Raw genomic sequence first — 70,484 nt, forward strand, 5'->3', positions numbered from 1 at the left:
CTGTGTGTTCTGTTCTCACGAGGGTAGTCTCTGGCTGGGGTGACTGCTAGTATCCTTTCCTAGAGCATCTTTAACATCAGGCAACCTGATGTTAAAGATCAAGCAGGATGGCTTTTATGTCCCATTCTCGTCACCTTCTCCGGCCTCCAATTTAAGCTAATTTTCCAGAATAATTTGCATTGTTCTCCTGTATACCTTTTTTTCAGCCTTCTTCTCCATCCCTGCATAAAATTCTACAGAGATGGGGCGGGGGAATGGGGCCCCTCTGCAGAGGAATCTCTCTCATGTGCAGGGCAAACACACACACACACACACACACACACACACACACACACACACACACAGTGGCAGGAAAACTTCATCTCTCCTCTGACTTTACCATGTTCCCAAATATCAAATCAAGCTCACTCCCAAAGGAAAGAAAGGAAACCTTAAAAAAAGTACTCCCCTTCTAGAAAATGAGTTCATCCCTTGGGGAGGGATCCACCTGTGGTTTACTAAAGGGCTGAATTCTGAAGCATCTACTTGTATGTCAGGCTGCAGCTGAGGGCCTGGGGATCTGAGGTTTTGGGTCAGTCTCCCTGTGGATTTCACCTATTTGTAAAGGTATTTTCCTTAAGCCGAAGGTAGCTTTGCTTGTAGGTTAGAGTTCTAAATGTGTGTGTGGGAGAGGAAGTGGGGATGGTGGTGAGGATCACTGGGGGTAGGAATTCAAAAAGCAGTCTAGGTCCTGCCTTTCTGGGAATCTGTGGGTGTAGGGAACTCCGTGTTAGATTGGGGTAAACCAGAGGAGGGAACCAGGGAACAGTTCAACTTTGTTTACAAATCAATATACAAGCAATTGCAAATGAATTCAGGCAGGGACAACCATCAGCTTCAAATGGAGAACACTGCCGGGAAAGGCGGCTGCCGAAGAAGGGTAGACTTTAGAGAAAAACTTGGAAAGCTTCTGGAGGGAGCCGTTTGGAGAGGTAGGCTGGGAACGGCAGCTGAGGGTAAGCCCAGCCCAGCCGCCGTCCCCGGGCTCTCCTCCTCGCCGGCCGCCCGCCGCCCGCCGAGGCCGCCGGGTGAAGTGCTCTCCGGAGCCGCCGGCCCCCGGGTCCCCACCATCCTCAGGCCGCTTCCTCCACACGCGCTCCTCCCGGCTCCCCCTCTATAATCTCCTGACATCTTTTCAAATCCAATTATCGAATTAATTGACGTGCTAACCGAGAGGCAAACAGAAAGGGGCGGCAAACACCGGGCGGCTCAGATTTATCCTCCGGCCTTCACAAGCCCCGGCCGGGCGAGATTTACTGGGCCTCCAACACGGCGACAGTTCAAACCTTTGATTAATCATGTTTTTCTCCCAGCCCCATAATTTAGTTGGTCTTTTTCCCTCCCAGCTTTTTTTTTTTTTTTTTTTTTTTTTATCAGTGGAAACAGAGACGGAGTCCTCATCAGCTTCAATTACAAATATTAAGCCCCCGGACAGCATTTTGACAGAGAGGCGGCCAGCCCCCGCCCCCCCCGTCCCGCCCCTTTAAATCATCGCCGAATTAACATCACAATCGGCGGCTGGCGTGCGTTCAGATTTAAATGGTGGCATATTGTTCGCGGACCGTCTAGGGGAGAACTGCGGGTTCCTAGCTGCGGGGGGCGGCCCCCGCCTCTCCCCACTCCGCCCCGCTCCGGCCTCCCGGGAGCTGAGACCCCGGCGCCGCGGGAAGATCCGGGCCCCGTCTCCAGCGGCGGGGACGCCGGCGGGGAGTGCGCCGGGTGGGGGCGGCGGGCGGGTGAGAGTGGGAGGGTGTGGAGGGAGATCAGAGGGGCTGCCGGGGAGCTGGGCCCCGGATGGGCGGAGGGGGTGAGTTTGGCTTGCGGGGTGGTAGGGGAACAGGGTTTATGCAAATGATATGCAGATGAAGGCGCAGAAGCCGCGAGTTTGGGAATGCCCCGCGACTGCCCTTAGGGGGAAAGATTGTGGCCTCCTCGACCCTCCCCGGGCCTGCGCGGCACCCTTGGGCCGTGGTGGAGTCGCCAGGAGGCAGGGCCATCTCTTGCTCTTGGAGTTTTGCTGTCTGAAGGAAGAACGCGAGGCAAGATTTCTCCATTTCTTGAGCGTATCAGAAAGAATCGGCCCTAAACCACAGCCCGCAGGCTTGAAGATAGGCCTCAGAAAGGACTTCCTTAGTGGGGAGATGGAGCGTGAGGTAAAAATCCCCCTCCCCCAGGGATTTTTCGGTTTAGAAGACCCTCGAAGTAGCCAGGTTTCTCAGGTGCTTGGGGGGAAAGTTGTAACTATTTGGCTCTATCCCACTCAAGTGGAGGAGAAAAGGGAGAGTCTTTCGCTGACTCCATTAATCCTTTAAGAATGAAGGAGCTCAGGAAGGAAAATGTCAATCCAGGAGCCTAGGTTTCCAGATATTTTCATATCCACCTGTCTCTTCAATCTTGACCGCATTAATCTCCAGGACCCCACTTCTGCCTAGCAACATCACAACCAATCAAGATGCAATTAGACCGGGCTGCTGGGCTCATCCTTAACTGGGATTGGCTGCTCGCTGTATGTGCATCGCAAGTTTTCATTGGCTGACGGCCACCTGTATGGAAATGAGAATTACACGAGACTCAGCGGGTTCTCCGCCCTGTGGACCTGTGGCTTAGTGCGCTGAAACCTGCAAGCTCAGAGCAGGAATCCTGGGGCTGGTTTCTTGTCCTTTCTGCCTCCTTTTCCCCTGCAGAGATCTCTCGAGCTTTTCCCTTCTTCCTGGCGTCCCTGCCTGAGGCCTAGTGTCAAAGAAACGCGACCAAATAACGCAGAAATAATGTGGATTTGTGTGCTTTTTGCATTCTCTCGGTTCAGTGTCAAGATTTTGCCCCTTCGGTTCGTTGCCGCCACGGTTCCTACCCCGTTCTCTTGTCCACATCCATCCCAGGGGCCTGTAGAGTCCCTCAGTCTCTGCGCCTTGTGGCCACAAACCCTGCCTTTGGGCTCACCTTCTCTCCAATTCTCGTTGCCCCTCTCCTCCCGCTCGGGAGGCAGGCGTCTCGCACAACAATCTAAAGCCCGATTTAGGAGGGAGTTAGAGGGGGAGAAGACCCCTCCCCCAAAACACCCCCCATTCTCGTTCCCCATCCATTTTCTCCGAGGGAGCCGAGTTTGACAGCGAATTCATTCCGAGCGGGGAGGGTGATTTATTCTTCAAATATACCGACAAGTGCGGGCATGATGGAGCCCATTAAAATGTTGGGAGATTGTTTTTATGATTGAAGTCTGTATTACTCCAACCATAAAGAAAGAGAGCAAGGAGTCATTAGCATTTTCATGATGGTGTATTTCTGCTTGTCTCCACGCCATCACTCATCTTTACTGCCCGTCCCTTTGCTCTCCCTCTGCTACAACGAAGAGAGACTGCAGCCTGAGTTGGGTTGGGGGTGGGGGAAGGCGGGGGCCAGAGATCCCCCAGTCGGTCTGCCCTTCACGCCAAATCCTCACCCTCCCTGGGACGCAGATCAGGGGGTGAGATGTCGGACACAGACATGCTTCAGCTTTCTTCCTGCCAGCCCCTCCTGCCCCTAAATGGTGGGAGCAGGGGGTCCTGCACAAACGGAGCTTGGAGACCTGGGAAGTCTGGCGTTAGGGAAGGGGGACTACTCCTTCCTTTCTTTGGCTCTCCCCTTCCTGGCCTACACTCCACTTAGAGCACTGCAGGGTTATCCACATAAGGGTAAAGTCAGGAATTCCTGGCTGAGTGCCCTGGGCTGGAGACAGCAGAGTAGGAGAGGATAAGGAGGAGACTCTTATTCCCTTGGTTTGGAGGCTGTGTTGGTAGGAAGTTGGGAAACTGGACTTTTGGCTTCTGTCTCTGCTATTTCCTAAAGGGCCTAACCTTGGTCTGGGATGGGCTTTAGTCTTTCATCTCCACTGCAGCTCCCCAACTCCTGCTCCCTCCTGACATCCTAAGTCCTTGATTTGTTCTACCCAATCATATACAAGACTCTTCAGTACCAAAAGGAACACATTTGTGAAAATAACAGAGATCAAAATAACCACTGCCAAGGAAGATTCTTGGAGAAAATTTGCTATGGGTAAAACAGTTTCTTTAGGTGTCCAAGGACTGTTGGAATCACCTGTCCTCACCCCTGGCTTCTGATGAGACTCTTCTCCCCCACAAAATACTTTTATTGATTTTTAGAGAGAGAGGATGAAGGAGGGACACACAGAGAGAAACATCTATGTGAAAGCCCAACACAGACTGCCTCCTGTACGCCCCCTACTGGGAATCAGGGCATGTGCCCTGACTGGAATGGAACCCATAACCTTTTGGTCCATGGGCCCACACCCAACCAACTGAGACACACCAGTCAGGGCCTGATGAGACTCTTAACATAAATAAACATTCATTTTAGGTTGGGCATAACTTGCCTGCATAGCCTATTGCCATAAATTGTATGGTGGCACTTGAATGGGAGTTGATTGGGATAAAGGGGTAATGGGAAAATGGAAGTGTCACTAGCAAGACATGAACAGTGCTAATAACGATTAGTGGACCACTTTCCTCTTGGCCCAGTGCTTTCTCATTGATGTCTCACAACCTGAAAACTAGGCTTCATGACCACCATTTCACAGATGAGGAAACCAAGGATCAGGTGAGGATGTGTGGTGTGCCCAGGGTCATTTAGCTAGTAAACAGAAGAATCAGGATCTGAACCCCGGACTGTCTTCATTATCAGTGCTGCCTGTGAAGGAGTTCAAGGTCTCTAAAGTGGAAGTCAGAAAGACTGATTGCCCTGCATACTTCATCTGGATTTGTGAGAAAGTGGAGACTATCTGGTAAGTGCTTACTAGGAATAGTCATCCCTTGGCCACTGGTCTGGGAGTTGGGTAGTAGTTAGCATTGCTGGGATTAACTGCTCTAATCATTCAGAGAACATTTATTGAGCACCTATTACGTGTCATCTTTTGTTTGACCATACCCTCCCTTTTCCCAGGCTCCCCCCTTATTAAGATGGGTACCTAATAGGGCTCTGCAGTTGGGCAGAGATGGAGCAAAGGGGGGTGTGGAGGTGAGAGCCCCCCTACAGCCTGCACATGCCCAGAGGCTGCTGCAGCAGCAGCCCCAGATTTACAGCTGCCCTGGCGCTGATGCCATAAAAGCAAACGATCCTTCTCTGTACTAATTTCTGTGTAATTAGATCTCTCCTGGCATGGAAAGTGGGGAGTGGGGGTGGTTAGGAGGGGAGGGTGCCAAGGACTCTTTACAGAGGTGGGGGAGGGGCTGTGGGACACACATAGCTTCATGTGGGGCAGGTTGGGCACAGGGACCTACATGCCCTCTGACAGATGGGAAATATAGTGATGCACACCTGGAAGGTAGATGTGATAGCACCCTTTGTACCTAGGATGGGGACAGACTAACCTGGGATCCTGTACAAGGATCCTGAAGCTGGAAGAATAACTCCTGGCTAATAATCTATGTACACATGGAAGGCACTGAAATCCTCAGAGGAGCTGCACACAGATTTCCCCTCACAGGCAGCTGGACAGCAAAATCTCTCAGAGGGGACGGAACAGCAGAGAATTCCTGCAGACCCATTACATTTACATCCACATTTACAAAACAATATATACATGCTCATTTACCTGCAGGAAAGCAGATACACATTTCTCTTAATCAAATGCAGAAATCACAACATCTGCACTAAATATAACCTCCACAAATGCTTGTTCCCTCCTCCGCCCCCACCCATCGCCAGCCTGCCTCTTAGAGGCAGGAAACTAAAGGATGAAGAAAGCCCTTTCTTTAAGGTTTTCTTTAAGTTACTTGGAAATGAATCCCATTATACCAAGAGAGGAGGGTGGGGGAGAAAGGATTGCAGAAGAAATCAGGAGGAATGTGGGGATGATTAGAGAGGGAAAGATTCTGGAACTTTGTCTTTTTTTTTTAGGGAAGAACAGTCTTAGGGAGGAAAAAATACAGTTGTTATTATCTGCCCTCTCCCCACTCCATGGTGACAAACAATGACTGTAGGCAGTAATGCCATTTGGAACAACACTTCTACCAAGCTAAGTATTCATTATGCACTGGAGTGTATCTGTGGAGGGACCTCAGAGGGCCTCTTATCCGATCTCCCTCTGCAGCCCAAATTTCTTTCACAGTAAGCCTGCCAGGGAGTCAGCCAGATTCTGCTTGAATGCTTCTGTTGAAACGAGCTCTTTACTTCATAAACAGTTTGCCCCTGTTACTGGACATGTATAGAGGTTAGAATATTCTTTGGTTAAATTCAAATTTGTCCACTTTGAAATTTCAGAATATACTATTTCTAACTACTGTCATATCTCCTTGACATATCTCCTAAAACATATTCTAATGTTTTAAGACCAGCTCAATCAAAGCATTAATCGTCCCCCACAACAGCAATAACAATTAGATACTCATTGGAAAATCAGGAGATTCTGATCTCCACAGATAATTGTCATGTACTTATCTTAAGCCCTTGTTCTAATGGCTAATTCATGATTAACCCGAGTAATGAAAATGTATCACAATAAAGAAAGATTTGTCATGCCTTGTTATCACTTCATTGGGCCATCCTTCTAGATACCTGCCATAACACCAGGATATTTCTATTCCAATAAAACATGATCATGATGTGCTTGGCTAGTAAAAAGGAAAAAACCTGTGTATTAAGAATATGTTTAAAATGATTTGCATGAGTGATGTAAATATAAACTACCACTATCATCATTGTCAACATCATCCTCCGTTGTTTATTTGCCTTTTGAAATCCCTGCTCAACTTTGGGGGCAGGCGTAAATAAAGGAAGAGGGAGACAGAAAATTAACATCTATTAAATGCTTAGTATCATCAGGCACTGTGCTAAACACTCACCCTGTGAGATATATATTATTATGCTTTTATAGGTGAGGGAATTGGGCTCAGAGAAGTAACTTGCCTGAGGTCATACAGCTAGTGACCAGGCGATCAGAATTTTAACCCAGGGAAGTCTAATTCCAAAGTCTCTACTCTCCCACCTAAACCTGAACTAGTTAATTTTACTCTGATGCCATCAGTGCCTCACCAAGTGGATCTATACTACTGACGAGACACTGGTGAGGAGATATGCTGGGCTCAAAGACCTCACCCTTCCCAGATACCCACGCTCCCCACATAGGACCCAGGAGTTCAGGGCCTGAACTTTGTGACTTTGTGCTCTTTACTGCCCTCATCTAGGGTTGCCCATACATAATCGCAGGCAGCGCTGCACCCATTGTCACACATTTACCCACTGTCACATTCACACAGCCACACATACCATACTGTCACCTTCAACTTACACAGAACTCGCAGAGACTGGCTGTACTCTCTTCTCCCAGGCAGTGGTGTGCATAGCCAGCAGGGGTCGCCAGCACACCAGGAATTACCACCTTGCTGGGTCTATCTCCTGCCCAGCAGGACCGAAATGTCCTTCTCTTCTGTTCTTCTAAAATCTCTCGCTAAAATCCCTCCTCTTTCCTGCTTTTCCTTCTAGCCCCCACCCCACCGCCCAGACCCTGCATGTTTGTGACCATGCGCTGGGTAGTTGCCCATTATGCAGCACGCACCCTAAACTGCCAAATCCCAACCTGGATTCTGGATGTCAATCTTGCTTTAGGAATGAACAGCCAAGGAGCTAGTAAGAAGCCTGGAGTGCCCAAACTTCTGGTTCACTCTTGGCCGATTAGGACTCTCCCTCCTCTCAGTGCCTCTCCAACACATTACTTCTCAGCATCCTTCACTTCCCCGCCCTGACCATCATTTTATTGTACCAGTGTTCACGTAAGCACTTGTCGCAGACATTATCAGACCCCTAGGATCCTTTACCTCCCTCATCTTGGGAGGCCTGAGAATGGAGGAGGAGGCAAATCTCTTATAGATCTGTGGCCAGAGGTTTTAAAAAAGCAATCATAGTTTGGGGAGTATATGGGAGGGACCCAGATACCCTGCCTCGCTGCAGAAAGAGAGGCCAGGTGTCCGCTCCCTGCTGGGATGGGGTCCAGACACTGGCTGTGGAGGCAGCTGTGGCTGCCTTCTGGGAGTGGCATCTCTCTGCTCTTTTCTGCCTCTCCCCTCCCCTTTTGTAGCAACAGCTCCCCAGCATTTCCACGTTCCCATCTCTCCCTCCTCCTCTTTCCTCCCCTCATCTTCTGGAGCCCAGTGATTGGCGGCTGCCTGCTGCATGGCGGCTGGGTTTATGGCTTTGCGGCAGCTGGGGAGAAAGCTAGGCCAGAGACAGAAAAATGGAAACTGACCAAGAAACAGAGGACGATGGAAGAGTAAAAGAAAGACAAAGAGGCAGAAAGACCTCAAGAATAACAGATAAAAATCTAAATGATGAGAGGGACAGACTGAAGTAGAGATGAACACAAAGAAAATTACAGAGGTTCAGATAAAAGATGAAGAAAATGTGACAGGGATGGGGAGAAAAGGGAGAGAAAAGCATAGACAGAAAACATTTGAATACCTCTTGAGAGTAGGGATGTGCAGGGCCTTCCAGGGGGCAGGAATTGCTGGTATTACCTAGAGGTAGAGGATGGGTGGACATCTAGGGACCCCGAAAATTCTATAATACAGAAGAGGCTAGAGGATCTTGCAGCTAATCCAATTTTCCCCACACTTGTGCTTCCATTCATCCATTCTAGTATTTTCCATGTTCACATCCTCCTGGAATTTTAAGGTTATTACAGAAATGTCCTCGTTAAGGATGAACCATGACCTAGTGTGGATCTTGTTCCATTTCCTATGAAATGAATGGGAAAACCAAGGTGTGAGGTTTGGGAGGGATTTTTATATTAGAACAAGCCTTTGTTGAAATAGGTTAACTTGTAAGGCTGTTGGCTGCCTGTCATGGCACCTCAGTTGTCACATACCACGTTTACCTTACAGTTATTTTTCTATGTATTCTTTTTGCTAATATATCAGCTCTTTAACAGCAAGATCTGTGTCTGCCCTTCTTTGTGGCTCCCACAGTGCCTTGTTCTTGTTTATTGAGTGAACCAATGATTGGCCCCTGGAGATGTTTAAGCAGATGTTGGATGACTACCAATAAGGGATGTAGTCCAGGGAATTTCTGTACTGAATGAGAAGCTGGAAATATATCTCTAAACACCCTTTTGGTTTGGAGGTTCTGTCAGTCCATATACATAAATTTGTGTTTGCTTTGTTTCTTTCCCTAGTTCTCCAAATACGTAAAGGGGGAATCCACAAGTTACAAAGTACCTACTGTGTGCTATGTTCTGTTCAAGGCATTTCATACATCTGATCTCATATAATTATCACAGTAACTTTTCCAGGTAGGACTTACCCACATTTCTTCAGATGAGGGCTTAGAGATATGAGGTGTTTTGCTCCGGGTCACATGGTTAGGAAGTATGACAAATTAAGTCTTAGAGACTAAAGTCAGTGCTATTGCCACAACACCGTGTTTATATCAATTTGGGAGATTTCCACAGTTTGAGAAACACAAAAGAGTTGAGGAATGGGGAAAACAGGAGGAAAACATGGCTTCTAAATTTAGGGTTGGGAGATTCTGGACTCTACACTGGGGGAAAAATCCACTTTTGTGAGAGAACAGGACATTTCTGCTCTCACCCGATTATCAATAGACCCAGAGAAAGAAAAAAATATGAAGTACTAGGACGGGGGGAACTGGAGATGGGTATTAAGCATGGGAATTTCTTGTCATTGTTATAGCGCTGGGAGCATGGGGCATAGGGGTGCATCTAGAATGCAATAGTGGACATTCCAGGTATTTATCTTCCCGCTAGAAGGGATGTTGGGAATCTAGTGAGTCCAGGGATGGTCCAAGCGGTGGGGGTTCTAATCAGTGGCAAGGCTTAGGCTAGTGTTGTGTAGTAGAGATTTAACACAGGCCACATATATAATTCAAAAATTTCTGTCCTAGCCGGTTTGGCTTAGTGGAGCATTAGCCCATGGACTGAAGAGTCCCAGGTTTGATTCCAGTCAAGGGCACATACCTCGGTTGTGAGCTCAATTCCTGGCCCTGGTCAGGATGCATGCTGGAGGCAACCAATCGATGTGTCTCTCTCACATCGATGTTTCTCTCTCTGTCTCTTGCCCTCCCTTCCACTCTCTCTAAAAAAATCAATTGAAGAATGTCTTCAGATGAGGATTAACAACAACAACAAAATTTTTTCTAGTATCCACTTACAAAACAGTAAAAAGAACCAGGTGAAACTAACTTTAATAACATATTTTATATAACCCAAAATATCCAAAATATTATAGTTTCAACATGCAATAAATATAAAATTATTAAAAAAAATTTTTTTGTACAAAGTCTTTGGAATCTATTATGTAGTTTGTACTTACAACATCTCAATTCATTCCAGCTACATTTCAAGTGTTTGATAGTCACATGTAACTGGTGGCTACTATAGTGGGCAGTGCAGACTTAGAGTGTGCTTCACACCTGACTAGTCAGAGACAACAGGATGTTGGATCCTGACATCTTGGCTCCCTCCCTTGATTTTTCTTATACCTTAAATTAGAAGTCATTGTTTCTACATGAGTTTGGAGACATATTCCTAATCCCACAGGTCAGAAGAATTGCATTTCTATTGCAGGGTCTGTGAAGTCCAGCTGCACAATAACTTCTACCTGCAACACTCTCCTTTAAGGTCCTTGTTGAGCCACCAGGTACCCCCAGCTGCTAATCCAGTGATTTTCAGGAGTCATTACCCTGGCCTCTCTGCCATACCCACCACTGCTAACCTCTCTCCTTGACTCATCTCTCCTGAATTGCTTACTATCTCTCTGGCTGATCCGCCTGTCTTCTCTGTGACTCTGCATTCTCCATACTTCCTTCCACATTGTCAGTCTCCTGGGTGCTGCCCGTTGCCCTCTTACCCTCTTACTCTACATGGGGGAGACCTAGGTAATGTTTCTTCACTCTCATCACCTTTACTTTCAAGGATCTTGTTTTTTTCTCCAGTTCTAAACTCTCTTGAGCTCTGCACTTAAAATATCTATCCAACTGCCTACTGGATATCTCTCTCTGTCACAAGACCCCAAAGACATTGGGAATTCAACAAGACAAAATTATACCAATCATCTTTTCCCTCAATGTATTTCTCCATTTGTATTATTTATTTGGTGAATGGTCATCTGGACATTGAAACCAGAAACCTGTAATCAACTTAACTCCTTTTGTTCACTTCCCATATCTAATGATTACTGAGTCCCATTAATTCCGTATTCTAAAGAATTCTGCCTCTTTACCTTTTGACACAGCTTAAGTTTGGTGCTCACCATTTTTTCCTGGGGTTATTACAGTGGTTCCCAACTGGTTTCTCTGGACTTTCATGGTCTGCCAGTAGAGTGTAAGCTCCACGAGGGCAGGCATTCCTGCTTCCCAGTGCCTAGAAAGATACCTGGCACATAGCGAGCACTCAGTGAGTATTTGTTGAGTGACTATGAATAAATGTCTGTTAGTCCATCCTTCCAGCCTCACTTCACACACCATGTATGATCCTCACTCTACAGCCCTGCTTGAGTGTTTAGACTTCTGAGCGAGTTATGTCTTTGCACATTTTGCTCCTTCTGCCTGAACAGGTTTGGCTCACAACTACTCATTCTTTAAGACTCAGCCTCCATATTGTCATCCATGGAAAACTTTGTAACTTGTAAACATGATGTAGAGTGTTTTTACAAAGTGCTCTATGTGGTTTCTCAAAAATAACTGAAGGAATCAAGTAGGAGGAGGTGTCCTTTGAACTGAGGGGAAAGCATGTGTTCAGGGGCATGCAAAAGTAGTGCCTATTTCTGTGGAGTGGTTCTGTAAAACTGGGGTCCAGGGTGCCTTAGGATAGGAAATGGGAAGTGGGACCAGACAGTGCAGACCCTGACTGGCACACTCAGCAGTCTGCACTTCACATTCCCATAGTTACCAGGCAGCCACTGAGGTTCTGTAAGGGGGGAGTGATGTTTGCATTCATTCATCTCCTACCAAATACTGACACCCTAGTTCCCATTTGCTGCTTCCTGGTCTGACTTTTCTTCTCACACCAGGCTCTCAAGCCCATTCAGTTTTGATGCTGTATGGATGCTGGGAAGGAGCGGGGAATGAGCTGATCCAAGGGAAACGAGTAGAAAGGCTGAGCTGCCAAATACCACACAGTAAGTAGGAAAAAGAACTCAAATTGCAAGTATCTTTCCTCTCTGCCCATGCAATCAATTACCCTTCCCTGAGCTTCCTGTGTCAGAGGCCAGGTCCTGGATCCTGGGGTAGGCAAGAGAAATGGCTCTAAATGTCCAGCCTGAAGGTGCAGATTGCACATCAGGAGACATGCAAGGGCAGAGCAAAGAGCAGCTGCGGGCTCTAAATAGTTAGGTGGAGGGGTCTGATGAGATACTGGGGGGCTTCATGGAGGAGGGGAGCATGGAGCAGGCTTAGGAAGATGAAGCAGAACTGGGCTGGGGAGAAAGTGAGGTGAGAACCATGTCGTTGTGGAGGTGGAAAGTGAAACCTACGCGGCAGTTTTGCCAAGTGCTTTTAGTCTGGTAGCCTGTGTGTCAATGGCTTTGTGCAGCTACCCATGAGGCTCCTGTTGGGGAAGGAGGTGTGTGTGCCTTGGCAGGGGCTGTGGGTGGGAGCAGGGGCCCTGGGTTCCTGTGTCTTTCTTCCTCCTGTTTTGCACTAGGGGCCACCTTTCTGGAAGCGAGGATATCTGGGTTCCAGATTCTTCCCTCTCTAACCTCCCCCAGATATAAATCACAAGTGATTTCATTAAATGCACCTCCTGCTGGGGATGTTGGCTCATAATTCCTCTCTGATTAACCCCCACTACCCCGGCAAGTTTATAGGCCAAGCATAGGAGGGGGTACGGGGGAGGGGAAAAGGAGGGTATGAGGGGAATCCCAGGCCAGTGATGGATGCCTCTGTCAGCCCAGCTCATATTTATTAATAGTCTTAATACGGGAAGCAATAAAGGAAGAGAGGGATTCTATTAATTAAATCATTGTTATAATTAACTTTCATTAAAGGAGGATCAATAAAGAGGAGTTGAGATGGAGAGAGGAGAGATCCATTATCTCTAATTTCCTTGGAAGGGATTCAGGGAATGAAATGGGGTTGCTAGGAGACAGCGATGTGAGGGAAGAAGGAAGGATGTAAGATGTCATTCAGGTGGGGTTGGAAGGGGGGTGGATAGGAGGGTTTCAGGTGGATAGAAGAAATGGTGGGGTGGCAGTGGCCACCCAGGGACCCTAAAGGGAACGAAGGGTGGATAAGGGAGCTACTGGGATAGTGAACAACAGGGCTATAGGCATGGCTTGTACTGGGCATTCCTGAGAGCCTTGATGAGCTTGCAGGTCCTTAATAAATGCTTTATGATGCTGTCTCTGTCTAGCCTGTGAAGCTGGTTAGAGTGGATGAATGTGTTTTCATGACTGTGGAGTCAGAGTGCGCACACGGGTGTGTGAGGATGGCAACAGAGGAAGAGAGGGAGGTAGAGATGGGAAGAATATCAAATAGTCTTTAGGGGTATGGGGTTTAGGGCATTTTTAATAAAGTGGATACTCAAAGGTTTCCCTCTTGACAGGAGTAATGCCTGTCCTTTGGCCTAAGGTACAGTGATGGCTGCTATGGAGGGTGAAGGTCTGAGTGGTGGAAACCACCCTTGCCTCCTAAGGCATGCACTTTGGCCCTATACCCGAGTCCCACTCCGGGACTAAACCCTGAGCAAGCCAATACCAACCCACAGTTTGCTCCTCTTGCACTGCAGTATTCTCCAAGCCAGACCTCCACGTGGGACAAAGGTTCCTCCCTCCTCCTCTTCCCACTGGTGGCCAGCACAGCAGACATAATGGGATAAAGCCGCCTGAAGTCCCCTCCCTCCCTTACCCCTCCACTGAGGTCTAAGAGCCAGGTGTCTGGTCCTTCTTTGCTCTAGTCACACCTTATAATAAGAACACATTTTATTAGAAGAGTTATACATACCATATAAATATATTTGTCCAAACTACAGGTAGGGGGAGGGATACTGGGAAGAAAGCTCTACTGCTATGGGGAACCTGGAGAGGGAGGAAGGGCTGGGAAGTGGGAGAACCTGGGACTATTTGTTCCCCCATCCCTCACAGAAGGCACAATGCATTATTTCTTTCCATGTGAGGACACTGGGGGTGGGGGGGTTGGCATGGAGGGGCAGAAGATAAGAGTACAGAAAAACCTCAAAAATACAAAAAGAAACCTCCAAACTTAACATCTAATGGTATGGAAAAAGGCTGGGGTGGAGTGTGGAAGGCAATGGGAGGGTGGGGGTGGGGAGCGGGGCAGTAAGAGGAACCAATGAAGTTCAGAACTGAGAGACCTGAGGAGGTCATGATGTCCATGCTGCTGCCTCAATGCAGGCCCCAGAGGAAACTCAGGGGAACAAACATAGACCCCAAAGAAGAGAGGGTAGGGTACCCCAGGGATTGGCTTTGGGGCGTCAGAGACTGTGAGTGTGAGTGTGTGTGTGTGCAGTGGTGGTGGTGCTTGCAGTAGCTGGTGAGTGACAGAAGCAACCAGGGCTAGGAGGGGCAGGTTCTACTCCCCCTGGGGAGGCCTCCTCCATTCTGGTTTCTCCCAAACCGCTTTCAGGGGGTAAATTCAGCCATTCTTCCATGAAGGACCCCTCCCTGGACAAAAGGGCTGGTAGGAGAGGATGAGGTTGGAGAGCTTGGAATAAAAACGGCACACGGGAGTGGTTCTTAGGGAACAGAATATCATGGAGCCCATTGTGTTGGAAAAGAGGCATGAGACCTAAATGTGTGTGTGTGTGTGTGTGAGTGTGTGTATGTGTTTAAGTGTGTGTTTGTGCTTGTACTAGGGAGAGGTGAGATCACTCAAAGGTGAAGGGGTCCTGGGTGCTGAAGAAGAAGTGTCCATCCATGTGGTCCTCCAGGGCGTCCTTATCACTCTCAGCTGGGAAGCGCTCCCTACAAATAGGGCACTCCTTCCATGGGGGGGTGGCAGGGCCCCCAGTGCTGGCCTCTGACAAGGGACCCACTGCAAAGCCACTAAAGAGAGACAGAGGGGAAAGGAGAGGGTCAGTGTGATCTGTTGCCTTATTGACTTGCAGACCTCAGGGAGAGGGACTCATGCACCTGGGTTCCCAGATTCTCCTGTTCCTAATATAGCATCCTGGTAGTTCTCTCTCTCCGAGCCTCTCCCATAGCATCTTCTCCCCACAATGCTAGGGAGTTTCCTGGTTCCCTGTGCCCTCCTTCTTTAGTCCTTGCTGGTCCCCATAGTGAGAGCCCATCCCCCAACCTCTTGCTCTCTTCCCTCTATCTCTATCTGCTGCCTAATGAAGCTGAAAATGAGTCTGACATCGTCCTTCATCTTCTTGCTCCAGCTAAGAAGGATGACAGCATACCCCCACCCCACCCTGAGCCCATCTCACATCCAGGCAAAGCTGGGGACTAAGTGATAAAATCTCTCTTCCCTCTGCCTTCCCCTCTTGACCTGCAGAAGAAAAGGAAGGCAGAGGGGGCAATCTAATACCTAAATCCCCCACCCCTGTGGCTTCACCACTCAAAGGGTCCCCCAGGGAAGTCAGGAAAGAGACAGCATCTCAGGGGTGGTCAGATGGATGCTGGATCCCAGTCCCCTCTCTGTTCTTGCCCTGTGGGCTTGGTCTCCTACTTCCCTTCCTCCCCCGATGGAGCCTAGGAACCTACCTGGTGGTTGGGGAAGGGGTAGGGGGGATGCAGGGCAATTTGGGCTCCATGAAAGATGGTGCTAGAAAACAGAAGCCAGTTAAAGGCAGGGCCTCTGAGTGCATGTGTGTTGATAAGCTGAGGGGAAGGATTACCTGAAGGCACCTGGGATTTAGGAGAGTGGTAAATAATTTTCTGCCACACCTATGTCTCCTTTACTTGGCTAGGGCAGTGGTCGGCAAACTCATTAGTCAACAGAGCCAAATATCAACAGTACAACGATTGAAATTTCTTTTGAGAGCCAAATTTTTTAAACTTAAACTTCTTCTAATGCCACTTCTTCAAAATAGACTCGCCCAGGCCATGGTATTTTGTGGAAGAGCCACACTCAAGGGGCCAAAGAGCCGCATGTGGCTCGCGAGCCGCAGTTTGCCGACCACGGGGCTAGGGCCAACAAGACAGAGGTTGGGGGAAGGGCAGGGACTGTTCACCTGGATATCCTTTCTGCTGGCATTCTCCTACCTCTCTCCTGCCCCCCATTTTTACTCTCACCTGGCCATGTCATAGAAGGCATTGCCCAGTTCAGGAAGCAGCAGGTTGGCCTCTTCACCCCCATTCTGCACAGCTGCCATCAGGACTGACTTCTCATCTTCAGCCTCCTGGGCACCAAAGGGATAGGTTGTGTTTGGGGTAGTGTCCAAGATGGGAGAGTAGCACATTGGGCAGGCAAGGGAAGAACAGTCCGGGCCATGACAGAAAACAGGGCTACAGTAAGAGGGGGGCAGGAAAGGTGTTTTGAAGGGAGCTGGTGGATAAGAAGAAAATGCGTTGGGGAGTAGGGACTAGCAGCAGTAAGGCTACTGAGTGGGATTGGGTTTGGTGGTGTCCGTTGTATGGCCTTGGAGAGAGGCTGGGCCTGCCTCCTCTTCCCCAAGAAAAAAATGAGAGCCCGTACGGCTGTCTTCCTGCTCTGGACGCTGGGCCACTTGAGCTTGGCCCTACCCCCTCCTCCCTGGCCCTGCTCACCGAGTCAGAGCTACTGTCCTCAGCTGGCCCTGAGGGGTGGGGAGCGATGGGAGCTGGCTGGCTGATGACAACCAGGGGAGAAGCTTCTCGTGGCCCAGCAGGAGAGGAGCCTGGATCTCCACGTTCACACAGGCCATAAGGTGGGAGCCTCATGTCTTCTGGGGACTCATCCTCTGAGTCTGTCAGAGCTGCCGGGCAGCCTGTAGGTGAGGGAGTGGGAAGAGAAAGAAGGATACGATACGTTGTTAGAGGGTTGCATCAGCTCTGACTCCTTTGGATAAAAGATACAGTTAAATTAGACAAGGGCCAGAGTCTGGGAAGAAAAAGGCAAAATACAGAGGGCAGAGGCAGCTCCCAGGGGGGTCACATGGAACTTTCCCCAACAGGGCAAGGTGGAGCGGGGAAGAAGTGTCACAAGATTGGGGGTGTCGTGTACAGACCCAGCCCTGCAACTGCCTCCTCATCCTCTGTAGCAGCATCCTCATTCCACTTCTCATCGGCCACCTTCTCAAGGCGGGCCTCCAGCTTTCTCATGTACTCTAGCAGTTCCTGGTGTTGGAGAGGAAAGAGGTGCAAGAGGATGGAAAGATGCCAACCTTGCTGACCTATAGAAAGAACCTTCTGCATTCAAGATTAACTCTGAGCTCTTGAGGATTAGACACCTTCACCAAAGGTGGGGAAGCTTAAGGTAGATCCTCAGAGCCCCCCAAGGGCCCTCCTTCGCCCCCTACATCATCCCTTCCCCCAGCAATCATCTCGTCCTACCAAATCAGCTGATAATGGTCCCATTTTTAGCCTCAGGGTCCTCTTAGAGGTACCGGTTCCTAAGCCAAGAGACACAGTTTCTAGTCCTCAAGCCCTCAGTTCTGGCCACCAGGGAGTTCTCACCTGCTTCTCCTCCTGCAACTGCTCCTTTTCCTTCTGGAGCACACGCAGGGCTGACCGCAGCTCTGTCAGCTCCCGCTTACTCTCTGACAACTGCACCTGAGGGAAACGGCCAAATGGAATAGGAGCCTAAAATGTACCTCAAAAAACCTGGGCTCTGGGATTGGGACCCAACAACCTAGAATCATGTCTCTGTGCCTTCGTTCCTCCCTTGCTCCAACACACACAGGGGAAGCCCCAACACTTTTTCTATGAGCCCCTTTCCTTGGCCATGGGAAGTTCAGTCTCTGCTTCTTGAGTGTGGACCTGGATGACTTGGGCTGGGTGCAGGGACATAGCAGGGGCATGGAAGGGGCAAGCCATAATTCTCCTAAGTCATTACTACTAGGCCCAAATGTGTGCCCTAAGAGCAGAAAGGGACACTGCATGTTTCAAACCAATGAAGGCTGGGAGATGTGCAAGTGAGATGTTGCCCAATATATAAGTGAGCCCCTTGCACTTAAGAGAGAGGGGGCACTGGCCTCAAGAGGCCATAGGACCAGGATTCAGGGGTGGCTGGTGCCTCACCAGGCTAGCATCCTTTTCCTGGGCCAGTTCAGTCTTGAGCACTTGATTCTGGGTCCTCTCCTCCTGAACTGCCTTTTCCAGCCGAAGTATCTCTGCACTCAGCTTCAGGATCTTGTCCTTCTCCGCCTAGGAGATGGCCAGAAAGGAAAATGGGAAGATGAAGGAAAAGGGACGCCACTGGCAATGGCACCATCCCTCACTGTGACCTTCCTCTACTTTTGGAGCGATTTCCCCTTCTTGCCTCCCCCACTCCCTCAAAACCGTGAATGAAGGAAGGGATCTGAAAGCAAGGAACCTTGCAGATCAGTAATGGGCATTAGGGCAAGGGTCTGCTGCCTAGAATGGTACATGTTTCTGAATCAAGATGGTAACCAAGGACAATGCTACAGAGATCAGGGTTGGGACACTCTATTTAGGGATGAGTCACACCTGGACAATGAAGTGTTCCTCCCTCACAGCCCCTCCCCACCTAAGTCTTCTGAGGTTCCCAATGTCCCCTTTCTGTTCTTCTAGGAGATCTGACCACATAGAGGTGGGGGTGATGGCTATGAGTTTGCCAGGTCCCTCCATCCCTCTACCTCCACACTCTGCAACATCCCTGCCCGCTCCTTGCTCCACTGGCTTTTTTCCTCCTTCAAATGCAGACTGAGCTCAGCCAGCCTGCCGTTGACTCCAGCCACTTCCAGGCGGCTGCGGTGTAGTTCGGCTATGGTGCGGTCCCTGGCTCCCGCTGCGCTGGCCAACTCCTCCCCAAGAAGGGTGGCTTTCTGCTGGCTTGAGGCTGCAAGCTCCTGGGCCCCTCGAAGCTGCTCCTTCAGGGGCTCCAGCTCAGCCTCAGAAGAAAGGAAGAGATGGAGATCAGGGCTCCCAGTAAGTCATTGTGAACCAGGAAGATATTAACTAGGCTACCTCCTCCCCCCACTGCATTAGGACTCAGGATTGGGTTGTTTAGTTTTTAGTCATATCCTTCCCCAGACTTTGTAGTGAGTCCTTGCAGCTGTCTCTACTTCTTGTTGCCTAGAGGCTTCACTCACCACCCGCTGCTGGGCCTGGCTTAGGGTGTCCTTCATCTGAACCAACTTGTCTTTTAGTCGCTGGGTCTGCGCACCCTGCTCCTCCTGCCGGCCCTTGGCCTCCTGCAGCTCCAAATTCAAGCGACGATTCTCCTGTTGTGCCATTTGGAGCTCAGCCTGATGGAGGTGAAGAACAGGTAAGGAAAGGGGTGGCCAGGGAGGTGATCCACTGTGATGAGAGGTCAAGGTTCCATTTCTCAGATTTAACACAAACTCAAGCATTCAGCTTTCACCACCCCTTCTTGGGTTCTCAGCTCAAAGCGACTCAATCCTGAACATCTAGTCTCCAGCTCCCAAAGTGAGGTATCCAGCGGCACAGCTTAGAGTCTTACATAACTACGTAGCCCATGTCCCATTTCTGCTTCTCCACTTTTTCTTTTAAATAAAAACTCAGTCTAGATGTCCTCCAGGTCCTGCAAACTCAGCATATTCTACCATAGGCCTTTCCTTTCTTATTTCTGTCCATGGTTCAAACTAATTACCAGGTCACTTAAGCTGGACACCCTGGTGCTACGCTTGGATCTGTTCTCTCCCTAGCAGCCCATAGAAAAGCCCAATGCTTCTCCATTCTCCATCTTGTTCACATCCATTTTCTCTTCTACTATCGCCACAACATGTTAGCTCAGGCTCTGGTCATGTATTGCCTGGAGTACTGAAAAACCTCACAACTAGCTTGTTTTCCACAAGGCAATCAGCTTAATCTTTGAGTACATGTCACCTACTTGAAAATCATCGATGCCTCTCACTGCTTACAGAAAAGATTAAACTCAAGATCGTCTACAATCTGACCAGGGCTTATCTCAAACTCTTCACCCACATATTCAACTGCCCTGAGTGTTCTGACTCTAAACCTTTGCTCATGTTTTCCTCTGTTTTTAGAATGGCCTCCCTTCATCTCTTTCTACTCAAATTCTATCTTTTCATCACTGCCAAGCAAATGGTTTTTAAACAACCTTCTACAGAAGCCTAGGATTCTGAGGAAGTCATTTAGAGGTTCTGAAAATATTTAATTTAAACTTCAAATATTTAAAAATATTAAAAGTTATGTGAAAAAATGCACAAACTCACAAGTTAACACATTGGAGATCACCAATCCACTGACATGTACTTCCAGGTTAATTAAATTCTTTTTTAAAACATATTTTTATTGACTTCAGAGAGGAAGGGAGAGGGAGAGAGAGATAGAAACATCAATGAGAGAGAATCATTGATCAGCTGCCTCCTGCATACCCCCTACTGGGGATCAAGCCCACAACCTGGGCATGTGCCCTTAACCAGAATTGAACCTGGGACCCTTCAGTCTGCAGGCCGATGCTCTATCCACTGAGCCAAACAGGTTAGGGCCAGGTTAATTAATTTTAATGTAAATCTTAGAATAAAGTTTCTATTGTATTTTCTATTGAAGTGAAGAGCAAAATGAGATTGCAAGGTGGACAGTTTAAAAACTGTTATCAATTTGCACCTACTTGTGTGTGACTCAAGGTGTTCTCAATATTGTACAACTACTGTATAACAAAATACTATAACTAGCCACTGAGGCTGACAGAACAGTCATCCATAACCTCCAATTTCAAAGTTTGGTATCCATCAAAATTACCTAATTGCTTTTACTATCTTATACACTGAGTGGCCAGATTATGTTCTCTGAACTCATAATAATCTGGCCACTCAGTGTGTATGTGTGTGTGTGTGTGTGTGTGTGTGTGTGTGTGTGTGTGTGTGTATATATATATATATATAGACATATATCCTTCATAATAAAAAGGCAATATGCAAATAACCATCACTCCGCTACGCCCACGATTGGGCGGTGGGAGGCTGGGGGGCGGGACTCGGGGTGGCATATCCGGCCATTGAGAGGCGCGGGACTCCCGCCCCGCCCCCCCCCCCCCTGCCTCTCAACGGCTGGATTGGCGGCCGCTGAGGGGGGCTGCCTCGGACACCCTGGACACCCAGCTCCGCTGCCATCGGAGGCGGGGAGCCGGTTGTCCGCACCCGGATCCCCTGCCGTGCTCCCCTTAGTCAGCGCCTCAAGCCCCAGCAGCAGCGGCAGCGGCTGGGGATGAGCTGGGGATCCCAACAGCCTGGCAGCTCAGTGGCGGCGGCGGAGGCAGCATTGCGCCTGGGGACTGGCGAACAGGCAGAAGATGGCCCTGATCGCAGGAGGCTAGGCCTAGGGACCCTACCCGCACGATTGAATCGTGCGCTGGGCCTCTAGTATATATATATTAGAGGCCCGGGGCATGAATTCATGCATGGGTGGGGTCCTGCCAGCCTGGGCGGTTGGCCGGCCTGCCTGCTGGTCAAACTCCTGGTCAAGGGGACAATTTGCCTATTAGCCTTTTATTATATAGGATATACACTGAGTGGCCAGATTATTATGCATTCAGAGATCATAATAATCTGGCCACTCAGTGTATGTAAATGTTATACATTTAAATTTATAAAAATAAACTTACAACTTCATTGATGGGGGGGGGGATAAAAGGTTCTGCTGCTAAAAAAGTTGAGAAATTCTAAACTAGTTTATGTCCCCTTTTTAAAAGTCCTTTCTAATGTCCCTAACAAAATGTGCTCCCATTCATCTCTGTGGAGCATCATCACACTTTATTACACTTCCCTGTTGATACTTCCTATATTCCCCTTTGACTGATCCTGACTTATGTGTATGACTTATGTTCCCCAGGAGAGTGTACACAATGTTTCTTTACATTTTTATTGCCCTTGGTGCCCAGCACTCAGAAAGAACTCAATAAACACGGATGAACAATTGAGAAAGCAAACCAACCCTGAGCCCTTACCTCGCTTTGCTCCTTGTCTGCTTGTACTTCCTTTAGTTGCCCAAGGAGCTTCTCTTGTTCCCGAGTCAGGGCCTTCACTGTGTCTCTAACCCTGTGAGTGAGGGACAGAATGTCAGATAACCAACTGGTCACCAGAGAAGGAATGAAGGAATCGAACTTCTGTCTGGAGCTCTCCTACTGGTGCTCCTCTGGGCCCAGACACCTACTTCTCTCTGGGATGCTCAAATTCCCATACTGAGTTCTAAGCCCAAAGTACCCAAGACTCCTGATTCTAGAGCACAATCTAGAAATAAACAGTTTTTCTTTTCTCTTTATATATCAATTTAAGAAATGTCCTGTCAATGGTTCCCTCATTGTTTTCACTCAGTCAAGAGATCAGAATCCAGTCTTTTCTAGATAAGCAACAGTCATTGTTGATTATAAACTTTTGGTCTAGGTGAGAAGTTGGCAGACTTTTTCTGTAAAAGGCCCAACAGTAAGTATTTTCGGCTTTGTAGGCCATGTGGTTTCCATGGCAACCATTAAACTCTGTCACTGTAGTAAGGAATAAGCCATAGATAATAAGTAAATAAGTGAGCATGGCTGTTCCAATAAAACTATATGGACACTGAGAATTTAAAAAATTTTAATTTACTGATTTGAGAGAGAGAGAGAGGGAGGGAGGGAAGGAGAGACAGAAATGGAGGGAGGGAGAGGGAGAGAAAGAGAGAGAAACATCAATTTGTTGTTCCATTTATCCAAGTATCCATTGATTGATTCTTGGATATGCCCTGACAGGGGATCGAACCTGCAACCTTGGCATATCGGGATGACGCTCTAAGCTACCCAGCCAGGGCATGAACACTGAAATTTTAATTTCACATGTCAAAAATATTTCAACCATTAAAAACTCTCAAAACCATTTTTACCTTGTGGGTTGTACAAAAACAGGTGGCATGTGAGATTTGGCACATGGGCCACTGTTTGCTGACCCCTGGTCTAGACAGTCCCTAATTTTTTCCAGATGCTCAGTCTGATCCCTGCTTTTCTATTCCATGATTTAGAACCTAGATATTTAGTATCTTCCTAGGGCAAGACTAACATCCTGAACTGAAGAAGCCTCAGGGATCAACTCACTTTTTGCTCTGGGCCTTGGACAAAATGCCTCTTTCCTTTAAAGAGTTTGAAAAAATATAAAATCTACCAGTACTGAATGAAAGAAACCTACGTCATTCAGCGGAAAAAAGAATTAAGAGAATTTCTCTTGAAGAACAGACAAGGGAAGGGGGTCAGTATTTGTTACTTGGTAGAAATAATAGTTGTCGGCCAGAAGAAAGAAATTTATTCTATGTGGCTCCAGAGGTCTAAAGCAGGACCACAGTGTGAAAGTTACAGAATGGGAGAGCTTGAATCAACACAAGAGGTACAAAAAGGACAGCTGTCCAATAGTAAAGAGGCTGCCTCCTGAGATAGTGATCTTCTCATCTTGAATACCTTACATTACTCGCAATGCTAAAAATCTATGATTTATTCCATTTTTCAGGGCAGAGATTCCATAACATTCATGAATCACCAGTTCTATCATTTCCTAATAGTGAGATCAAAGTCTAATCTTATTCTTTGCTGTGGCAGGATCCTAAATCCATCCTCTCTTACCTTGTGTTGACTGTTCTATCCATTTCTCTTTTTTTCAAATCCTCTACTCCTAGCTCCTGCTTAGCCTTTGCTACACAATAAATGGTAACTACAATTAATTCTGAAGGTGAGGAATACAGAGTAAGTTAGGAAAGATGGAAGAGAGTGAGGCAGAAAAATATACCCTCAGTCAATAAAATACCCTAAGAGAAGTTGACAAAGGAAAGAGAAACCACCTGAGAAAGAGCAGTTTGCCTGCCTGAAACAGGAAGCTGGAGTTCCAGGGTCACAGGAAATGTAATGGGGTACAGGAGGTCCCCTCACCTGTCCAGCTCCACCTCCTTTGTCAGCACTTTCTCACTGATGGTCTGGATGTCATCTTCCAGTTCCAGGATGTGTGCCACATGATCTCCTTGTTGCCGGCTTAAGATGTCCCTCTCTTCTGTGAGTTCCCCGTGGGACCGCGAAAGCCCCTGGAATTAAGGTTCCCCCCGAAGAGAAAAGTTGAGACTCATTTAAAAGAATAGAGCAAAGGCTTAGAAGGAGCATACCAGTTTGTTCCAACCCCCTCACCCAGTAACCTTCCTTGAAAAAGACACTATAAGGAAAAATTCCCTTACCAGCGGACACACCTACCCCAACCCTACCTCAGCATTCCTGTGTTCAGAGAACTGAGTCTTTTACAAATCTGGGACATGTCTCCTGTCATATCAAATTTAATCCTACTTGTTACACCTTAAGCCTATTTCTTTGATGTCAGAACCATCGTAAAAGCCCACTAAAATCTTCCCTTTACCCTCTTCACTGGGTTAATATTTTGGATCTCGGGTGAGCAGCCAGCCCTGTCCCGCCCCCCTCTCAAATCCCACCTTGTACTGCTCTTTCAGTTCCGCATGCTCCTGCCTGGCAGTTGCCAGAGCCGTCTCCAGCTCCTGTACTCGGCTCCTCAGCTCCGTGACTTGCCCCTCCAGCTGCAGCTTCAGCTGCATCAGGTCATTCCTCTCTTGCTGGCTTTCATCCAGCTGGTTCTACAGGGGGCAGGAGGAGAAGAGGGTGTGCTTGTGCAGCACCCATCCCATCACTCTGCAGATTCATTTCAGGATTGGGAAGATACATCAGCAGAGGATACAAAGAAGTGAGTTGTGTGCTACTGAAGTCTGCCCACCACCCACCAGCTCCTGGCACTCTTAACTGCCCATTCCTCTTAAAAAAAAATGTTTTTATTGATTTTAGAGAGAGAGGAGGGAAAGGAGAGGGAAAGAGAGAGAAAGAAAAACATCGATGTGAGAGAGAAACATCAATCAGTTGCCTCCCATACATGCCCCAACCTAGATTGAACCCCCAACCTAGGTATGTGCCTTGACTGGGAAAAGAACTGACAACCTTTCGGTGCACAGGATGATGCTTGGCCAACCGAGCCACACCAACTAGGACCCCACTCCTCTTTTACTTCTTTTTTTTTTGTGTGTGTGTGTGTGTGTTTTTTTTCTCTTTTACTTCTTCCCACTCAAGGACTGGCCCCTCCTTGGCTCAGCAATTGCAGAAATCTGGTAGAAATCTTTCTCAGTTCACATAGATAAGACAGATGGCTCCCCTAATTTTAACCTATTGGTTCTGGAGTCAGACACTAGGTTTAAATCTCCAACACCATTTTTATGAGCTATGTGACTCTGAACAAGTGACTTAACTTCTCTTAGTCTGTGTCATCTGTAAAGTGATCCCTTAGCCTAGGTTGTTGCAAGATAATTGTAATGAGAATGATGAATATAAAAACAGAATACAGTGTAGGAGCTTACGTATCTCTGACTAATGTAAGATATAAATATCTTCTTCCTATTCTTGTGTTGATTACACGTGTCTAGAAGGTTCTAGAGGGCTGGAGTTTATCTAAATCAAAGACAAGCTACTCATTCTCCTCTTCTGACCTTCCTCAGGCCCGTCCTCTTGCCTGGGGAGTGTACTTCCCCCCGACCTAGCACTGGTCCTCACCTTTTTCAGGAAGTCTTCCTTGCTAACATCTGTTTCTACTCGCTAATTCTTCTCTATTTGGCTCAATAGAAAAATAATACAAACCACTACATATATATAATTTAAAATTTTATAGTAGACACTTAAAAATAAAGTACTAATAAGAAACAGATTATATTAATTTTAATAATATTTTATCTAACTCAGTCTATCAAAACTATTATTTCAACATATACTAAATATAAAAAATTATGGAGATCTTTACACTTTTTTTTAAATACTAGGTCTTCAAAATCTAGTAAGTATTTTACCCACATAGCACATCTCGATTTGGACCAGTTACATTCCAAGTGTCAAGAGCCACATGAGGGTAGCACCTCCAGTCTAGGACAGCGCAGGCCTGGGCCCTATCTATCTGTTCTCACTCCTCACCTGTCCTGGAAGTGGGTTTCATCCTCCCCTTCCTCTGGTCGTTCCTTCACTGGAGTGGCCTCCCTCTACCCTTTGTATCTTCTAGGGCCTAGGGCAGGATGTAGCACTTGAAGAAGAAATGCTCAAAAAGTTCTTATGGAATCCTGAGTAACATGGTTTGTGGGTGGCTTGCTTTCCTGCCCTACGTGTTCATGTCTATGTTAGATTGAGACTTTCTTGGAGGCAAGACTTAGTATAACTGCCAGTGAGGTCTCCAGCTGAAGCTACAGCCAAGGGGAGGGTCCAGTGGGAAGGACCCCCTTGCAATGCTGTCCTCCCACTCCCTGCCCAGGAGCAGCTGTTGCTCTGTTCTCACCTGCAGCACAGTTGCCTTGGGGACAACCAGCAGGATGTCAGAGCCGCCATCAGTCTCCTCAAGAGTCACCAGTTCATCCATGGGCCTTGGCTCTCGAAACTGGAAAGGGGGGCTCTGCCCACACACCCGGCCCTGGCGATTCACATATCGAAACTGGTAAAGCTGGGCTCCTGGTTTGGGCAGGTAGCTGGCTGTGGGAAAAAGAATGGACCCAGGACCGCGGTATGATCCCAGGCCCTCCAGTGCTCAGCAGGTCCCCTTGGTATATTTTATTATCCACTCTTTGGCTTTGGTCCCTTGCTTCCTGTTCCATATTCTGTTTTCTCTCCTCTCCACCTCCCATAGACTATTGCTGTTCCCTGGGATACTCTTCTCGCTCTTTTCTGCCTAGTTCTTTCCTTCCTCTCCCAAATCTATCTCCCTCAATAATAATAGTAATAATAATAATAATAATAATAATAACAATAATAATATTTATTGAGTGCCCACCATGTACCAGAAACAGTGTTAACAGTTTCCCCTATATCATTTAAAATCCTTTTATTAGCCCTATAAACCAGGCATCTCATTTTAATGTTAAGATAATAGACACATAGAGGTTAAGTAATTTGCCCAGTGTCAAACAGCTTATAAGTATTAGAACTGAGATTTGAACCCAGGTCTTTTAGAATCTAATGACCACCTTCTTCTCAATATATGGCACCACTTTTCCCTCTTCCCTACCCGCTAGTTCCCCCTTCTTTCAGTAGGAGGTGGAATTAGTTGCACTGTACAGTTCCTTCCACCTCTAAGTCCTGGATTCTATGACAACCCCATGTCTGCTGAGCCTGTTGGATATTATTTTATTTTTTTGAGCTTATTTTTCCTTGTTCTCTGTGCCTAGCTTTTGTGTTTCTGAGCCTACTTCCTTTTTCCAAACCTCTATCCCCCTTGACTCCTCCCTCCCAGTTCTCTATCTTCCCTTGTACCTTGGAACTGGACACTGGCGTGGACGGGGGAGCCATCAGTTGCACTTTCAGGCACCGAAGACCACACAAATGTGTGGTAATCTCGAACACAGGCAGCCTCCACCTGTGAAAGTCCAAGGTAAGAGAGAGCTATGGTGATGGAACTACCAGCTATAGATGGTAGAAAGGGCCGAGGGATTGAATGGGAGAATAGGATTGTGTTACAGTGGCAAGGATGATGAAAGACAGGGAAAGTGGGGGGACAATAATGTGTCAAAAGAGAGCAAAACTAAGATGGGGAGATGAGCTTTGCTTATATAGATAACTCTCTGTCATCTGTGCCATCTTTTTCCCTTCTTCTCTATCAACATGAGGTTGAGAATCCAAGAGCCTAGTCATTCTTCCTATTCCAACCAACCCATGGCCCATAAACTTGAGCTGAAAGGGGTTCCAGGTATACCTTGAAGATGCCAATCCAGTCACTGGCACTTGGCACGGTGCCTGGGGGAAGGGTGTAGTGACATTCCACCTTAGTATTGGGGATGTAGGTCCGGGCCACATTCAGAAAGCTGACTCCTCCCCGAGATGGTACCCGGCTTATTGATGATTCTTCCATCCTTCCCTTGAGATATGTGCCCTCCTATGAAACAAAGAGTTAATATCCTAAAGTCTCTCCACTTCATTTTTCCCCCTTCACCTCCATCCACCCCTACAAACAGCCCTTGCCACTATACCTGGAGGTGAAGTCATATTTAGTATCCAGTCTCTGAAGGTTATAGGACCCTTTTAGAGATGTCACTCTTAGTCTGCAGGACCTAAGTCTGGCCTTCCATGTCAATCCTGGTCCTGTCTCACACTACTCCCATTCTAAGTCATAAACTCTTCCTAGAGTTAATCTCTGCTTGCTTTTTACTGCCCCATTGATCAAGTCTCAGTATCCTAGGCTCTGCCCTCCTCAGTCCCTCCTTTTCCATCTTTTAACATATTTGAGGATTCCAAATTTTTCAGCGTCCATGTCCGCATCCCATCCCCCACATCTTCTGGCTCCTGAGTTAAAAATCCAACTGAGGTGTGGAGGCCCCTCATTCTGAGCAGGTCTCCTTGTGTACGCCTGAGCTTGTTGACCCAACTGCACAGGAATGACTACGACACCTGGAAATAGCAACAAATCTCTGAAAGTAATGACTGCATCTCCAGAGCTAAAATATGGCTGAGAGTGGAGGGATAGCCCAATCCTCAGGCCCATGAGCTCTCATTCTCTCCCCTTCTCTGAGCTGTCTAATCCCATGAATTAAAAACAAACAAATAATCAAACAAAACAGCTTCCACTCTCATCTAAGAGACAAAGGGAAAGGGAGGATATAAGGAAAGACAGGTTCTGTCCTCAACTTCATTATTTCAGGAAGTCAAGAATTCTGGAGGCGGCTGCTATAAGGGTGGAGTGAAACACTCAGCAGGAACGTGGTGGTGTGGGGAGATGGAATGTGGGGGCCTAGAGCCAGGAAAGCCCCACCCCTGGGCAGGGGACAGATTGGAAGGTGGGAAGTAAGGAGCCCTGAGAAGGGGAAATTTATATACAATGTTGAGAGAAGGAAGAGATAGTTCAAAAAGAACTTAACATTCTTCTCTTCAGGCAAACCTACTAGTTTGACTATATGCAACCCAGTTCCGGTATTCCCCTCCCTATTTTCTCTCTGCTCCCCTAGCCTCAATTCTAAGTGTTGAATTCCTCCATCTGCTTGGATTGATAGTTGGAAGCACACTATAGGATGAAAGTGAGAGGAAGAGGTGTTCCAAGTTAGGTGGGGAGAGGAACAATAACAATCAACAGAACTCCTCAGCCTAGGGCTGTGAGATGGCCCTCCTCATCCCTCTCTCTAGCCCACTAATCTACATCCTGTGTCAGCCACAGCTGACTGCCTCCAATCAGCCATAGCCACTAGTCATGTGCACACCCCCAAAATCACAACCCCACACCAGGCTGAAGTAAAGGGGGGTAGGAACTTTAAAAGAAGAAAGACACTCAGCAGAGGAAAGGTGGGCCAGCAGAACAAAAAGAACAACTTTTTAATTGAATTGAGGAAAATAGGTTTCTTTAGATTTTCATCTCTCTTAAACATCCCTAGTTAAAACTAGTCCAGCCCTAGCCAGTTTGGCTCAGTGGATAGAGTGTTGGCCTGCAGGCCGGAGGGTCCCAAGGTTCGATTCCAGTAAAGGGCACATGCCCGGGTTACTGCTCGATCCCCAGTAAGAGGTGTGCAGGAGGCAGCCAATCAATTATTCTCTCTCCTTATTGATGTTTTTATCTCTCTCCCTCTCCTTTCCTCTCTGAAATCAATAAAAATATAACAAACAAACAAAAAAACTAGTCCATGTTTTCTTCAAATACAATTCTCTGGTTTCCTAAGGGGACATATATTATCCCAAAGATCTAAGCCTGGGGAATCCCAAATACTTGCCACATATAAAATCCTTAAGAGTTGGAAACATTCCCCAGGCCTGAAAGAGAGCTCTGTACGTGTGTAGTCAAACTGAAGTGTTCGCATGGTGGGCTACCATCATCCCACTCTGTAAGGCTCTAGAGTTCCTTGACATTCTACACCTTGGAAGGTTTTCCCCGCGCCCCGCAGCGAGTCAAACGTCGTAAAGGCCTTTGGATTGGCGAGGGGTGTGGGGGTGGTAAGGGGAAAGGGAAGGTTGTGAGGGCCAAGTCTTGCATGGGAGCAAATAGTTCAGTCTCTCCCCAACTCCCTTAAGCGTATCAAGCTTTTTTTGAGAAGGACAGAGAGGAAGGTGGGAACAGTGAGGGGCGGTATCCCTTTGATCAGGGCCCCCCTTGAGACCAAGAACTCCCACAACAGTGGGGCTGGCTTCTCCCGTACGGAAAGTATTAAAACCCAAACGTTTCTGCAACCCCTTTCTACAGTCCCCTTAGTTTATCCTTTCATGGACTGAAAGTGGGGTGACTCCCCATAAGATCCCCCCAAATTAGGCCAAGTTTCTTACCCCACAGACGGATCAGCTGTTCCCTTACCTTTCACCAACAACAAAAACAGCACTCCGACTCCGAGAGGGGAGGGAGAAGAATGAGCGCGAGGACTTCTGGGGTTTGTGGTTCCTCCACGGTCTTTTACTGGGGAGCCGACTTGGATCTGGGACTACATAACCCAGGAGGCTATTGGACAAGGAGGGCGGAGAAGAGGGCGGTCGTGGCGGTGGCCTCACCACTGCATTCTGGGAGACGTAGTTCTCACTTCCATGACAGCAAACGAGGGTGTGGCCATCAAAGGACTTCACGGCCCATGATTCCTTAGGAGGGGGCAGGCTGTATTAGTGGTGACTGAGGGTTTGTAACGTGCGTAGTTGGGGGGTGGGGAGGAGTTACGGCTTTAACGCCCGCTGTGTAATACTTTACAGTGCGACGAACGAGTTCAGATGCACCCTTTCGTTTACTTTTAACAAGTTTTGAGATAGGTAGTATTGTTTTACACACTTTATTGAGGGAGAAACTAAAGTGGAAAAGGTTAAGGAACCGGTCTAAAATATCAAAGTTATGAGATGGTAGAACACCAGGATTGCATGTCTCCATAAATGCCGGGCTTGCCACGACTTCACAGCCACCTGCCATTTAAGGGATGGGAAACTAATAGCTGTGCTAGCAGTTTCTTCTCTGTTTCAACCTCAGGGACAGCCCTGTAAAAACTACGTGCTGTGCACCGCTATTTCTTTACTACTTGAGGGATTCAGTGATGGGCCTGCCAATACACGGTCCCTAGAGTGACCTAGGAAGAGGGTCTATTGCCTGAAGGGGGCGGTGGGGGTGGGATGGGAGGGAGGAGGTGAAGTAGAAGAATGAAATTGGAAGGGGAGCCTGGCATAATTCAGGACCGATCACAACTCACAAACAAGCCACTTACTGGGGCCAGTTTGCCCAAGCCTTTAAATTAATTAGGATAACAATACAAGTTGTTGCTCCTGTTTTTATTTAGGAGAGTTGAAAGAGTCACACTCCTCCCACAGCCCAAGTTATGTCAAAAACTTGGGCATCATGTCCCCTCCCTCTCTGGGCCCTCCAAGTAGTCAGGCATTCTATGATCTCTTTCCCAGTCTTCGTGTTAGGGGATTGATTTGCTCTTTCTGGGTCCCTGCTTATTCCAAGTTTTTTTGGGGTAGTATTTTTTGTTGTTATGACTGAATAGGGTGTCTGGGGCCTGCCCTGTGTGCTTTTCATCTGAAGATCTCCAAGCACTTAACTATAAGTTACTGGGCTTCACAAACACTGAGACACATCTGTATAATTAGTCAGGATTTATGAGTTACAAGCCACTGGATGAGCTCAAGGTCCTGGGGTAAGTTACGAGTGAGGTCCTCTTACAAAACAAAATAAAAGACCTGCAAAAAGAAAAAAAAAAAAAAAAAAAAAGAGTGAGGCCTGTTCAGAAATCAAAGTCCCAAGTGTTCTTGGTTTATGTCTTACACCCAGAATAAATGCATGGGAGAAAACTCAGTCTCAGTTTCAGTCTCAGCTAGGGCTAAAAATAATAACTTCCATTTATTGGGTGCTTACAATTATGTGTTTAAACTATGCTGAGGTTTTCTGTTTAATACAATAATAGCCTTATATAGTAGCCCCCCCCCTCATTTTACATATGATGAAGACTGAGACACAGATAATTAAGTGAATTAACTGATTTACCTAGGGTCATCCAACTAGTAAGTGGTAGAATCAGGATTCAAGCACAAGTCGTCAGTACACCATAGTAGTAGTAGTAGATACACCATGCTCCCACCCCAGAAACTCCTGATATGTGATACTAAATTCCATTGTTCTAAGGAACTGTTAGGGGCAGACATAGAATAGTGGGGACTAACTATAATTATAAGAAATATTACTAATGTTCTGTTAACTGTGATTGTTCTATTCTGATTAGAGAAAGCACATTCTAACCTGGCTGAAAGTTGTAGACCCCAGACATGGTAGCTAACATCAGAATGCAGTCCATCCTTTTCTGAGAACTACCTATACAATCTGGTCCTGGAGGTACCTGCCATTAGCGACCCCCAGCCCACATTGCCTGGCTCAAGTAGTGACAGGCAGCCCAGACCCATTGGTTGTCCAATTTCAGAACTGAACTGTGTTGTTAATTAATCAGGGAACAAATGTTCACTGAGTATTTATGTGCAAGGCATAAGGTTGGAACAGATTCACTTGACAAATACGTGTCAGGTACTATGCTAGGTATTCATTACATTTTGTTGAAAGGATGAATGTATAGATAGTTGAAGGATGGATTGGATTTGGATAGTTTGGCAGGACAAGGTCTAGGAAGGATGAAGCAGGTTGAAGCAGATTCAGAGGTGGGAATGTGTAATGTTTACTAGAGTCTAAAAGGTCACTTGAGAACAGCACATCAATTTTAACTTTTTCCCCCCTAAATTCAGATTATTGGTAATTGCTGCCTGAAATATTTTTTTTATTTTTAAAAATATATATTTTATTGATTTTTTACAGAGAGGAAGGGAGAGGGATAGAGAGTTAGAAACATCGACCAGCTGCCTCCTGCACACTCCCCACTGGGGATGTGCCCACAACCAAGGTACATGCCCTTGACTAGAATCGAACCTGGGACCCTTCAGTCCGCAGGCTGATGCTCTATCCACTGAGCCAAACCGGTTAGGGAATGCTGCCTGAAATATTATGTTGAGAAGGTTTGGACTTCACTTAACCAAATAACTCAATGTCTATTGAATTCTGGGATTAATTAGTAATGTCTGTCATGTACTTCAGATAGAAGATGGCAGTTGTAATAGGTTGATTTATTGTTTGAAATAATTTACTTTCTTGCCCATTGCTATGTAACTTGCAGTATCTCATTTAACTGACTTTGGACTTGATTGTGTTTCATACCTTGGCCAATGGGATGTGAATAAATGTGACTCATGCCATGTTTGAGCATGTGAGTTTCCATTTTTCTTGTTCTTCTTTGCCATTAGAATGGGTGTATTCCACAGGAGACTGGTTCCCTCTACCGTGTCCTGAAATCAGAAGACCCATAGGACAGAGCTGCAGCCTGCTCACAACATACATAATAAGTCATAAATGAATCTTTGCTGCTCTAAGCCACTGAGACTTTTGGGATTGGTTGTGACTACAGCAAAGCTGACTAATAATCATACCTGGAAAATGGTATCAACTTTGAAAGATCAAGTTTGAAAGGTAAGTGTAAGACAGAGTGCGGAGCATCTTGAATGCCAGAGCCTGGCTATGTGTTCATCAAAATTTCTTTACTTCTTTTTCTTAGACACATACCTGGACCACATTTTTCGGTTTCTCTTTAAGTAAGTTGTTTCACTTCCAGGCTTGGCCCATGAAAACCTCTCAAGAGAGATCCTTCATGTTCTTTCCTTTCTGGCTTGATGCATATGACCTTAAGCACAGTGACCTTGAAGGCCAAATGTTAAAGATGATGGGGCCACAGGTTGGAAGGAATCTAGCTCCCTTAATCACCACTTGGCAGAGAACTACCTGCTAATCATCAACATGCGTTTGGGACTTCACTTAACCAATCATTATTTCTATTTGTGACACCACTAGAATTTTGGGCTTTATGTTTTATAGTAAATAGTGTTTTCTCTTTAAAAGAATTTATTTTTGTTTATTGATTTGAGAGAGAGAGGAAGGGAGGGAGGGAGGGAGGGAGGGAGGGAGAGAGAGAGAGAGAGAGAGAAAGAGAAAGAGAGAGAGAGAGAGAGAGAGAGAGGGATATTGACTTTGCTGTTCCACTTATTTATGCAGCCATTGGTTAACCCTTGTATGTGCCTTGACTGGGGATTGAATCTGCAGCCTTGGTGTAGCGGGATGATGCTTTAACAACTGAGCTTACCTGGCCAGGGCAGTAGTGTTTCATTAACCAATACATCATGTTAAAAGGTTTGGACTTGATTCCCATTAGGAATAGTAAGTTAGTCACTGACGATTTTTTTTTAAACACAGAGAATAATACTGTGAAGACTGTTGGGAGTGACAGTTATAGGGATAAAAACATCCTCCTGAGTGAGGCTGTGAGATCTTGAACTGTGGAGTTTTCAGAATACAGGCTAACTCCTGACTGTGGCTGGGAGAAGATTGATAAGGCTCTTAAGAGGTTGTGGAAGGAGCTGCTGCAAAATGAATCCTATTTCCTGAAGTTTAAAGTCTTTTTCTCTTTTGTAAAATTCTTAACTCTGGTATTTCTTCATCTAGCCCTGTGTCTGATGCATAATAAACTTTGAATGGAAGCTAGTCCTGGACTCTTGGAAAGCTTTGAGGAGCTACCACTGGTTGAGTGCCTATGTTGTGAGAGGGCTCTTTCACCTATCAAATCATCACAATAACTATGCAAGGTGCTATTAGATTTTACAGACAAAGAAACTGAAACTCTAAGAGTAACTTACCCAAGGTTTCTCAGAACAATCTCATTGTACAATCCATATCTTTTCCAATATAACAAGATGCTTCTCAAAAAATCATAATGGCTGGTATTTACTGAGTGGCTGTCATGTACCAGGCTCTGTTGGGTGCTGTACAAACATAACAGAAGCAGCTGGTGTATCAGTTATTGTAGGCTGTTACTTAGTGTTTCCAAACTATGAACTCGGTGGGAAGTAGGTGTTGGAGTCTGCTGAGGCTGCCATAACAAAATACCACAGGCTAGGTGACACAAACAACAGGAATTTATTTCTCACATTTCTGGAGGCTTGGAAGTTCAAAATCAAGATGCTGGCTGATTTGGTTTCTTCCGGAGACTTGCTTCCTCACATGGAGGAGAGTGAGAAAAAGCAACATCTCTGGTCTCTCTCTCTCTTTTTTTTTTTCCTTTGAATGTTTACTAAGCAATCAGACAGTGACCTACTCCGTCCCCTAGTCTCTGCCTCAGCTGAGCGTGGGAGGCTGGGGTTGAGAGGAGTGCCTACAAACCCAACAAAGAGTAATGTTAAGGGCTTGGCAAGGTGCCCATTCCTATCCTTGGCCTAGCTGCCTCAGAACTAAGGGAGGCCCAGAACCAAGCACTCCCTTCCGGATTAGATGAGGCCAGCCGGTCTTTGGATACCTCAGGAAGAGGAGGTGGCGGCAGCGGCAGGAGGGATTCCTCTAACTCCACACACAGGTCATCTGCACTGGAGTAGATGTCCATTTCAAATTGTGTGCCATCGAGTATCTCTTCCTCTGTCTCCTTCTGTTCCTTCAGCTCCTCAGCTCGGAGGATGGGGCTGTTGAAGGGGTTGCCCAGGGAGGCAGCAGTGGGGTGTCCGGGCAATGGGTGAGTTCTTGCACGCCAGCAGAAACTTTCTGTCGTAAATGATCCTGGTGCCTCCCAGGGTAGTGGCGAACAGTGTGTCCCCCCCCGCCACCCCCCCCCCACATGGTGCTGCAGCAGTCGGGCAGCCGGTCTCTGCCCCCAGGAATTGGGCAGCTCATGAACCTGGACATAGCGAGTGAGATGAGCAGGAAGGCAAGTGGCTGGTGCTGAGGACATGGAGTGCAGCAGAGTCTGAGGCGGACTCCGTCGACCACATGCGGTCGCAGCCACAACACCAAGTGGACATCCTGGTCTCTTCTTAAAAGGGCAGTAATTCTATCATGACGGTCCCATCCTTATGATCTCATTTAACCCTCATTACCTTCCAAATGCATCATCTCCAAATGTCATCACATTGCAGTTTAGGGCTTCAACACACGGATTTTGGGTGGACACACACATTCAGTCCATAGCAATAGGAAAAACATTGACATAATTTTAGGGCAAATTCTGATTTTTTTGGACTTTTCTTTAGGGCCCTGTCCCATTTTCTTTTGTCCTCTTAGTTCTTTGGCTCTCTGGGCTGGGTGGAAGTGTGGTTTATGGTTCTCCATAATATTCAGGTCCTGTAGCTCCTGCTTCACTCCATAGACCCACAATCCCACTCTAATCTCAAAGTGTTCAGATTGCTTTAGTCCTTCCTTTATCAGTAGGGAGTAAGATGTGGCTTTGAGAAATCACCCACCCATTTATTCTTATTCATTCATTCATTCATTCATTCATATTATTTATTAAACATTTTCTAAAATTACATTTATTGGGGTGACATTGGTTCATAAAATTATATAAATTTCTAGCGTACAATTCTATAATGTATCATCTATTTCATTGTGTGCTCCCCACCCAAAGTCAAGTCTCCTTCTGTCATTATATATTTGACCCCCTTTACCCTCTTCACCCTACCTCCAGGCCCCTCAAAAGATTTTTAATAAGCATTTTGTGTCCATTGCTGAAATAATAGCCAATGACATTTGTAGCTTTCTGTTTTAAAAGGCCTTTTACATATTTTTGTTGTTAATCTTCACCCAAGGATATCTTTTCCATTGATTTTTAGAGAGACTGGAAGGGAGGGAGGAGGGGGAGAGAAAGAGAAACATCGATGTGGGAAAAACACATCGATTGGTTGCCTCCTGGGGCCGGGGACGTGCCTGGACTGGGCCCGGGGATTGAACCTGCAACCCAGGAGTTGTGCCCTTGACCGGGAATTGAACTTGTGACCCTTTGGTGCATGGGCTGATGCTCTAACCACTGAGCCACTGGCCAGGGCGCCTTTTAGATTTTTGCACTCACTTGATTCTCACAACCAATAATATGAAGTGGATCATATTATTGTTATGTAATTTTATCAGAAACCAAGGCTAAGAAATATTAAATAACTTGACCAAGTTAACACCTCAAGTATAGGGTCCAAATAAAGATTTTCTTACTCCTGCCCAGCTGGCATGGCTCGGTGGTTGAGCATTAACCTATGAACCAGGAGGTCACGGTTCGATTTCTAGTCAGGGCACATGCCGGGTTGCAGGCTTGATCCCCACTGTGGAGCATGCAGGAAGTAGCCGATCAATGATACTCTTTCATCATTGATGTTTCTTTTTATCTCTCCCTCTCCCTTCCTCTCTGAAATCAATGAAAATATATAAAAAGGGAAAAAAGGAAGTTAAAAAAGAATATCTGACTCCTAAGTGTTCCCCTCTGCCCTCTATATCCGTCACAGTTCAAATTCTACAGTGCCTCAAGCCTGGTTTCTTGCCATTTTAGTCTTACTACTTTGATTTATGCATTAGGTAGAGTAGATACAACAGCTGCAACAGACAACCCCCAGATCTCGGTGTAGTAACATGAATATTTATGTGTTATATACAGAAGTTCAATGTGAATATTCGGGGTCAAGGAACCCAGATCTGTTCATGCTGTGGCTTCAGGTTGCTCAGGGGTCATCCTGCCAGGAGAAGGGAAGAGCAAAGGGGTGGAGAAGGCACAACCATTCTTAATTTTCTCAGCTTGGAAGTAACATACACTTCCGTTTATATTCCATTGGTTATCACCAGTTAATAAGACCTCACCTGGTTGCAAAGGGGCTGGAGATTGAGTTAGTCATGTGCCCATGCCACTTTCTATCAACACGGAGTTGAGTCAATATTCTAGAGTTCATAGAGTTGTCCTGGGAGAAAAAATGCCTCTGGTGAGAATGATTCGAATCTGCCCCTATGTCCATTCCTCTATTTGTCTCTCATTCCTTCTATCAGAATTCATGAAGCACCAACGTTGTGAACCACTCATCATCAAAGATCTCTTGGCTGAAGAACAGATGGGAGCTCAGACAGCTCAAATGTTGGTAAGGCGTCAGGCCCCAGGCTGATGGGTGACGGAAGGGGTCTTTTCCCCCTAGAGAAAGTGTGTTCTTATCGTTTTTCTTTATTTTTATATCGTATCAAAAAGTTTGGAAATTTGTACACTATCACAAAATAAACAGAGCCATGTTGTAGTCATAATTTTAGTAGTTGGTTTCATGAACTTACAAATCACCTTTCAAAACACTTCACTCTGGGAAGCTGTGAGGGTGGGCATGTCTCCTAAGCTTCCAGGCCTGCCGGTGCCCTGGGCACGGAGAAGCACTAAGAATACCGGAGCCTGGGAAAGCAGTGAGAAGACGGCTCAGTCATCTCGCTGAGAATGACTTGCATCTGCTAGAGAGAAGGAAGTGATGTACGCAGGCGATATTTAGGAGGTAGCATGGGCAGGGTGTGGAGGGATGAAGGAGAAAAAAGCAGATCATTTTGTTTTTTAAAAAAATAAGTTTGATGCCTGTGAATGTGTGGCCCCCCAAAAGTAAAATGTTTAGCTTTTTTTTTTTTTTTTTAAGTGTCAACAAAGTCACTTAATGAGTGCAACTGACTACCTTGTTCCAGCCCCAACCCAGGGAGAAAAAAAATTATGGCTGACCCCAGGTTCCTGGCTTGGTGGATGGGGACCTTGGCAGAAGAAGCAGATTTGGGGGTGGGGCTGGGATGGGGGAAGTTGTTCTACTTTTGGACAGAGACAGTTTGAAGTACTTCTCAGTCTCCAGAAAGCCATTCCTTGCACTGTGGAACTCAACTTTTCTAGTTATCTTTCTGCAGCTCTTAAAGGAGAAGATGGAAGGTACTTCAGAAATTCAGGTGCTGGGAGAAACACAAGAGCCAATCATAGATGTAGATGAATTAGATTGTGTGTGTGTGTGCGCGGCGTAAATGCCATTAAGAGCAGGGTTGAGATTGCAAAGACAATAAATGTTCATCTGCATTGGGCATAACATTTGCACAGTAAATAATACACATAAAAATGCAAGGAGACACCCCAAGTCTCAGCCCCTGTCCTAAATGAGGAATCATCCTTCTCCTCTTTTCTGGTTGCACCCCCGAACCTTTAGCTTATATTGTGTAAGGTTGGGGTGGTCATACTCGAAAAGAAATAACAGGTTGGCCTCTCTTGTGTCAGTTCAGGGTGACTTCCCTTTGTGCCTGGGTCAGAGTTGGGAGGAAGGGAGAGGCTGTAAAGAGGCCAGCATGGGGGCAGAAATTGGCTTAGTTTGGTCTCAGAGGATGTCCGTGTGTGTATCTATTTGGGCCCCTCTTTCTATCTCTTTTCACTCACAGATTGTGTGGCATTTTGGAGGGTGGAGTGCCTGGGCACCTATCCCACTACTTCCCGCCCCAATCTGGCCCTGGGCACAAGCCACATGGTGCTGGCCATCAGCCTGGCCTCTTGCCCATCCATTATAGTCTCAGCTGCCAGGCTGGCACAGGTACCAAAAGGAACTTCTGCGAGGCCCTGCCCTCCCCTCATTCTGTTCCTGGGGCTGAAGTGATGGAGAATCGGATGGAGAGAGCACCCTCTGGGTGGGGAACCAATGCTAACAAACACCCCTTGGTGGTGGAAGAGGTGTCTGTGCCTTGGGAGGGACTGCCGAGGAGCCAGGCTGTAGTCCACGGAGGAGGGCACCTTAGAATGTGTATGGGCCGGGACGGTGTTGGGAGGAGACAACAGCGATCGCTATAGTGTGAAGGAGGACTCCCTGCTAGCTCCTAGATGTTCCCTCCTCTCCCTCCATGTCTGTGCAAAGCATGTAGACTGGTGCATGCTTCCTACTTGTGGGCATGTCCCCAGGTGGGGGTGTGTGCAAGGCTCTGAGGCTGTGTGTGGGGGGAGGGCCTTTAGCTAGGCCCAGGCAATGGCAAGGTAAACCTGGGGTGAATATTGCATGTCAGGACATATGACTCTATCCTGCATGTGAATGACATCTGTGAGACTGTTGTAGGGGACAGAAGTACAAGCATGGCTGAGGCATGGGACCTTTCAGCCCCTTGGTATGGATTAACCGCATTCACTCTGTGGGGCATATGAGTACCATATACGTGGACCCTGGTTGTGGAAGACATACCCCCTTATTCCTGAGAGCAGCGGCCTGGTCTGGGTGTAGGCTGCAACTATGTCCGGGCAGTGAGGGATGGTCTTGGTGAGTGGGGTGTCCGTGGGGAGTGCTGGTCATGTCTTGCCTTTACAGCCATGTGAATTGTATGTTCAAATGTGTGAATCCCCTGGAGAGATGTTGGGTGATGAGGGGGTGGGAAGCCTGAAAAAGATGGAGAATTTATGAGCTGCTTTTGTCGGGAGACAGTCGTAATGAAGAAAATTCAATTTTCTGCAGCTCGGAGAGTCAATATGTTAAATCTCGGAGAAGCTGTGGATTGACAGCGGAATGGCAAAGTCAATGGGACGTGCGTGGCGGGGAAGGCGTCTGTCTGTGTCTGCAGGGAGGCTGCCTCCTCTCTGTACCCTTGAACTGCAGCTGGGGGACAGGATGGACAGACACCCGAGTTCCTAGAACTGCCCCTAGAGCAGCCTATCTCCCTTCCAGCTTCTCCTCAGTGGCCATCTTCTCTTGCCCCCTGCTTGTAGGGTGAAAGGCCGCTCTCTCCCAGGCCCGGGCCTTCCCTAGGGCCTCCTTGGGAAGTCCTGTTGTCTAACCAGCACTCCTCTTGCTGCAGTTACTAATGTCAGAGTGGCCATCTATAGCCCAAAGTGATGAGTAGGAAAACTTCCTTTTCTTTCTAACTTACTTTTCCTTCCAACTCTTCCCTCAGCTGCTCCATGCTGGCCTTCTGTTTCCCAGCAATTTCACCCCCCCCACTCCCACCCCACTCAACACACAGACACCAGTCTTTATCTCCCTCCAGCCTCCTTTTCCATGAGGCAGGAGCATGGGTGTGGGGTGGATGTAGGGAGAGGAAGCTGGGGATTCCTCTGTGAGCCAGTGTCACCAGGAGCCGTGATTAACCGAGCTGCTGGCTGTGTAATTGGTGTGTGCCCCGTCCCAGGGGGTCTGATGTGTTAACAGCGGGTCCCAGTGGTGAGGAACAAGATCGTGCCCATGGCTGGTTGCACACGCTAATTAATTAGTGCTCCTCTGGTGTTAAGGAATGAGGAGGAAATGGGGTGGATGACGGTGGGGTGTCTCACAGCCCGAGAGCCCAGCTTTTCAGAGCCCAGAGGCCACCCAGCGTTCTGCCAGAATGGGGGCATTCAGGCTAGTGTGCAGGGTGAGGGGTCAGAGATCTGGGAGCCCACTGAAGAGAGGGTGTGTGGGGGGCACAGTGGCTTGGGCTCTTGGTGGTAGGTGTCCTGGGGGCCTGTGCTGGGTGGAGGGGAGGACACCTGCCCTCAGCCTAAGGAGGCTTAGGGCCTGTCTTATAGTAGCCTCTTTCCAGGAGCCCGGAGGAAGAGTGGCATGGGGAGGAGGCATTTCAGATTCTTCCCGTCTCATTCCGGTCTCCTCGACCCTCCCTCATGTCACAAAATCAGCTTTTCAATCAGCTATTTCACACTTATTACACACCCACTGTGTACACAGAGCTCCAAAGTGCTCTCCGACCACTGTCACTGTACTAATCACTGCCTGCCCTCACCACCCAGGCAGATACCCAGACCCCTCAGCTCCTGGGTTGATTTCTTCTGAAGCCTGGGGATCTGGAACCTAGAAATCTGGGAGAAATGCCGAGGAAAATCTGAAGACGCTGGGGGAGGGGAGAAGGTTGGGACAGAGCCCCGCAATCTTCCAGGACAATAAGATCACCTATAGCAGCAAGAAGGATTAAGGTGAGAGGAGAGGAAGAACTTCCAGCGAGCAGACAGCTCTCCTGGTTCCCAGAAATTCTGCGCTGGAAACGGGAAGGGATCGGGATGAAAAGGGACCCTTAGGAAAGGCTCTCGCCTTGTCTGTGGGGATTCAGCGAGGTGTGCCAGGGGGCAGGGGAGATGGAATAGAGGAAACGGGCGGAAAAGAAGGTGAGACTGCAGCGGGGAATGCGTGGCTTCCGTGTGGAGGCTCGAGTCCCATTCCTGCATACGGTAATTGCTAAATTACCCGCCATCTGCTCGGCTCGCGGACATAAATTATCTGCGAGGAGAAAAGGCGCAGCGGCTGCGCGCTTGCCTTTCTCTCCCCCAAACCCGCGCTAGGAGCTGCGGGGGAGTCTTCCCTCCAGCTGGCGTGGGGGTGGAGGTGGAGGTGGTGGGACGACCTGATGGGGAACAGTCACCATTTGCCTCCGTCCTCTTTTGAAGAGGAGTGGCTTCGGGGTGGCCCAGAAACGGGGCCCAGCGCGGCCAAAGGTCCCTTCGGGCCTGGGCTGGGGCGGGCGGTGCGCTGGGGCCGGGCCTCCCCAGGCCTCCAGGAGGGGGCGGGGCTGCCCGGGTGGGCGGGGCTTCCCTAAGGTGTGAATGAATTGCCGGCTCAGGTTTTCCCCTGGTCACCCTCTTCCTCACCCTCCACCACTTTGCTTGTGGGGAGATGACCCGAGCTCTCAATAACACCCCTCTGGTCTGCCAGACGGAAGAGAGGGAGGTGGGCAGGCAGAGGGCATGAGGGGAGGAAAGGGGCATGCCTCCTCCTTTCATTCTGCTCGGAGCCCTGCCATCCCCGAGGCCCTGAGGGGTGGGAGAGGGGTGAAAGCAGGTGCAGGAGGGATGACTTGGAATGGGGAAAATGGTAAGAGGCAGCAGGTGGAGGAGCCCACTGGGAGGTGGTGGGCTTGTCGGGGGAGGTGGGCAAGGGAAAGAGGTGGCCAGGCTGGAGAGGGGCGCAGAGGGGAGGCGGGCAGGATGAGGGGTCAGAGGGATGGAGTGGGCAGGGCGGGGCGGTGGACGAACCAGGGGAAGCAGTGCTAGATGGGAACTCGGAGGTGGTCAGCCTGCTCTGCAGGGAGAGCAGGAGGATCGGCGTGGGGGAGGGGGTGACAGGCTGCAGCTCCGAAGCCGGGCAGGCCCTGGCGGGAATGCAGGCAGCAGAGGCTGAGACAGGGAAAGCAAGGGTGTTTGTGGGTCCTCGGAGGATCCAGGGAGGTGAGGGTAAGACTCCCAGAGCCACTTCCCACTCAGGCTGAGGCCTGGCCACGGAGCGGAACTGAGGAGGCCACCTAAGCCGCAGGGGTTGGAGGTGCGGTCCCCGCTCGCCCCGACCCCACCACAGGTCCGGGCACCTGCAGGGTGTGCCCCCTGTCAGGGTGGGGGCGGCCTGGGCGGCTTCCCAGTTCTGAGCGCAGAAGCTTGTGGGTTTCTTCCGAGCGATTGTTTAGTATTCATGGGGCGACGCAATCTCTCCCACATCTGCTTAGCACAGCAAGTCCTGTCATATAACTGTCTCCCGCACTGTCTGTCCATAAAGAATGTCTCGGAATTGGTGTAATTCAGAGAAATTAATGACGACTTTCCGCGGGACGGCTCCCTGGGGGATGATTAACACTTCATCGTCCATCTGATGCGCGGGGCCCAGCGCTCCATCGCGAACATTTGGGCCGCGGCCAGCCGCATTAAAGGTTATTACGGAAAACGCGACCTGCACACGGGCGGGCGAGAGGCATGATGGACCAGGAGGGGCGGGAGTCGGGTGGGGGCGGGAGTCGGATGGAGCTGGCCAAGTCGAAGATCAAGTTTCCCGAGGTGTGCGCACCTGGGGGTCTGAGGCCGAGGAAGACCGGTTTCTGTTTCAGCGACCCAGGACAGGGAGGGTGTTGGGGAGACGCTCACCACAGAGGCTGGGAAAGGGAAGGGGGGTCGCTTGCCATGAGTGGACACATTGCTGATGGAGGCTTTCCCGGCCTTTTAATCCTCACAGGATGATTGGGTGAATTTTATTACCCACCCCCTTTACAGGCGATGACGCTGAGGTTCAGAGAGGTTGTGTAAGGTGCCCAAGGTAACACAGCGTAAGAAGCAAAGGCTATGTATTAATTTAAAAAAAAGAAAAAGCAACGGCAGGATTTGAACTCAGGTCTTTGACGCCTGAACTTTTGCTCTTTCCACCACACCACTGGGCAAAGGTCTTACTCTTTTATGCATCTGCCTCAGCTCCTGGCACAAAGTGGGTGTGTGCAAGTGGGGGGTGGCAGGAGGTAGGTACTCAAAAATCTTTGTTGTATGAAATATCTTTGTAGGTTCCACTTCCATGGTGTGGGCCAGAATCCTAGAGAAAGGGAACACAGCAAAGGAGTTCCAATTTGGGTCAGGAAACCGGAGAGAGGTTTCTTGTGGATTTCCATGTTTCCCCTGCACCTCTAGAATCTAGAGGACTGGGCTCTTGATCCTTTGTCAGAAGAAAGGAAGACATGAATGTGTGTGTGTGTGTACACAAGTGTGTCTGATGAGCGTATACGTTTGTGGGTATATGCTTGTCTGTAAATGTATGTGTTTCTGAGTATGTGTCTTTGTGCTGCCTACGTGCGAGAATGTTTGTGATGTATGGGTGTGTGCATATGTGTGTATTTTGAGGGAATGTACCTGTGTGTATGAGTGTGTGCATCTGTGTGTCTATCTGCATGTGTACAGGTGAATGTGTGCATATGTGCATGTGTGTGTGGTGTCCCAGTGGAGCCTGAAGACTCATAGCTGAAGATACCTTTGATTTGATTTGCCCAAATCTCTAGCAGGTTCCGGGCTGTGGTATGTAGTGGTATGTATCTGCCTAGGGTGTGGGGGGTGAGGTAGCCTGAGCAGAGGGTGCCTCTGGCCTGCCAGGCACAGGGGGATGGTGCCAACTTCCTGGGTCTGAGACTGGGTGGAGACTGGGTCCTGAGACCTCCGCTCAGGACTTGCATAGGCCCTGCTCTGCTTGGAGAGGGCAATGGGGAGGTGGGCCAGGGTGAGAGGGTGCTCAAACAGCGGAGGCGTCATGCCTGTTCTCTTCTCCCCTCCCCCACCCCCAGGTTTTTGGAATAATCTTCTAACCAGGCTGCAATTTCTTATTCTAGGCTAAACTTATTCTGCCCTCGGGTGGTAGAGTCCCCAGAAATCTTTGTGTGCAAACTTCTGACTCTGGGGGACCATACCCAGAGTGAAAACGTCTCTCTTTAGTCAGCACTCCTAGGCAGGTTCAAACCAATGTCCTTGTCTCTGGGAGGCCTCTGGTAAGTCCACGTATTCATTCTCACTGAACTTCACACGAGCCGAAGCTTTCAGACTCCTTGGGCTGGGAAGTTCTCCCAGAGTCTGACCTTGAATCCTCTTGTACTTTGTGCTCATAACCCCACACTGAGTTTGTGAAATTGGAACCTAGCACCCTCCCCATGTGGAAATAGATTCTTCTGGTTTGGGGCGTGGTCTGGAGGGTAGGGACACTGAGAAAATGTAGGGCTAAAGCCTGGTGGATCTCAGAGGAGCTGGACCATTTTGGGGGAGGTGGCAATGATCAACAGGACAGTTTCAGAGACGGGAGTTCAAAGGCCATAAGTTCCATCCCCCCTATTTTACAGAGAGGAGCCAGAGGCCTCGGAGGGAGAAGATTCCCTAAATGTCCCCTGCTCTGTGGTGGTTGCCTCTGGAAAACCCAGACCCCGAATCCTGATCTAGGAGCCCTTCTCATGCCCCATTTGGAGGACCTTACACTCGCTTCCTATTCTCTGGGCTTTGTGGGGGTGGGGAGAGGGAGGGATACTGCAGCCAGACCGAGGCGCTGTCCCCTTCCTCTTGCTTAAGCCTATAGTGACTTTCAGCTGGGCCTCAAGGCCTCTCAACACCTGTTCCTTTAACTTCCTGTTCTCCCTCCCCAGGACCCTGGTCTGTGAGATCCTCCTGGGCAGCTATTCAGTATTCAGTCCTCCCTCCCCATCTCCTAGCCTCATAGTCTGTCCACAGTCTGAACCATCTTCTCTTTTCCTCTCAGCAATATCACCCCATATGCTCCTTCTCTGGAAAGTCTTCCTTGATTAATCCTCCTGGTTCTAGATCCCAAGCTTCCTCTTTCTAAACCGCTGTCCAGGTGCCTGCAGGTCTCTCCTTGTTCTCTCTTCTGCTTCCTAGCTGTGTGTCTTGTCGTTCCTCCCTCTCCACTGTCCCACCCACACGGACTAGCACCTGCGGGCAGGCCTGCATTTCCTCCTTTCTCCCAGGAGCCCTCTCCATGTGCCAGGTAGGTCAGGACTGCATTGGAGAACTGACCAAACCCGTCCCTGTTTTCTGTGTTCTGGGAACGGCAGAGATAATGGCGTCCAAGTGGGTGTCATCCTGAGGAGGGAGGTGGCAGTGTATGTATCCTGGTGTTTATTCTGGGTTAGACCTCACCTGCAGCTCCCGGTCCTTCTCCTCCTTGGTTGCCTCTGGCCCAGTTAACAGGCCCCTCTGGTCTGCTGCTCTGGAGCCCCTGGGATGTTGGCCTGGGGTGGGGAGTAGCAGGCAGCCCCACTCTGATTCCTCGCCTTGGCCTTTGCACTGCACTTGACCATTTGCTTCCCCATTGGGTCTGTTCAGACTTTTCTCTCAGGCTTCTCTTCCACCCTCCCTTTCCTTCCCCCATCCCAATCCTCACTCAGCCCACCTATTACACAGAATTCTTTCAGAAAGCTCTGTCTTTCCAGAGACCCTCAGGGTTGATTCCTGCCTGGGGAGGAGGAGCTGGGATGAGTGGAGATCTGGGTGGAGGACCCGGTCCTGGCTCTAACTCTGGATCAATCGGTGCATTGGCCGCCACCTTGTGGCAGGTACTGAGAACTGCAGGGTTGGGGCCCAGGAGCTGAGAGAAGACCTCCTGGAAAGGGAGAGGGGGTGCCTGCAGAGTCGTGCACTGTGAGAGCAGTGGGCCTCAGAGGTCCTCATTGACATCGGTGGTGTCCTCAGGGAGCTTTAGGATGCCTAACTGACGGGGGAGTAGAAACTTGGAAGGGAAGCCAAGTAGCAAGGGCACTTCTAGAGGAAAAGAGAGAATTGAAACTCTGTCCTAAAGTCTCAAACCTACTTGTGCTCGCTTCGGCAGCACATATACTAAAGTCTCAAACCTACTATTCAAACTCTTCCTCCTGAAAGGGAAGCAGGTAACACCGAAGCAGGAGGAGTTGAGGTCTGACCTGTGTAAGAACTTCCCAATAAATCCCAAAGCGTTTTTGGACACCACTGCCTCTTGACAGCTGCACAGCTCTTCAAAAGCCCCCACCCCATACCCAGTGACTTGCTCCACCTTCAGGTCCCCGGATCTCATCGTGCTCGGCCCAGGTTCCCTGGCCTTTCCTACCCCAGCCTGTACTGTGCCTATGACCAAGGTGCTAATCTGGGAAGTCCCTTCTGTGGTCTAACTCCAGCCCTTCCTGTAGCACTGGAAACGGAGAGGCCACCATACGGCCAGCAGAGCTGCCGAAGGGAAGGGGGCAGAGCGGGAGCTGTGAGGAAGGTTCTGAGGGAGGGCAGTTCTGCCTCAGTGTCTCCCCCATCCTCCTTTCTGCTGCCCCGTTGGGTCCTTGGACAGAGTGTTTCACTTCATTGGCGAACTCTCTTGGCTTGGAATTCAGGATTCACAGGTATTGGGGGCAAGGTGAACCCCTGAGTTCTAATCATGGCCCTTGTTATTCTCTTCTGTAGAATGGGTCTATGGGAAGGGACTATAGTCTCCAACAGCCTGACTCCTTCTGGTCACACCTAGGGTCCCTTTGAAGCCTCTTCCTTTCTGTGCACCCAAATCCCAGTTCCTAGGGAGCCCTCCCAATGATATCTCCTTCTCTACCTCCTGAGCCATCCCTTCCTGGGGGGCTTAGAGCCACCGCATCCTCCCTGCCACTTACCCCCTGCTTCCCCTGGCACTGCCCGGAGATCTTGGCCAGGAGCCCTGGCTCTGCAGGCTCAGGGGGAGGGCTGTGCCCCCGCGCCCTCCCTCTGAGGTGCCATTCCTCCGTTGCCTCATTTGCTGCCGCTGACCTTACTGAGTTAAATTAAAAAGCAATGTTCTGTGTGCAGCTCCAGCCCCATGGAGCTTGACTCTGGGAAGACGAAGACAATTACCGGCCCCTCCGTCTCCCTCTCATCTGGCTGCCTTATAATTTTTCCCCCCGCTGCCTGGTATGCAACATTTATGTTTTTAATAACACCAGAATGGTTTTGACCTTGGGAATTCATAGCAGAATGGGCACCGCGAGAGGCCTCAACGTGATTGGCATTTGTCTCAGTCCTTTGCAGGGAGAAGCCGCTGTCTGGTGCCTCCTTGATACTGGGGAAGGTGTGTGTGTGGGGGGGTGCTGGCGGCACCCAGAAGATCTAGGTGGAAATTTCGAAAGCCAGAGTGGACGAGGAGGCAGATGAGGAGAGGGAAAGAAAGGAGGGTTTTGTCTTTGCGGGTTTCCCAAAGCGGATGAGAGTTGGATTAAGGTGTTTGAGAGATTGAGATGTTTTTCTCCTCTTGTTTTGTAAGGAAGGAGTCCTTGATGGCGAATGGCATGGAGTACATGTGTGTGAGCAATTCGGAAGGGGTGGTGTGTGGCTCACATGTAGGTACATACTCAGCCCATGAGTCTATGAGTTTGCACATGTGCCCCCCATTACTGGCTCCATCCCTCCGCAGTCACCCTGACCTCCATCAGCTCTCTAGCTCCAAGGAGAGTGGAAGAAGGCTGGACAGAAGACTGGGATCAGACTCAAAGTAGAACTTCCCAGCTGAGGGTAAAGCAAACAGGACAGAGCCCTCTGGGGGCTTGCAGTTAGGTTTCTTCCCCCTTCTTCCTGCCTTTCCTTCTCTCTTTCTGTGCTGGCCCTCCTAGCTGACTCAGCATTTGAGGTTAAGGGAGGCCAATGGTGGCAAGAAGGATCTGGAGGAAGAGTAGGCAGGCCAGCGGAGGGACAGGGAGAGGCGAAGCGCAGTGAAGAGCCTGGGAGAGAGGATCCCTGGGAAGAGAGAGTTGGGGACCTGGGAGGCCCTCTTCTCCATCTGTACAGGGATGTGGTAAGAGGAACCAAAGTTAGAACTTGGAAAGTGCTTCTCTGTTTGCAGCTTTGAGGAGCTACTGGAAATCACTGAAAAACACAAATTATAAGTGAAGAAAAGTTCCTCTTGCAGTTCAGGAAGTAGGGAGAGGAAAGGGCTGTAATCTGAGGGCAGAGGAGGGTGTGTGCCTAAAGATGAAGGGTGGGTCTCTGTCTCTGGTTAACAGTCCTATACGCATCAGTTTTATTATTTTTATTATTTTTTAAAATATATATTTTATTGATTTTCACAGAGAGGAAGGGAGAGGGATAGAGAGTTAGAAACATCGATGAGAAAGAAACATCGATCAGCTGCCTCCTGCACACCTCCCACTGGGGATGTGCCCGCAGCCAAGGTACATGCCCTTGACTGGAATCGAACCCGGGACCCTTCAGTCCGCAGACCGACGCTCTATCCACTGAGCCAAACCAGTTTCGGCCTACGCATCAGTTTTATATGTAAACACGGGGAAGGTTGTAGCTTTGATATTGATTTTTTTTTTTTAACCACGAGTTGTGAGCTAGCTTTCTACTGAGGCCTGAACAGTGTGCTTTTTTTTTTTTTTCAGCAGCATCAGCCAGCTCAATGGGAAGAACCCTACATTGAGAATTGAGAAAACTTGGGTTCTAGTTCTGGCTCCAATATTCATCTGGGACCCTATGAAACGTCATTTCTTTTTTTGAGCTTGGGTGTCATTACAACCGTGAAGGAAAAGTCTCAGGGTCCTACTGTGCCAACAACCCCAGTGCCGAGAGACCAGGAAACGAAAGGGGGCTGGGATGGGTGATGGCATTTCAGGGTCCTGAGAGCCTGAGGAAGAATGTCAGTGGAGAGGGTTGCAAGAGATTTCCTGAATTCGGAAATTCCTGAGTTCTTGCTGAAGCAAGACTCCCTCAGCTTGGGCAGCACGGCCCCACCGTCTCAGACCTCAGCCTGGGCCGGGGTCTGGCTCCGCCGGGAGCTCTGTTCTCTGCTGCCCTCCTGTGGCCGCTGAGCCCTCCGCAGGTCGCAGCGGAGAAGGTTCCGCTCAAGTCCCTCGCCCCCTGGTGGACATTTAGTATATTACAAGAAGGGATCCTGGTGCAACCGCATTAAAAAAATTTTTTTTTATTGATTTCAGAGAGGATGAGAGAGATAGAAACAGCAATGATGAGAAAGAAACATTGACCGGCTGCCTCCTGCACACCCCGTACTGGGGATCGAGCCTGCAACCCAGGCATGTGTCCTGCCAGGGAATCGAATGGTGATTTCCTGGTTCACAGGCCGACCTTCAACCACTGAGCCATACCAGCCCAGCAACCACATCCTTGCCCCCCCTACCATTTCTTGGTTTCTGGAGGCACTCACTGTGACCTCTTTAATGCTGGGAAAATCTTCCTGAGATTTAACTCTGCTATTGCCTGAAGTTTTAAGTTCTATTTTCTGGGGATATGCGGAGGAGACCAGGGCTGAGACCAAGATATTGAGCGGAGAGGACAATTTGTCTTCTTCCTCTTTGGATTCCTTCTACAACCCCAGACTCCTAGGGTCGCTGGGGGTTTTCAAAGAGAGACATCAGGGTCTAGTGACACTCCTGGAGAAAATGGGTTTGAAGCAGACCAGGCATTACACATCTTCCGAAGATCTGCACCTGAGCTCAGTCCGTCAGTGTCAGCAGGGAGACTGATTGGCAGGAGCCAGGAGGCAAGAGACAGGGATGATGGAGGGAGATGGCGGATATGACAGATGCTGACAGGGCTTTTTGTTGCTGGCTCTGGAATCCCCTCCCACCCACCAGGCTGCCCTTGGCCCTCCCCTTCTAGTGACGGTCTTTGGGGGAGAAACCCAGTGGCCAAGGCTGCATTTGGGTGGGCAAGGGAGGGAGAGGAGGAGGGTGGGTGATGGAGGAGTGGTTGGAATGACTGGGATTTTGAGCTGAGGCCTGATGGTCACTGGTGTGCTTGGAAGGCTTGGCAGGGGAAATTGTCCTGGGGGTAGATACCGCATTGTTGGGGGTGGATGAGTGGGAGGAATATTTAAAGGAATCGAGTTCCACTGATTTAGGCACTAATTATTGGAGAACTGGTGAAATACGAGCCAATAATTTATTGGGGCTTCCTATGTACAAAGAAGGCTGGTAGGTGCTCTGAGGGGATGAAAGAGGGGCCGACATATCTCCTGCTCTCCTTCCGGTCCCGTTTTCTCTCTGGACTTGTTGCTCCGCGGGTTCCTGTCTGAGGGGGGTAAGGAGCTGCTTGGCAATTCTCCATCCGGATGCTGAGCAGAGCTCCCAGGCATATTTCTGTTCTTCACATGCCTGTCCCCCTCCAGCAAAGCACCCCCAATCGGCCTCCCACCTCTCCTCATTCCTTTTTTCTTAGAATGCACAAGACATGTGGATACCTGGGTGAGAGAGGGGGCCCTTGAGTGCCCTCCCAGAATTTCCAGTGGCTCCCAGTGGAGGCACTGGGGCCGGGGAGGGGGGAGGCCCAGAGCCCCGGGGCTGGGAGCAGGCAGGGCGGGGCCCAGCGTTCTTCGGAGTCGGAGAAGGTGCTGCGGGAGGAGAATGCTGCAGTCGGAGCCCGTGCTGCATCCTAATCAGCGCTGCGGCGGCCACGCCACGCGGCCGGCCGTCAATCTTCCACACAAAGGGTCGCCCGCCCGGTCCCCCCCAAAGCCCTCCGCATCGCCCACCCCCCATAACTGCGGGGCAGTGCAGAGAGGCAGAGAAGGGGGGAGACAGACACACAGGCAGGGACCGAAAGACCCAGGAAATTCAAGCCAAGACCCACGGAGTGGGACCAGAAGGCAGAGTCAGGCACAGCGCCCTGGAGGTTCAAGAGACCGAGACGCAAGTGAACAGACAGACACACTCGGGAGTGGAAACGGAGACAAAGAGGCAGAGCCCGAAGCTGGAGGGAGGGAAGACAAAGAGCAAAAAGCTGAAGACAAGCACAAAGGCAGAAACACCCAGAGGCCAGAGAAAGCAGAGCGGGACAGGGACTCAGAGACAGGAGTTGAATCAGGCTCAGGGGAAATCGGAGAAACAAACCATGAGCCCAGAGCCAAAGCCAGAGCAAGCTGGGGCCTGGCTGAGAAGATACCTAGAGAAGTGTGCACAGAGACAGGGGGGAGGGAGAGAGGAGGGAGGGGAGGAGGAGGTAGTGAGAAGGGCCAGGTAGGGGTTGCAGAGGGTGGGATGGAGGCTCTGGGGCAAGGGCCCTGCAGGCCTCTCAGGACCTGGGACTCAGGTGGGAGGAGAGGCTCGTGTGTGTGTGTGTGTGTGTGTGTGGGGGGGGGGGGGAGCAGGAACACAGCAATTCCAAGCTCTATTCAGAATGCCAGTCATCTGGTGAGCTACACCTCCACACACCCTCCCGCTGCAGTGCCTGCTCTGAGCAATGCAGTGTGTGTGTGTGTGTGTGTGTGTGTGTGGCGGGGGGAGGGGGGGCAGGAAGAACAGAAAAGGGTGGAAGCGAAAGAAAGACTGACATAGGTAAAGAAATGGCAGAGCCTGAACAGAAATCAGAGGGAAAGAAATTGATATTGAAAAAGGGAGGAGAGAAATCAACAGAAGACAGAGAAATACAGAGTTGGAGAAAGAAATATGATGGATGAGTATGTGGATGGAAGGCAGGGAGAGGGAGGGAGCCTCCATCTGCAGGAGGGAGAGGGGCAGGAGGGGATGCCTGCTGTTGAGACCAAGGGGAAGTGGGTGGGGGAAGCAGGCAGGGCACCGATCTCCCCCAAGAGGTTGGGCTGGGACAAAACAACCCGGTGGTGATTGGGGAGGCAGTCAATGAGGGGGTTTTTAGGGCGATCTTGCCTTTTTTTTTTTTTTAAACAAACAAAAACAAAGACACTAGCTCACAGCAGGGCATCTTCCTCACAGCAGCGCTGGTGCAGTTGCCCGGTCATTCCTGACAGTTCTCTTTGGGGATCGCCCTTAGAGCCTGCAGTACAGCTCTGAGCATCCTCTCCACAGGCCAATTTTATCCTTTAGGGTGGATCTAATTTTTGAAAACAGCCAAGTTTTCTCCTGGATAGTAAGGCGAGAACCCAGTCAGTAAGCAGTATTTCTAGTTAAGAGCAAGGTGAATACAGGGGAGGGTGTGCCCGCCCCCCCCCCCCCCAAGTGGCTTTGAGAGGTCATTTTGAAGGAGATGCTTGCAGGATGTGACAGAAGGAGACTTTCCTAGTGGCTGCTTGAGGCCCAGGGTCATTTTCCCATCTGTTCGTTAAAACTGGGTAGTAGTAGCTGCCCTGGCTGGTTTGGCTCAGTGGATAGAGCGCTGGCCTGCGGGCTGAAGGGTCCCAGGTTAGATTCCAGTCCAGGGCACATGCCCAGGTTGCGGGCTTGATCTCTGGCCCTGATCCCGGGACCTGGTCAGGGCGTGTGCAGGAGGCAACCATTTGGTGTGTCTCTCTCACATCGATGTTTCTCTTTGTCTCTTCTCTCTAAAAATCAATGGAAAAATATCCCAGGGTAAGGATTGAAAACAAAACAAAGCAAAACAAAACAAAACTAGGTAGTAGTGCTCCCAGGAGCATCACAGCCTGGTGCTGTGGCGGGGGTGGGGGTGGGGGGAAGAGGCCTGGAATTTGACAGAAATACTCTGTCAAGTGGTCCTGCCCTTGGGGAGTTTAGAGTTCCCCTCTCTGCCAACATCATATGCAAAGTAACCTGCTGGCACCACAGCACAGATCAACAAGTGAAAATGACTAGGGCAAATTCAGGATCAGAGCCAGTTCGTTTATCTGGGAAGGCTGCCTGGAGGAGGGGAGTTACGAGTGGGGTGTGGAAGGAGAAACCCAACAGGGCATGGAAGGGAGTAGGAGAAGAGGAGGAGTACCTCCCCTGATGTTCTGAGGCAGGACTAGCAAGCTATAATGGAGGCAGAGGATAGCATTGCTGGACTGGAATAAAGAATTGGACTGGCCCTAGCCAGCTTGGCTCAGTGGATAGAGCATAGGCCTGCGGACTCAAGGGTCTCGGGTTTGATTCCGGTCAAGGGCATATGCCTGGGTTGCCGGCTCCTTCCCCAGTAGGGGGCGTGCAGGAGGCAGCCAATCAATGATTCTCTCTCATCATTGATGTTTCTCTTTCTTTTTAAAAATATTTTATTGATTTTTTACAGAGAGGAAGGTAGAGGGAGAGAGAGTTAGAAACATCGATGGGAGAGAAATACCAACCAGCTGCCTCCTGCACACCCCTTATTGGGGATGTGCCCGCAACCAAGGTACATGCCCTTGACCGGAATCGAACCTGGGACCCTTCAGTCCGCAGGCCGACGCTCTACCCACTGAGCCAAACCGGTTAGGGCTCATCATTGATGTTTCTATCTCTCCCTCTCCCTTCCTCTCTGAAATTAAAAAAAAAAAAAAAAAAGAATCGGATTGGGGAACCATCATAAAGATAATGGAGAGGGGCAAATTTTGAAGGCCAGTCTGGTAATCTGAATTTGCTCCCAGAGAATTGGGGCCTACTGGAGGGTACACTGACATGTGTCAGGCAGTGATGTGTGTGCGCATTTGTCTGGAAAAGTGTGTACCCAAGTTTGCATGCCTTCTGTGTGTGTGTGTGTGGGGAGGGGCATATATTAGAACATTCAGGTGGCTTTATGCCCCAGGCCCTTGTCTTTTTATCTCTGTGTGTGATTGGCATGTCCGTATGAGAGCATTTTTTTCATTTGTGTGTTTCTGTGGTCATGTCTGAATGTTATCTCGATTGCTTTTTGTCTGTTTTATTAGACTGCATGCGGAGGCGGGCAGCGTGTGTGTGCTCGCCCGCGTCTGCAGGAGGAGCGGGGCCGGCAGGGAGCCCTGGCTGCCCAAGCATCACCGTCTGTCTCTCTCCCTCCACTGGCTCCGTCTGCCCTCACTGAGGTCGTGACAAGGAGGCACACAGCAAAACGGCAAACTGTTGTACCCAGAGAGACCAGACATTGTAAGCCACGCTCAGACTCCCCCTGCGGGGGAGAAACCTGCGTGCGCAGCCAGAGCGACCCACCAACAGACAGACACGGAGTCCTGCGCGCACAGGCCGCTCTGGGGCGCGCTCTGCGGAGCAGGTGCACTCACGTGCACTCACGTGCACACACATGCTCCGGCACACACAGGCCCACCGCGGACTGACACACACCTCGCGCATGACCTCCCTCTCCCCACCTCTCCTCCGAGCCCTGTGGCCCGGCACTCCATCACCTCCAACCGCCTGCCAGAGTTTGGTACTCGGGGGATGGGGGCGCTCACTCTGACCTCGGCGCCAATCGCCGGATGTCTAATTGCTCCTTGGGCTGTGGAAGGGGTGGTGTGAGAGTGTGTGTGTGTGTGTGTGTGTGTGTGTGTGTGTGTGTGTCCCTTCTTTCACTCCTTCCCCAGTCCCGCCACCTCCCACCTTCCGGCTCGCAGCTCAGAAATCGCCCGGCGGCCGAGAATTCATTAGCGGGGGGCGGATGTAAGCGCAGCGCGGTGGAACGTTTTAATTAGGCCTGAACAATAAACAAGCTAAACGAGCTGCGCAGGGCTCCCTGGCGGGCCCTCAGCCTCCTCCGCGCGGCGCGCACTCATTACGGCTGCAGCCAATTTCATGCCAGCGCCCGGCGCGGGTGGGCGGGAGGCGGGGGCGCGCTCGGGGCTGCGGGGCGCCGGGCGGGGGCGTCGGGGGCGAGGGCAGCGCCACCGGGCGCGGCTGGGCCGGTGCCCGCCCTGCCGGGCTCGCTGCTCCCCGGTTTTCCACTATCCATCTGCCTTTCTCCGTGTCCTTGAGATGAAGGTCCCTCCCCACACACCAGACGACCGGTGGTGCGAGCGTCTGGCTTCCCTTTTCGGGTCTGCCTCTCTCCTTCGCTCTCCCTCCCCTCTCCCTCCCCCTGCGGCGGACTCCAGCTCCCTCTCTCCGCTCTCCCCCTCGCCGCCTCTTTTTGCCGCAGTCTCCCAGTCTCTCGCACAGGGTCTCTGCTCCCGCTTGTCACACCTTCGCCTAGACTTCAGCTTTCCTCCCTGCTGGCCAAGCCATCGTAGACGACTCCGCGTGGTTGTCCTTCAGCTCCGTTTACCACCCCCCCCTCCTCTGGGCCGCCACCGCCCGCCCCAGTCTCCATCCATCTCTGTTTTCTCTGTTTCTCCGTCGGGTTCTTCTTCTGACTGGCTCTTCCCACCCCCAGGTTTCAGGTGTGGTCGCGGGCCTTTGCCCCGGCCTCCAACCAAATGGGGCGTTTCTGGCCGGAGCCAGAGCTTGAGTTTGCCTCCTTTTGTGAAGCTGCGGGCATCGCTCGTCTCCTCCCAGCCTCAGCCAGGACGTCCCTGGTTGTGGGTGCCAGTCAGCAGTGGGTCTTGGGCTGAGTTTGAATCCCAGCCCGGTCCTCACCACGTTACCTCTTAACCTGGGCTTCCTCGCCTGTAGAATGTGGAAAATAATTTCAGGTGCTTCAGTGGGCTTGTGGGAATTAGCGATGTGATTACCAATGTAACATGCTTGGCACATGGTATGTACTCAATGTATATTAGCTCATGTTATCATTACTCGCCCTTCCTCGGTCTGCTCCCCCAACTCCTTAGCCTGAAATTAAAAAAAAAAATGGTTCGAGAAGAGAAGAACCAATCGAAGAGCAGGAATTGCATGCACTAAGCTCTGAGCACAGGAAATGCCTGAGTATGGACGAGAAGGGAGGATAGAATCGGATTGAACTACAGAACAGAGAACTGTGGGCTGGCGCACTGCCCTGGGCAAACCCAAACCCAGGGAGTATGGAGGCCACTGCGGGAGTCCTGCCTCCTGCCGTAGCAGCAACACCCCGTGCAGACGGTGTCTGCGGCAAGGCTGCAGTGAGTCTGGGAGTCTGGCTCCCCCATAGTCCCACCCCAGATAGGAATTGGACCCCTAGAGCCTCAGACTGGCATCCTCCCACGCCCAGGCAGTCTCCCCTCCTTCCCCCTCCCCCCCCCAAAGGGGCCCTGGATTCCTAAAGGAATCAATTCCCTCCAGCTGCCTGTCCTCTTGACCCGAAACCTTACAGAGCTGAGTGCGGGGATTTTATCCCTCCTTGGGTTTCCTCCTCACTTCCGTGCTCTCTCCTAGAGCAGGATTAGTGAGTCACACACTCTACCCCAGGAGAGCGAGGGAGACCCGTGGGAGGAGCATAGGCCCACTGCCCTAGGCGGATGGGAAGATGAGGCCGATAGCCCTGACCCACAGGTGCAGGCTGGGCAGCCCTCAGCAAATGCTTGTGAGATGAGTTGGTCAAGAGCAACTGGACCAAGCCCCATGGCTCTGATGATGGGAGAGTAGAAAGGACCAAAGGAGGGAAGATGGAGGAAGACGTAGAGGAAGTCCAGAGGCTTCCTAGAAGGCAAGGAGGAGTAAAGCTGAGAATGCATTATCTTGGGGTAGGGTGGCCTTGGAGGTGGATGAGGAGCAATGTGCAGGTGTGCATGTGTGTGTGCGCACTGGGGAGGCAGAGCGATGCAGGAGGCAAGGTTTGGGAGGGCAGGTTTGCTGGAGGGAGTGGGCAGAAAGCTTGGGCTGAGGTATCTTGGAGGGCCGTCCCTCCAGGGGTTGGGGCCTGTGATAGGGGAGCAGTGGTGGTGGGGATGTGTGCGGGGCAGCAATGTAAAAGGTTTCACGTTGTAGCTCCATCATGACTCTGGGCTGGGTGGGCACGATGCTGGGAAGCCAGGCTGATTTCTCTGGCCTTGAGGTGCCCTCACATGGTATGAAGACGAATGAGCCTGGATTTCATGGGCAAGTGAGCCATGGCTGGGTGGAGACAGCTGCTCCCGCTGTGAAATGTGGGGAAGAGGCCTCTGGGGGTCAGTAGACAGGAAGAGGGAGGAGACAGGGATGGCAATGGGGAGGGGTGACGGGGAGGCTGAAGGCTTTGAGACCTTTACCCTGGCTATCCCCTTGACTCATCCTTTTCATGGATTGAGTTATGCATTTTAAAGCTAAAAAAAAAAATCTCCAAATAGCTGGGTTTAGCCTTCCATTTTCAGAAGCTAAGGTATTAGACAAGTTAACAAATGAGGCTTAGACAAGTAAACTAATTTGCTAGAGGTTTCCTGTGCTGAACATGCTGAAAAGGGTACAAGAGTCAGGTCTTTCGCCCTTTGGGGCATAATCTCTCCTAGTTAGGCCCCAAGCCTGGATGATTCCCAGCGTAGAACCTGCAGGAGATGGCACCAGAACACAACAATTTGATTCCTTGCTCTGCCACTTACCAGCTCTGTGACCTAAGGCAAGTTACTTAACCTCTCTGTGCCTTAGTTTTAATATCTATAAAACGACAATATCAATACCTGCTTCTGTGGCTTGTTAATCAAGACAAAATAAGATTTATGTAGAATCTTTACTGTGTACAGAGTAAAGATTTATAAATTTAAGTGTATTAGCATTTTAAATCACCCTCATCCTTATCTTTGATATCTTCCCAGCTTATTCTCTCCATAGCTGCTGGGCACAGCAGCCTCCCACCTCCAAGCCCTTTGTCCCTTCCAGCCTCTAGCCCTGGCATTTACTTCCCTCCAATCTTGTTTTATACCCTCAATCTCTGCTCCTCCTCTCCTTCCCATAGGTCCCTCAGCCCGTGAAGGATTGGGCGTTATTAACTTAATACACTTTTTCCCTTCTTCTCAGACTGGGTTTCTTGTCTGGTGTATCTCTCTTCTCACATCAGAGAGCAGGCCCCTGTCTTCTCCTCTCTTTGGACCTCTCCCTCCCGCCAGGATTGGGTTCACAGGGTGAGTCCAAAGAATGGACACGGAGAGGCGCAGAGAGGTTGAAATAAAACAGGAGAGGGCGGCCTGGGGGACAGGATACCAGTCTAGGCGTCTCCATATGGGGCTCTACCGACAGGCTGTGTGATCCTGCCCTGAAGCATGTTTGCCATGACCTGGGGAGGGAAATAGACATCTCCCCCTGGATCTGAGGGTTAGAGGGGAATTATTTTCCTAATGTTTAGAGAGGCTGTGTTTTGCCCCGTGATGTGGGAGACATCGTCTGGAGGTCAATCCCACATGAAAAGAAATAGTCAAGAGAGGGCTTTCCTGTTCCTGTTGGTGTGTGCGCGCTTCTCATTTGTTCTAGCACTTACCGACCCTGACTAAGGAAACCTTCCAAAGTATATTCCAAACTCCTTTTGCCGAAATTAAGCCCATCTCTTTAGCGGAGGTATTTTCTAAAGTCCAGGATCTGGTTCAGTGTCTTTCATAAAAGATGTGTGTGTGTGTGTGTGTGTGTGTGTGTGTGTGTGTGTGAGAGAGAGAGAGAGAGAGAGAGAGAGAGAGAGAGAGAGTAGGAATGTAAAGGGTAGCACATGGAGAAGAAATGTAATTACCCAGCTCCTGGCTTTAATTACACATAAGCCCTGTACATTCTGAATGTTATTAGACTTCTAAGTGTCCATGGGGGTGGGATGGACCTGGTGGGTTTTCCTCCCTGATCTTCTCCGCAGGGCTTCTCTGGAAGGTTCCCTCTCCACCCTCCCTCCACATCCCAGCCTCTGGCTACATACCATTTCTCAGTGCTACAGGTGGCGCTATAAATCAGCTCTCCCAGAAAGGGGCGATCAATGTCCAGTCCAGGTGTCCCACTGGCTCTTTATCTTCCCGAGGATCCTCTGGTTCCTTCTCTCCAGACCCAAATGCTCTCCCTGAACACCACTTTTTTTTTTTTTTTTTTGATAACCTACTTGGCTGTTTTGGAGGGTGGGCTCTCTGCAAGGAGCCCCCTCTCCCCCTAAGTGGCTTACTAATTGCAAACAGAGAAAGCCTGGTCTGTGAAGTTAGCCTGTCTCAGCTCCCTGGCTTGGTGGAGGGAGCCAGGAGCTGGGGGATTTAAAGTGCAATTTCCTGTACCTTTTTCATTTCCTGCTGGGAGTTGTGCAGAGCAATAAGCAAGGTGGGTGGCAAGGGCCAGCAGACGGGGCAGGTGGGGGATGGGCTGGGGAAGCCTCTCCATACACTGTTCTGCCATCTCCCCTTTTTCAGGTTTCAGGGTGAGTTCCCTGGGGCTGGGGCACTTGATAAATCAGTTCCTGGCCCTCCTTCCAATCCTGCTCTTACCTTCTTGAGTAAAGAAACTGAGTAGAGAGGGATTGGGAGAAGATCCAGCTCCAATTAGTAGGATAAGAGATGAAGGGACAGGAAGGAATCTTAGAAATCCTTCGGATCCCCTCAGGTTACACATAAGGAAGAACACTGAGGCCTTGGAGAGGGCATAACCCGCCCAAGGTCAATAGCTAGTGGTGGGCTGGTGTGGCTGGGATGTATCTGACTCGTGACTCGCTGTTCAGTGCTCTCCTCAGAGTGGGCTGTGGGTCTGTGATGCCTTTGCACGTGTGTGCCTGGGTGGGGGGGTGGTGGCGGGATGAGATGGGTGGAGGTGGGATAAGGTGTAGGGGCCTATGGGGAAGTATCGGGACAGCTAGGGGTCCAGGTCTTGAAATATTCACCCCTTGGTGGGGCTTGTAGAAGAGTACAGGGAAGTTCAGCTTTGGGGAAGTCTTTGTGAGTTGGTCCAGGAAACAGACTTGTGGATAAAAAGGAGGAGAGAGGGAGGCATCCTGGCTCTTGGAAACGATTAGCCCCACATCTCTTCTTACCCTCTCCACAGTCAGAGGTGAGGGGTGGGGGTGGGGGAGGGGGCACAGTAGAGGACAAAGGAGCCAATTATTGAGTGAGTGGATTAATTGATTAATTGTCCAGAAGCTTCAAAGCTCCCCCAACAATGGCATCCCCTCCTCCCCCAACCCCAGTCAGGCATGGCCTCGGTTGGCCCGGATTATTAATTAGGGCTTGAAGTCATTTAACGATGATTTCATTATCGACGTGCTGTCTGTCTTGGGCTCTGCCCGGTTGCCAAGGAGACTCTGATCGATTGCCTTCCGGTCTCCTCCGAGTCTGCGGGCTCCTGCCTCTCGGCGAGCACTCCCTAGCGGCCGCCTCTGGTACTGCAGAGTTTCCCAGTTCTCAGCTGTGTATGACCCAGCCAAAGAATTAGAGCCACCTGGGAGTTTGGGCTGCCCAGCCTTGCTCCCTGTTCCAGATGTACTGACTTACTTTGCTGTTGCGAGGGCCCTGGGGGATTGGGTCCTCCTTTTCCCTGGTTTATGAAGTCCCTCTGATTCTGCCCCTGGTGGCCACCAACCCAGACCCCTTTGAGATGGGTGTAAGAAGAGGTAAATGACCTCAGTTGTTGCCAGGCGCCTCTGAATTTAGCTCTGGGAGGCTCAGATCAGCTGTGATAAGGTTCTTCTTGCTTCTAAAGAGATACTTAGAACTCTAGTGATTACACCTGATCTCTGGGGCCTTAAATGTGGCTGGCAGGGAAGTAGGTGGGGGAACAATTGCCCTTCAGACCACTTCAGTTAATGTTCTTAGGGTCTTCCCTGGCCCTCAGGGTTACAGAGGGAGCTAGTCTTTGCAGAGCTCAGCTACTCCTTCAGCCGCAAGAAAGACTGCGGAAAAAGGTAGGGTCCAGCTTGCCGTGCTATCTTACATCTTCAGAAACTGGTTACTCCCTCACTGGTCCCGTAAAACCTAGATTCACACATGTACACTGGCCTCAGGATCTCTTTTTATGCCTGAGTTTCTCTTTTTGTGGGTTTCATGTATATGTTTGTGGGGGCCTGTTAGTAGAGAGTTGCTTGAAGGCATTGGTGATGACTTCTCAGAAGGTGTCTAAATTGTTGACCCCACAGTAATAGACACTAGTATCTTATTTTTGATATATTCTGCATGCTGCTTATTTAGCTCTCAAACACAGACATCTTCCCAGTCCTCTCTCCTCACTCTTCTCCACATGGTCCCTAACCAAAGTCCGTCCCCAATACTTCCTCCAGAGCTTGCTTCCTTGCCTGCCTTCCTCTAATCCTCTAATCCTCTTTCTCCTCTACTCAGCTCCTCCCGGCACTGGCTGTGCCAGGCTGCATTAGCTCGGAAACATTTAGGGCTGAGCTTCAGGCCTCTTTTGATTGCAGCATTTTGGGGGACAGAGAAGGGGGTGCAGGCTGGGTTTTTATGTCCGTGTAAGGGTCTCAGATCCCCCAGGTTGGCACTGGGAGAGAGCCTGGGGGCAGCTATGGCAGCAGCTTCACCCTATCAGCTTTCTGGGCACATCCACCAGCGAGCAGCACCTGAGAGGGGAACGGGCTCAGCAGCGAGCCGAGTGAGATTGAAGAGGATCATAAAGAAAATATATATCCCCCTCCCCGGCCTCGCTCCCTCCTCCTGCTCTACACTTGCCTCCTTCTCTCTCTTTGTCTTGCTCCCTCCCCCCTCCTCACAGCATCCCTGTTTTCTTTGTTCCTTCTTTGACTCCTTCACCTTCATCTCTGTCTGGCAGATAGGTCTGTCTGTCAGTCTATCTGTCTGTCTCTCTGACTCCAGATATTTTTTGGTCTGAGTTTTTCTAGAATGATATCGATACCTGCCATCGGTTACTTTCTCTCCCTCCTTCCTTCCCTGCCTCAGTCTCTGAGGGTCTCATACCATCACATCTTTATGAGTTTCATCAGGTGTGCCTTTTAGTCTCTCCATCCCCATCTCCTCCCATCTATCTCCTTTTGCTGCCTTCCCTGTCACTGTTCCCATCGCTTGCTTTCTCTTTCACCTCTCTTTTCTGCCTCTCTTATCTCTGTCTCTTTCAGCCTCTTCCTCTGTGTCTGGCTCACACTCCTGCCAGTCTCTCGCCGTCCCTCCTCCCACCCCTCAAGGTTCAGATACCTCCTGTGAAATCACCTGGATGGGCTCCAACTGTCAGGTCCCCCCATTTTGTACCGACTCCTCCAAGAGAGATTTATGGCACCAACCCTGCATCCTCTGCATTCCCCCCAGCCCTGGACCAGCTCTTTTCATTACCTGGTGATTATCTGGGGGCCCTGGCATGTCCCCCAGCCTCCCACCCCCCACACAGCAGGCAGTGAATAGCATAGGGAGAAAGGGGAAGGGATTGCTCTTGGGACCAGATGCAAGGACATGGAGACCCTCCCCCTACACCTGCCCTTCTTTCCCTCAAGCAGATGCACATCTGGGAAAACCCCAGCTTGAGGCAGGGGAAGACAGCCCAGCACGGTTGGAACAGACATAAATCAAACACCCAGATGCCCCTCCCCTTCTGTTCTGTCATTACAGCCATTGTTCCAATTCCTGCCTGTCTGTGTTGCCTCTAGGAATTTTGGCTCTGTCGTCTTGGCTGGGGCCACTCATCTACTCCCCAGCAAAGTGCCTGGAACAAAGGAGGTGCTCAACTAATGCCCCGCGCCTCCTGGAGATGCATTAGGGCAGGGTCAATGTGATTTTTAGGTTTTCCTCATTGGAGGTTCTTTCTGAGAGCTGGAGCAATTCTCCCGGCTCCAGTTTCCATATACTTTCCATGTCTTAGTATAGTGGGTATAGAATCTACCTCTTCCGGGTCCCGCCTCTCCCCGCCTCCTCCCTCCCTCCCACCTCCACGACAGTCGTGTCCACCCCTAATGTAGGGTTTAGAGGAATAGGGACACTGTCACATAAAGGCAGTGGTGTTCCCTTTCCTGGAGGCCAATGGCTTCTTGGGCTGGTCCCTTTCCGGTTCAGCCTCAGCCCCTAAGCAGGCTCCGCCTTCTCCATCCCTGGCCGCTCACCGCCTGGCCTCCGTTTGGTGACTAACATTCTGGGGCGGAGGAGGCCCCTTCCTCTGGCCACTGTTTCGGGGTCTTGGAAGCTCTATTTTTTGAACGCCTCGAGCAGGAAGCTCTCTAGGCAGGGACTGTCTCTTTTTCATATTTATTTCCTCCCGCACAAGGCATATTCAGTTAGACTGTGTTATGGACGCTGAACAACTGCTTCAGGAAATCCCTTGTGGTGAGACTTAAACTAGTTCCCTTTTAGTTTTATCTCTGGCGTGATGGGAGACGTGGGTGAGGGGGCAGGATGGGTGGTGGTAGAGGAACCTAGCAGGAGACTAGGCGGCACCTCTATCTTCGTTTAAAGGACTCGGGAGTGGAGAGTCTTTAGTTGGATCTGGGACTGACTCCAGGCAGGGCTCCACCCCCTCCCCAGACTCCCCTCCAGCCAACTGAGAGTCTGGAAAGCGGGTTTACTACTAAATCCATATCCTGCTGCCAGTCTCCGATCCAGCTGCCTTTCAGCCCCTCCTCACCCAGCAGGGCCTCCCGCTGGCTTCCATGGCCCACCTCCAGCTGTCCTCCGGGGTCTCGCTCACACTTCCCCATCCCTTCCCACAGTCCCGCCTCCCCGGGGTTCCACCTCCTCAAGGGGGCCCTTCCCCAATCCCCGCGCTGCTCAACCCAAGCCCCTTATCTGTCTCTGGGTTTGGCTCGCATTTTCCTCCTTAGGCCTTTCTCCTTTGAGTAGAAAAGACCATGGGTAAGTCATAGGCTTGGTAAGAAAACAGCCGGAAAGGAAGGCTGGGCCCGCAGTGCTGCTGGCACTAGAAGGCCTGTGGGGTTTGAGCAGAGGGTGTCCCATGGCGCCAGGGCAGGCCTTCGGGTCGAAGGGTGCCGGCCTGAGGCAGGACTTCGGGTTGAAGGGTGCGAGCTTGGGGGAGGGCGTGCAGGCTTGCTGAGACCAGAGTGCTTTGAAGTCCTACATGCCATTCTCTCCAGACCAGGAAATCCTCAGCAGAGCTGGTCCTAGGAAACAGGAGTTACGGGAGGTTATTCCTGGGCGCCTCTCCCTCAGCTCCTTCCCTCCTCTCTGCCGGCCCTCCTTCCTGGCCTGTGCTTTCTGCCTTGTGTGGCGCTTGCTTTGTTCATCAACATAGAATGCGTAGGCCTGTTCTTTGAATGAATGAAGATTCTTCCACCTGGGTCTGCTGCCTCCTCCTACACGTTTGCCTCCCTTTCTTACTTATGATTCTGAAAGTATCCGTATCTTATCTTCATAGGAGGGATTGTGGAGAACTTTGCAGAATATCAGCTCCCGTTTTATAAGGCGGTCCACAATCACGAGGGAGGACTTGAGGGTCTTTTTCCTAGATGCTCAAGGAACTAGATTTGCATTTTTACAGCTGCTGAAGGTAGTCTCCCAGCCGTTCTTGTCTAATTTAAGAAAGCTGTGGTGGAGATTATACCCCGGTCAGGCTATAGAAGGAAAGATGATAAGTTCCACTGGGAGTGTGGTCTTTAAAACACTGTATGGAGGCTTGTCTGAGGGCCCAAGTATATTGTTAATGAGCCAGTGCTAAATAAACCCTGAAAGTTGGTGGTTCTGTTCTCTCTTGGAATCTATCAATTTTATGAACGTGATAGACATATTTATTGATTGATAAAGGCTTGGAGGAAAAGCCTGAAATAGGACTGGCTTCCTGGGTCTCCAGGAGGCAATTTGCTGCTATCACAAAACATGTTTGCAACTCTTTAATTTCTAAAGCCCGAGGAGTCTTAAGTTGTCTCTCCCCACTGCCCCCCTCATCATGCACACGCACACACTCGGGCAATTACCTCCCCCCCCCAAAAAAACTCAGACGACAGTTATCCCTCCATGAATGCATGACACCTGTTTTGTTGATTATATGTGACAAAAGTCTAGTTTTAGGTTGTCTTTCTCTTGCTGTCCAGCAGCTCTTGGGCAACTAACTTCTCTGTTGTCAATTAACATGTGATGTGTGTCCACTCATTTTAACCTTAGTTTAGGCAAAAATAATTTCCTTTAAAAAGTATATTCCAAATTAATAAAATAATTTTTTGATTATATTATTTTGGTTTATCTCTGTTCCTTTTTATCTTTTACTATTGAAGAAATCACAAGGCAGATTGAGGATTAGAAAGAACCAGGGAATAATAATAAAGAGTGTCTCTTAAAAGTCATGGTGCCAGCCCTGACTGGTTTGGCTCAGTGGATAGAACGTCGGCCTGCGGACTGAAGGGTCCCAGGTTCAATTCCAGTCAAGGACATGTTCCTTGGTTGCGGGCACATCCCCAGTAGGGGGCGTGCAGGAGGCAGCTGATCAATATTTCTCTCTCATCAATGTTTCTAACTCTATCACTCTCCCTGCCTCTCTGTAAAAAATCAATAAAATATATTAAAAAAAAAAAAGTCATGGTGCCAGAGGCTCTTCGTTGTAGATTATGATGTATGGGCTCAGGGTGAGACAGGTGGGTCTTGGTGGAGAAGTCATATTGATCTATTTTTGGATAAGAACTCAGGACATTGAGACACGATACAACTTTCATATGGCACAGATGATCTGGTGTCATTCTTAAAACAAAACAAAAAATTAATTTTCCAAGGGAGATGGTGGAACAGCTACCTAGGGCTATGCAAGGAACCAAGCAAAGTCTGGTGAGTGAGAGAGATAGCCAACTATTTACATGGGGGGACAGAAGGACACATTTAGAGATATAAAGGGAGATGTCCAGAGAGATAGTTGGCATTTCCTAAGCCACCTGTGTGCAGTGCATTGTCGTGGGTGTTGGGAGGAGATACATGGGAGAAGGGGCCACGAGGCTCTGACCACTCACAGCTGCTAGTCTAAAAGTAGAGGTAAGATATAGTGATAGAAGGGACCGATAACTGGATTTCTAGATTCTATGTTTACAAGGAAAGAGGATTTTGGAGTAAACAAACAAACAAACAGAACCAAAGCAGTTTAGCAAGGCTTCTTGAAAAAAAAGAAAAGAAGTGCTGGTTGCCAGAAGCTATCCTCTGTTATAATTGTGGATTGGAAAATAAAGTGGACTTTTGTTAGTTCTGGGGTGAGAGGATGCAGGGTTGAGAAAAGTGGAATGGACAATCACAGGGGCGGGGTGGGGTGGGGTGGGGTGGGGAGAAGACATTGACTTTCACTGTTGACATCAGTGTATTCCATCACTTTCTAATCCCTTAATTTGATACCTTTCCTGGCTTTTCCCAGCTCTGTCTCTAATTCCTGTTTGGAAAATCTATTTTGGATTCTTCCTGGTAGCCCATCTAGTTTCTAAAGAGCTCTAGAAGTAGAAGCTTCTGCTTTCTGATTTGTCAAGTTAATCATCTTATTTTGGTGTGAGGGAAATGTTAAGAATTTCTAAAACTGAATTCCGACTGAAATTAACCTGTGAATGTGCCAAATGAGGAATGTTGGATTGAGCGCTACTTGTCTTATCAGAAGTTACCCCAGAGGGACTAAGAACAGTTGCCTTGTTCACAACTATCCCAGAATGATACTAGATGATACGGAGTATATGTTGCTCTAGAGATGTTCTGGATATCCGATTGTTTACCCAAATAATGGTGTAATGACACTAGTATAGTATTTGCCTGTAACATACCATAGACTCCATAAATATAGAGGGAGGGAAGCAAAAATGTTTTGGTCCACATCTATATGGATTTTGGTCTACATTTGGGTGGATGAGTTTTGTCGACATCATTTTGGTACGTTTGGCCTGGAGTGTTTTAGTCTGCATGAGACGTGATTTCACTAACTTGGAATTTAGCCTCTGCCAGACTGGGATGGGGTTTGATAGGTGTAGTGCTGGGGGTGGTAGGGCAGGTAGATGAGTTGGAGGAGGTGGCTTCTTGGTCAATGAGCAGATAGTTTACGGGCTTCTATAGCTTTCAAGTTCAAGTTTTGGTTTCTGTTAGTGATATTTACCTGCAGAATTATGGTTTCTAGCTTCAGTGAGAGAACATGAAGCAGCTTCTACCCTAAGGTGCTTTTATTTTAGAAGGGGAGACAAAGTATCCTCCTAAGTAACATTTAAACAATGCAGTACAAAGGAAGATTATAAGTGGGGAAGATGCCTGATAAGCAATCAGTTTGGTGAGGTCATTCTAGGAAGATTCCTGGGAGATAAGCTTGAGTATTTATTTTCTTTGGTATGAGCCGAATTTGGTTACTTCAGCTTTCTTTCCGACCTTTCAGGGAAGCTATCTGAGCTTCACCTCTTGTTCCCCAGGGGAAAAGTAACATACTTATTATTACTGAAATGGTTTCTCTCTGATTCTTTTCCTTTTCTGTACTGATCCAAGACAGAATTTTTATTAGAATAACTAGAAGTCTGGTGCATGAAATTCATGCATAGGAAGGGTCCCTAGGCCTGGCTGAAGATCAGGGCCATCCTCTGTTCCACACCGCCCCCTGGTGGTCAGCACAGGTCATAATGAGTGGTCAAATTCCTGGTTGGTTGAACTCCTGAGGGGACAATTTGCATATTAGCCTTTTATTATATAGGATATTTTAGTATTTAGATCTGTATTTGTATTGGCAGAAATATTTAACTGGATCTGTATAGTTGGGCAAACTGGATTTGTGGGTTCGGAGTGTGGTGAAGTTTGTTTTGTTTTGGTGGGGGACACAAAAGGAAGGCCTAAATGAGGTTCCATTTATAGGATCACTAGTAGCCCATTTGCAGGAAGAATCCTGCAAGCGGCCGCTGCGGCCGCGTGCGCTGCCGCTGCCGCCGCCGCCGCCATTGCGGCCTCCGAGCCTGCACCCGTGCGCCACTGCTGCCCGCCCCGCTCCGCCCCGCCCCGCTCCGCCCCGCCCTGCTCTGCTCTGCCCCGCTCCGCCTCGCCTGGGTTTTCCCTCTGGCAGCCACCTTGCTTTCCGCTTTTCCTCCCTCTTCCTTCTAAGTTGTCTTCAGTCTTCACTTCTCCCTCCCTCAGCGTATGCAAATTAACCACCATCTTCGTTGGGTAATTTGCATACTCGCCCTGATTGGCTGGTGGGCATGGCTTTGGCTGGTGGGCGTGACTTGGGCGTAGCGAAGGTGCGGTCAATTTGCATATTACTATTTTATTAGGTAGGATAGCCTAACCTTCACTTCCCCCCTCTTCCATGCAGCCTTCTCAGGCTGACCCAAGGTGCACAGAAGACACTCCCTAATCTTGTCAACATTGGAAAATGAAGCCCTGACCACTCTTACCTTCCATCAACTATGAAGTAATCTGGGATGTTGACATGCCTTTGCCTCTGACATAAATACCATACTGCTCTTTTCTGACTTGGGAATCCCCTTTCTAGTCCATGGTTTATATATGCTTTACTTATTTTGGGGGTGGGGAAGCATTTACAAAATGCCCTTAATTGTGAGCTCCCAGAAAGAGGAATTCTCTGTTGTCTTGCACTGTGTGTAAATGAGCCTGTGGTGATTTGGTGGTCATGTTGGTGGTGTTAATGATTTGGGTGTGTGTATGGGGAAATGTTGCTTTTGCTTGCATTCTTTTACACAAAGAATTATTTTGGTACCTGAATTGTCTAATTTGGAATTTGCCTTTGTATGCATTTACACTTAGCTGAAATCTAATTTTTAATAGTTTGAATCCAGTCTTGCTCATTTGGAAATTTTTTTGTGGTTTCTACTTGAGAAAAGCACCAAACCTTATAGGGATTATCCATTTTCCCACTTTACACCTAACCCAAATTAAACAGAATCTGTGTACTTATTGGTAGACAATACAGGATAAATGGTAGCAGATACAGAAAATTCTCTTCTCTGAACACTTACAATATAAGGGCATTTTGTGGATATTTTCCCATCTTCCCAAGACAAGTAAAATCCTTTTTTTTTTTTTAAGTAAAATCCTTTAAAAAAATAATATTGAACCATTTGACTATTGGGTCAATCTTCCTTTTTGTAGTCTAAACTTAAACTTAGTTATTGTAGATTATCATATCACGTTGCCCAATGTCAAAGCATGAGATGACTTATTTTTCAAATTAAATAAAGCAATGAAAGTAAGAAGACTCTGTGTTGTCTGTTCAGTCATTGGAGATCAAGGGGTTGATGATGGAGTAAATAATAAATGTCACAGAAAGTATACTTTGTCTCAGCCAATTTGAGTTGCTTCCTTTGTATTTTCACATTGTTTTGGTGAAAGAGACTTGGACCTGAGTTCTTGTTTCAGATTTCTGACATTGCCAAATTGTGCTGTGGATTCTGGAGTGCTTTCTTGGCTGTGCCAATTCACTCTTTGTACCTCAAGCTCAGCTGGGGGGGGGGGGGGGGGGCGGGGGAGGAGGAGGTGGGTAAGCTTCATCAGTCAGGAGCTGAGCTCTCAGCTCCACCTCACCACTTAGTACTCCTACCCTCTTTCCTAAACGGGTATTCCCCCAGCACAAAGTTCTAAACCAGTGAGTTATACCACTGGACCTTAGCGGGCAAGAAGAACATACTGGAGAGATCATACAGGCGTGTGGTTAGAGAAGCCTCCTGAAGTAAGGTCGTGTTGAACAGGAAAGAGGGTATTCCAGGCGGAGGTGAATGAGAGCAAGATGTTCATGTGTGGGAAACGATTAGTTCTGGGCAAGCAGAGAGCCACAGAAAAGGCTAATAGGAGTAAGTGGTAGAAGAACAGGGAGAGGAAAGCCCTGGAAGTATCTTTTGGATTTTATAGAGAGCAAGAAGCTGTAGATCTGGTTGAGAGAAGAGGTATGTGAGTGTGTGTGAGTGTGAGTGTGTGTGTGTGTGTGTGTGTGTGTGTGTGTGTGTGTGTGTGTTTAAGGCTTGAGGAAAGTGTCATTTTCCAGAAGGAGGGTAGAGGGCACTCACACTTCAGTTATCTGCTGCAATGCAGCAGTCGGGGAAGATGTGATTTAGGGCTGCAGCCTGCTTCAAGAAAGGACAGCACTCTCTGATGGC

The 70,484-nt window shown here is 49.2% G+C and overlaps 1 protein-coding gene and 1 pseudogene across 3 annotated transcripts; both read right to left on the bottom strand.

Annotated features, from left to right (window-relative positions):
* Window positions 1-14,792: 14,792 nt before the first annotated feature.
* CALCOCO1 (calcium binding and coiled-coil domain 1) lies at window positions 14,793-30,426 on the bottom strand. 2 transcript variants are annotated; one of them, XM_079774702.1, is made up of 15 exons: window positions 30,389-30,426; window positions 27,815-27,994; window positions 27,376-27,478; window positions 26,408-26,598; window positions 24,522-24,680; window positions 23,977-24,125; window positions 22,039-22,129; window positions 19,199-19,354; window positions 18,743-18,997; window positions 18,165-18,290; window positions 17,601-17,696; window positions 17,153-17,261; window positions 16,713-16,912; window positions 16,239-16,345; window positions 14,793-15,044 (listed from the first exon to the last, which is right to left on the bottom strand). In XM_079774702.1, the coding sequence occupies exons 2-15, from the start codon at window positions 27,968-27,970 to the stop codon at window positions 14,867-14,869; spliced, it is 2,076 nt and encodes a 691-aa protein (XP_079630828.1). In that variant the 5' UTR covers window positions 27,971-27,994; window positions 30,389-30,426; the 3' UTR covers window positions 14,793-14,866. The 2 variants fall into 2 exon arrangements, with proteins under 2 accessions (XP_079630828.1, XP_079630827.1); XM_079774701.1 differs by having other exon boundaries at window positions 30,361-30,396.
* A 4,901-nt stretch (window positions 30,427-35,327) lies between these two features.
* LOC307101047 (eukaryotic translation initiation factor 4E-binding protein 3-like) lies at window positions 35,328-35,824 on the bottom strand (annotated as a pseudogene). The gene has a single exon. The product of its transcript is annotated as a eukaryotic translation initiation factor 4E-binding protein 3-like (transcript).
* Window positions 35,825-70,484: the final 34,660 nt, after the last annotated feature.

Source organism: Cnephaeus nilssonii (assembly GCF_951640355.1).
Source record: "Cnephaeus nilssonii genome assembly, chromosome: 6".
Lineage (NCBI taxonomy): Eukaryota > Metazoa > Chordata > Mammalia > Chiroptera > Vespertilionidae > Cnephaeus > Cnephaeus nilssonii.

Bases quoted from the DNA above. Each gene is read 5' to 3' on its own strand.
- CALCOCO1 (XM_079774702.1), bottom strand. From the start codon at position 27,970: ATGGAAGAATCATCAATAAGCCGGGTACCATCTCGGGGAGGAGTCAGC. The intron at 27,479-27,814 runs GTATACCTGGAA...GGACTTTCACAG, and splicing joins ACTGGATTGGCATCTTCAAG to GTGGAGGCTGCCTGTGTTCG. The intron at 18,291-18,742 runs GTAGAGGGATGG...GCCATCTCCTAG, and splicing joins GGATGTTGCAGAGTGTGGAG to GCGGAGAAGGACAAGATCCT.